This window comes from Lathyrus oleraceus, chromosome 4 (genome assembly GCF_024323335.1).
Source record: "Lathyrus oleraceus cultivar Zhongwan6 chromosome 4, CAAS_Psat_ZW6_1.0, whole genome shotgun sequence".
Lineage (NCBI taxonomy): Eukaryota > Viridiplantae > Streptophyta > Magnoliopsida > Fabales > Fabaceae > Lathyrus > Lathyrus oleraceus.
Window position 1 is genome coordinate 308,902,589 of NC_066582.1, and position 72,089 is coordinate 308,974,677.

Here is a 72,089-nt window from a genome sequence, read left to right on the forward strand (position 1 = left end):
AAAGATTGCGAGGAACCACTCCCGGAGGAGGGGCCTGACCCTGAATCCAAATGGATTATGATGTTTGATGGGGCGGTCAACGTCAATGGTCGCGGAGTTGGTGCTGTGTTGATCACACCGGAGGGGGTTCATATGCCATTTTGTGCCAGAATAACTTTTCCCTGCACCAATAATGAAGCCGGACGAGGCAGAATGGGTCCGTTCTCGATACAATCAGCTAAGCCTAGTTGAGGAAAAGAGACTAGCAGCTATATGCCATGGCCAGCTATATCAGAGACAGACGAAGAGAGCGTTTGATCAGAAAGTGCGTCCTCGGGAGTATCGAGTCGGTGAATTGGTACTCAAAAGAATTCTTCCTCCCAACACATATCACAGGGGCAAATGGATACCGAACAACGAGGGTCCATACGTGGTTAAAAGAGTTTTTCTCTGGAAGAGCTTTGATGCTAACAACCATGGATGGCTAAGAATTCCCATCCCCTGTCAACTCAGACGCAGCTAAAAAATACTTCGCATAAAATTGACCCGCTGGACAAGTAAAAAGAATAGTCCAGGCAAAAAAGGGCATCCCGACGAACCAAAAAAAGAATAAAGAGGTTCGGGCAAAAATTAGGGATATAAAAATAAAAATGTACACCCGGTGAGTCGAAAACCCGAAAGGGCGGCTCAGGCAAAAAAGGGTATCCCGGTGGATTGAAAACCCAAAAGGGCGGTCCACGCAAAAGTTAGGGAATAAGCGAATGACTGCGATCTGAGTTCATCCGTGTTACATCACCGTTTCATTCAATCCGGCAATCTTCGAAGGTTAAAGATCGTCTAACCATCCACTTCAGAAAGCAAGATGAGCAGAGCGTCTTGAGGACATACGAGCCATAGCAGAGTCGAAACTCAGTGGGACCCCGTTTCCACATTGCCATTAGGATAGTTTCTCTTGTTCAATTTATAGCGATCGCCTCTTTCCAGGGATCAACTTCCTGATGTACTCGCCTATTCCTGGCACAAATTTTTCAACCAACAAAAGTCGAAAAATTCAGTTAAAAAGCCTCTTTATTTTTCATTTATCAGTTTGTTTGCAAAAGATGTCTGAATTCTTGAGGAAACATATTGCATCTGAATATAATGGTGGCTTTTGCAGATGACTTGCACAGGAAAACATTTAAAATTGCTTTGAATGTGCTTAATCCCGGACGGTGAATTCAAACCGGGTAATCCCCCGGGGCATACGTGTATTTTTTGGTTACAGGTCACAGGAACCGGATGCCAAGTTATGAATCCTCACCCTCAAGCGGTTGACAAAGCCTCTCCTCTGCAGAGCAGGTTCCCCAGTAGAGTTGACAGTATCCAAACTGTATATCCCCAGTAGAGTTGACAGTGCCAGACTGTATCTTCCCAGCAACAGCGGAGTAGTTGCATACCCAACAGACAAGAGGGTGGTGTTCCCAGTGTTCATCTCGTCCCCAGTAGATTATTTCTAACAAATTTGTTTTAATCCCCAGCCTGAGGACGATTAGCAAGTTCATATCCCCAGCAAAGGTCGATTCCTACGACATTTCCCCAGGAAGTGCTTTCCTCACAGACTCTCCTCGTAGAGCCTCGCCAAGCAAAGTTTCCATAGTTGATACTTCCCCAGCAAGGTCAACTTTTCAAAAAAGGCCGATTTATTTTTGGTAGCTCCCCGGTCCCGGCAGACGGATCGTTCCCCACAGAGCATTCAAGGATTGATACAGCGATCCGTTCCCTACCAGAGTTGCTTCCCCAAGCAAATTTCTTTTTTTCTTTTTACACCATGCATAACATTTGCATTTGCATGCATATCATATCAAGCATACACATAAGCTGATAAACAGGTCCTCCAAAGCAGACTGAAAAATTACTTTACAACCAAAGTCATGAGATTCAACCAGAGGATCAAGTGTGTGTGTGACCCAGCATGAGGGTCATTTCGAAGATTCAGCCTGAGAATCATTTTCCAGAGATCCAGCTTGAGGGTCATTTCGAAGATTCAGCCAGAGAGTCGACTACGAGCGTTATTTCCCCTGCAAGCTAGCTGGAGGAATAGATTGACAGCTCAACAGAAAATCAACCTACAAGAGGATCCAGCCCGCGAATCGCATTTAAAAAACAAAGTCTAATCGAAGAGTCGTTATAACATGTTCTAGCCTGAAGAATATGTACGAAGCCCAAGAGTAGGATATTCTCGAAGCTGCATATCTAACATGAAGATTGGACGCAGATTTTGAAAGAGAGTCAACCAGCGCATGCCTCAGATGCGAGATCCTGATGATGTGAATTTATCATCAAATCAATCCAGATCTAGCCGGAAGATCGAAGTCAGGTCTAGCCCGAAGACCGGAAATAGATTCAGCCAGAGAATCGAAATAATTCAGATCTAGCCAGAAGATCGAAGTAGATTCAGCCAGAGAATCAAAGAAAATAGATTCAGCCAGAGAATCGAAACAATTCAGATCTAGCCAGAAGATCGAAGTAGATTCAACCAGAGAATCAAAGAAAATAGATTCAGCCAGAGAATCGAAATAATTCAGATCTAGCCAGAAGATCGAAGTAGATTCAGCCAGAGAATCAAAGAAAATAGATTCAACCAGAGAATCGAAACAAAGGAGATCTAGCCAGAAGATCGAAGAAGATCTAGCCAGAAGATCGAAGTCAGATCTAGCCCGAAGATCGGAAATAGATTCAGCCTGAGAATCGAAACAATTCAGATCTAGCCAGAAGATCGAAGTAGATTCAGCCAGAGAATCAAAGAAAATAGATTCATCCAGAGAATCGAAACGAAGAAGATCTAGCCAGAAGATCGAAGAAGATCTAGCCAGAAGATCGAAGAAGATCTAGCCAGAAGATTGAAACCGTATCCAGCCCGAGGATCAAAATTAACATCCAACCAGAAGACTAAATTGAGTATAGATTCAGCCAGAGGATCGAAACTCCAGATTAAGTCAGAAGACTGATTCAGATTCAGCCAGAGGATCGAAAGAGAAATAAACAGCGCGATGTATTTCAACATTTTTGTGGTGTTCTCGGAGCGCAAATTTTTGGTCTGTCTTTGGTATTCAATCACAGCTCACCCTGTTTGTCTGATAAGCGGTTCGCTTTCATCCTGCTCGGGCTAGCTGATGACTGAATAGGGGCAGCTGTAACACCCCAAAATTTGCCCTCCTCATTCATGCATTCATTTTTAGGTCATTTAACATTTCATATTGCATTTCATCATGTCAATCAGAATCAGATCCAAGAGACTTTATTTAAAAAAAAAGAAAAAAAAAAGAAAAAAAAGAAAAAAAAGAAAAAAAAGAAAAAAAAATAATAATAAAAAAAAAAGAAAAAAAATTAAATAAATAAATAAATAAAATATAATAGAAAAATCTTGGACTTGGACCTCTCTCATTTGAACCCACAAAGCCATGAAAATCAGCTTATAAAAGAGGGAGAACGGACAGAAAAAGGAAGAGAAGCAAAATACTCTGAGGTTTCCTTGAAACAAAACCCTGGACAAAACTTGGAGAGAAACCTAGACAGAGAGAGTGAGAATTAATCTGCAGCAACCTCCAGGCAACTCTGAAAGGTTCATTCTGACTCACACACTTTCAGCTCAAGCAAACCCTAACATTGGTTTGCAAATCCAACCGTGCCATTTGATTTCAACCGATCTCTCCAATCAGGTTTGCCCTATATCCATCATCTTTATGCCTTTAATTTAAATGCTCTAAATGTATGAGGTATTATGGATGAATTTGATACCCTTTTGATGCATGTGTTTGACAAGAGGTTTAGGCCTCCTACCATTGGTTGCTTTTTGTGAGCTTTTTGTGAATTTTAATGGCATGATTCATGTGGTTACATTTTGATTTGGGGGCAATTCTTGGTTACCCCATTTTGTTTCTCTAACCTGTTTGTTGAGTTTTGTTTTGTGAGGGCTCATATGACTCTTGCAGAGATGGTTTGCCTGGTGTTCCACTTTCTTTGTGGGATACCGCCTGGAGGTTTCATTCCGATTACCTGTAATGACTCACTTTCTTTGATGGTGTTAGCTTGGGAGGATCTCAGGGTTTCCTTGTTCCGTTAATTACTGTTACTTCGGATCTTTATCCGTGTGGTACTTTTACATTTTCCCGTATTTTTACCGCTTTCTTAGCTGGAAGACCTCGATAGGAGGCAATGTTTTGTGTGTTTACTTCATGCAGGTTCCTTCGTCTAGGATTTCCCTTTTTCCTGAGCGTTCCTAAAACGCAAACAAATTCATTGATTTTTCTTCTCCTAAGAACACGTTAACTCCTTCTACTACAGGCGAGTAAGTCTCCAAAGGTCGAGCATCCGGTAGATTGCGTAGTAACATCGTTCGTCCAAAACCCAATCCATAACCCCGTAGTTAGCCGAACTACGGCTTGCTCTGATTCTCATTCCAGATGAGATACGTAGGCATAAGACGCGATGTCTTAGCGAGCACAATTACCCTTAACCCCTAGGTAGCCGAGCTACGAAGACTCTGATTCTCATATTCAGATGAGATACGTATGCAGTGGATGCGACATCCGTGCGAGTCATTTTCTTTTGACCCCTTTTTTTTAGTAAATAACACATTAGATAAACCCACACCCTTTAGACAAGAACTACAAAAGTGGATCCCGTAGAGTACTACGGATGCGTAGGGGTGCTAATACCTTCCCCTCGCATAATCGACTCCCGAACCCAAGATTTGGTTGCGAGACCCTGTCTTGTCCTTTCCTTTTTCCAGGTTTACTTCGAGCGTTTCCTTTCCCTCCTTTGGGATAAATAACGCACGGTGGCGACTCTCCTGTCTTTCTTCGCCGATTGTTTTTTTTCGCATTCCATTTTTCAGGTTGAGACACTGACCACCAAGTTTGAAAATCTGAGGATGAAAGGGGATGAGACTATTCATGACTTCCACATGAATATTCTTGAAATTGCCAACACTTCTGGTGGCTTAGGTGAGAAAATGGCTGAAGAGAAACTTGTAAGAAAGATTCTCAGGTGATTACCTAAGAGATTTGCCATGAAGGCCACTGCTATAGAAGAGGCTCAGGATATCTGCAATATGAAGGTGGATGAGCTTATTGGTTCTCTCCAAACTTTTGAAATGGGCTTGGGTGATGTCATACCCCGATTTTGGCCCTGAAAATTTTTCCCCATCAATCACTTGTTTGCATTCTTTCTCCATTCACCTTCTTGCTTGATCGAAGGTCCATTACTTGAAGAAATGGAGAACCTGAAACCATTGACTAAACTTGACCTTTCTTATAACCCTTTGAAATGTTCAATCCCAAAGTTTATTGGGAAGTTGAAAAATCTGAAAATTTTGAACCTTGTCTTTTCTGAGCTTAATGGGTCAGTTCCATCAGAGCTTGGAAACTGTTCAAATTTAACTTCTGTGATGCTTTCTTTCAACTCACTTTCTGGTTCACTACCTCAAGAGCTTTCCGGGCTTCCTATAAGAACTTTCTCAGCTGAAAAGAATCTTCTACATGGACCTTTGCCTTCTTGGCTTGGAAAATGGACTAATGTTGATTCTCGTTTGCTTTCGGCTGTAGCGGTGTATTCGTCGCTATATGATTTATCGATTAAACCATAAGCAAAGGATACAATGAATTTCGAGTCGCCACCGCACTTTTATTTATCCAAAGGACTGGCTAAAAAGCGAACAAAAGCCTAAGAAGTTTTACACGTAGAAAACTAATAAAAAGATCAGAGAGTCTGGGTAAGGGGTAAATTACGCAATGGGAAGGTGTTAGGCACCCACTACGTCCTAGGTACTCCTAGGGAGCCCTTTTCACACTTGTTGTAAAAGATTGTTATTTGTTATGACATAAGTATTGTGCAAACATGATTGGGATGATGAGAAAAGAATGTACAATTTTTATTGGGTTTGAACGGATGAACCCGCTGCCTACGTACCTTCCATCAAAGGTAAGGATCAAAACGCCGTAGTTCGGCTAAAAGATTTCCAAAAGTTGGTGGATTCAATTTTAAACAATAGCACTGAGGCTCTTGATTATCAATGGGAGAAAACTCGACCAAGACCAACATCCACCATGCGAGGATAGCTTCGACGTACTAGAGGGGTTAGCCCTGTTTTCAGTACGGAAGTCTTATAGTCGACTCACTAAGGATAAGGTGAGGTTTACATCAACCACAAAGATAATTGAAACCTATGGCTAATGCATGAAAAGATTAACAATGGACAAAGCCAAAACAAGTGAATGGGTGAAGTTAATTGATTGTGATTATGAAAGTAGAGTCAAAGTATGATTAAGATTGATTCGAAAGAAGTATTATGAAATGGAGTTTTTGAAAAAAGTCAAGGACTTGGGGTCCAGGTTTTTAGTTTGAAAACATGAAGAAGTTTGCACAATATTTATGTCAAGTTTGAAATCCAAGTGTGAAAAGGTTTAGGACATAATGAGGATGAATGGATGGAAATGGATTGTAAAACTTCTTAGAAGGTTCACCTCTTGAGATCATATGGGAGATGATTCAAGTGTGTCCTTTGGAATAAGCAATGAATAATAATAATGTAAGCAAGCAAATGATACCGGATGCCACTCAATGGTCTTACTCCAATCTCACAAACAAAAGCGGATATCGGATACCAATAGATGGATTTACACCAATCTCCTAAAACAAAATTGGATATCAGATGCCACTCAATGGACTTATACTAATCTCCTCAAACAAAGAAACTTGGATACCGGATGCCAATCTGTCTGGGCTTATACCAGTATCCAACATATGATCATAGGAATACAAATGCCAACTTGCAGGGACTTATAATTGTATCCTCACATACAAACAAACAAAGCAACATGTGATCATAGGAAAGCAAATGCCAACTTGCAGGGACTTACAATTGCATCCTCACATACAATCAAATGCATCAGGCAAAGATAAGATGAGTGGCCAAGGTGATGGTCTTATACTCACTTCCATATCATAGGAGCAATGGCCAATGAATGGTCTTACAATTGTCCTCAATGGGTAAACAACAATGATAATGTCACAAGGACAAATGAGATGACTATGCATTGATGAGCAATTAATGATGATAAATGCATAAAGCATACAAGCAAGCATGTGCATATGAAACAATCAAGCAATCAATGAAAGCATTCAGCACACACTATAACCACACAATGAGGCTCATACAAAAGGGTTAGGCATTGAAGCCAACTGGAATAGGGTCACAGGTGCTCTTAACCTTGCCATTGAGGGGCTAAGGTGAAGCAGATGAAAGGAGATGAGGGGTGTGCCTCATTGCTCTTATCCCTGATCAGGGAGAGCATTGAATATCAGAAGGTGTGGGAGTTCAGAAAGTAGGAACTCTCTCCACATTATTGACTCGATAGATCTTGGGTTTGGATCTCAATGCTACAACCATGTAATGGGAGCAAGGAGAAGACTCACTGAATAGTAGGGGATAGGTTGCTTATCCCTTTGATCTACCAATTGCCTTATTTGAAGGACTTTTCCTGCTTGGGACAAATATAAACACACACAAGCATTGCCTCTTAAGGAGGACTTCAGACAGTTGCCTGGCCAAGTAACAGGCCAGGTCTTCCAGACTACATGAAGAAAAGGATTATACCTCAATGCAAATTGCTATAAAGCAAAGCAAAGCAAGTTCAAAGAACTAAGCAACTAATGGTACCTGAAATAGTCAAACAGAATCAGTACACAATTCAAAAGATAAAGCAAAAGGAGAATAGAATTAACAGTCAACATAATCAGATGAATGTGCAAAGCACAAGACTCAAATCATATGAGTCAAGCCACCTACAAAACAAAGATATTAGCTCATGATAAACAATCAAGCTTAATCAAATTGGATTGTTCTCTTTGGAGCATTTGTGCTTAACCTGAAACAATGAGCTCAAACATAAGCAACAGGACCACTAGGACAAGCCTAGGGTCAAAAATGAATGAGAAAGCCAAAACAGCAAGTGAAAGTCAACCAAAATCAAGTTCAAACATTTAAGAAGCAAGCACAATTGGTCTCAAGTTCATATCATGCATCACCATCATTTCACAAACAAAAGAAGGTAAAGCATGGCAAAATGGTGCACATAGAAGTCAACAGAAAGACTTGCATCAAAAGTCAACTCAAACATTTTCAAAAATCACCAAATAATTCATGATCAATCCTAACACCTAGCATGGTAAGCATGTAAAATTTCATCACAATTGGACAAGTGGAAGGCAGTCAATGAAAATCATGAAGTCAAAGCAAATTTGAATATGCTCAATGAAGTCAACAGCAAGACTTAGCTCAAAAGCAATCATAATCAATTCCAAAAATCATAAAATAATTCATGCTCAATCACAATCCACATAATGACATGCATAAAAAATTTCAGCTCAATTGGATCATGGGAAGATGGTCAATTAAAATCAGGAAGTCAAAACAATTCCAAGTATGCACAAAGAAGTCAAACATACATGTATCAACTTCAAAAAAACATAACTAAATGAAAACAGATGAGAAATGGATGGGATCAACACCAATGCAAAGCTCAAGATGTCTAGTATGCACATGTAAAATTCCATGATCATCCAATAAAGTATGAGAATTTCACAAAGGAAATGGCAAGATGTATCACACAAAGTCAACATTTGACTAGGCAGGGAAGAAAAATCTCAAACAAATAGGAAATGGCATAATTAAATCCAAGAAAATTCACACATAAACTAGACATATAAGAGAAGGATCATGCAAAATTTCACATTAATTGGAGGTCAGGAAGCATGTCAACAAAAATTATGAAATTGCATATCATTGGTGTGACACAAATTGTCACACCCTACTTCAAAAATTCATATCTCACAAACCACATATGATAAATTCAAAAACTCTACATCAAAACAAACATGAATGAGTGTAGATTAACCACAAAAAATTTCAGATCAAATGGATGCATCATCACAATTTCACAAGAGGATTGGCAAAAGGTACAAAATGTGCATACATGTTAAGAACCCTAAAGCCATTAAAAATCCAGCCATCCAAAAAATCATTAAAAATCATGATAAAAAAGTAGACATTCATGTGGATATGATGCAAAAAAATTTCATGAATTTTGGAATTGAAATGAGTGAATTAGGAATTTTGTAAGTTGAGTAACAATTTGGAACAAAATGAACACATAACATGGTTTAGCAAGTCAAAGGTGGTTGACCGATGGCAATTTTGTGAATATGGCCTCATTAACCAAAACGGTGCGTACAGGGCATGGGAAATGAAATGTTCTCATTGGTCCAATTCCAATAGAACAGTAACAGCAAACAATACACGTGAAAATCAAGTTTTCTGGAAAATGGTTAGGGTTTTGAACAGTAACAACATATGTTCATCTTCATGTTCATCATCATAAACGAAATTCATCCAGAAATGCACAAGCAGCATGGCAATGAAATGGTTCATGCAATCACAATATAAACAACAGCCAAACACGATACAGAAAAATAGGAAAAAAAACTGGGAATGGCTTAGGGTTTATACAGGCTACAGCATATGTTCATCTTCATGGTTCATCATCATCATGCGAAATTATTTTCCAGAAACAGCAAAACAACACATCAATGGACTCAGCAAGTATCATGCATCACAAATCCAACAATTATCAACATCAATTTGAACCAACAAAGAAGCATCAAACAAAAACATAATCACATGCCAGATTTGAATTCAACATAACTTTCAGTAGACTTAACCATTTTTGTGGATTCAAAGTTCAAAACGCTCATGGCAAGGAGACCTATTATAAGCACATCATAGTTTTAGAAAAGGTTGAAATCGAAAAATCACCTAATTTGCAGAACAGTCGTGATGTGATTGTTGTTTGGTTCCAAATAGCAAAAACAGTCGTGGCTTTAAGCTTCAAATGACAAATGATGGAAGGATTTAAGCTCAAACTTGCTCGATTCAACTTTAACTCCAAACTGCCATGGAAGGGTGGTCGAAGAAAACAGAACACAAGATGAACTTCCAGCTGGTGTTTTACACTTGGAAACAGCTCACAACGATGATGGATGATGAAGCAATGCAAGCTAGCTCGTGGTTCTTCAGGTTTTGTGGAAAAAGTTCAACAATACACCAAATGAGAGAAATGAGAGAAAGAGTTTTTCTGTATGTTAGAGGCTGCAGCTAGGGTTGAATGGCCAGAAAATGTGACTTATATTTGCTGTTTAGTCTTGGTTTAACAAATGCTAAGCTTGTTTTTGTTAAATGAAGTGAATTGCACAATTGCTAATTTTGAACATATGGAGGTGGAGGTGCAAGTTCTGGCCGAGTTTGGGCCTTGGACAAGTTGCAAATACCATTCCAAACAATTCCCAATTGGTCACAAGTGTTAAAAAATGCTAAATCAAAAAGTCAACTTTTTGCACCACTTGAAATTAATAAAATCAAGTCCAAAAATGGAATTTTGCATGGTGAGGTTTTGGTACATGATGAATGAATTTTTGGAAAGAGGGGAACAAATGGAGCTTGTAGGAAAAAACCCCACCAAAATTGGCCAAATGGTTTGAGAGATATGGCCTTTTGAAGTTCAAAAATTTGTGAAAATGAATTGGTCATATCTTGCCAACCATACATGGGATTTGAGAGTTCTTGGACTTTTTGAAAATGGGAGAACAAGATCTTCAACTTTCATGTTGGGCAAAAATTCATTTGAAGCTTATATCATGATGTAAGTTTAAGATCAAGAAGTTTCCATTTTTGGCAATTGAAATTACAGGTCCACTTTCTATTTCTGGAAATTTTCTGTTTGACCTCAAATTCTTCCATGATGAGGTTTGACATGATATATGAGGCTTATATGGACATGAATGAGCTCCTTCAAATCAATTCCATCCATCAAATCACTGATTAAATCCACAGTTGACCAAGTTTGACTTTTTAGGGTTTTGCCTGACTGAAGCACCTTCTGATGAATTCCAAACCCTAATTCCTTGAGAACTTGATTCCAAATGATGTCCCAAGTTATATGAACTCTTGATTATTGATCATGGTGCCCAAATTCTGCAAGAATGGCCACCATCCACTGCAATGACTGTCTTTGACTGATTTTGACCTAATTGGCTGATGATTGCTTCAGCTGCAAGCAACAAGGTTAGAATGAGAATATCTTTGTACTTTTTGGTTAGTAAACATATGAAAAGCAAAGATATACAAATGCAAGACATGCTTGGTGATCAAGAATCAAACTCACAAGGCAAACTACCCACTAGGAGGGGAGCTAGGGCATGCAATGATCCTTGAGGCCATGATATGATATGATATGGGCCATGAGGGATCTTAGGGCCAAAATTGGGGTCTTACATCGGCGAATCGATTTTCGGGTGTGATTCCGCCGGAGCTTGGGAATTGTTCTGTGATGGAGCATCTCAGTTTGAGTAGCAACTTGTTGACAGGCCATATACCTGAGGAGCTTTGTAATGCTGCTTCACTTTTGGAGATGGATCTTGATGATGACTATCTTAGTGGAACAATTGAGAAGGCTTTTGTTAATTGTAAGAACCTTACTCAGTTGGTTTTGATGAACAATCAGATTGTTGGTTCCATTCCGAAGTACCTTTCCGAGCTTCCTTTGATGGTGTTGGATTTGGACAACAACAATTTCAGTGGAAAGATTCCTTCTAGTTTGTGGAACTTATCAACTCTGATGGAGTTTTCCGCCGCAAATAACCACTCGGAGGGTTCACTTCCTGTGGAGATTGGGAGTGCTGTAATTCTACAAAGGCTTGTTCTTAGCAATAACCGTCTCAAAGGTACTATCCCGATAGAAATCGGAAGTCTTCAAAGTCTTTCAGTTTTTAATTTGAATGGAAACATGCTTAAAGGAAACATTCCAATGGAGCTCGGTGATTGTGTTTCACTCACTACATTGGACCTTGGAAACAATCAACTCAATGGCAAATTGGTGGAACTAAGTGAATTGTAGTGTCCGGTACTTTCTCACAATTATCTGTCGGGGTCTATTCCGTCAAAGGAATCTTCGTATTTTCAACAGTAGATATGCATTGTTTAATGCATGGAGGCTTGGTGGAATCGCCATTACGGTTATATTAATAACTTTGATCTTTGCTTTTGTTCTGCATAGATGGATTAGCAAGAAGCAACACGATCCCGAGGAACTCAGCGATACCAAACTGAATAGTTATTTGGATCAAAATCTTTACTTTTTGAGCAGTAGCAAATCAAAGGAACCTTTTAGTATCAACGTGGAAATGTTTGAGCAGCCTCTTTTGAAATTAACTTTGGTTGATATCCTCAAAGCTACCGATAATTTCATTAAGACAAACATAATCCGAGACGGAGGTTTCGGAACTGTGTATAGAGCTACTTTATCAAATGGAAGAGACAGTACTGTTGGAGGAAACACTGAAGCCACGTATAGTTTCCAAACAGATTAAAGCATTTTCTGATGCTGGAAAGGTTGAGCTGGAAGGGATTATCGGTAGCGGTGGATATTAGTGTGGCTGTTCAATGTGCAGTTACTCTAGAGTGCTCAGTGCCTATGAGTTCGAGCAGCATGCTGGTGCTAAGACTAGACATCCAAACAATCACGTATCCTTAGAAAATGGAAAACCAATTTATAGCATTATACATGAAATAAAAACTGCTCCAAACAGCATGCCAGATGAGATTATAAAGAATGTGGCCGGTGCATCTATCAACGAAGGAACCTTCCAGGTTCGGAAAGAAAGTCTTCTAGAAAGCAACAAGAGGTTGGAATGAGGAAAAAGAACATGGAAGCTACTTTCAGAAATTCGAACTCAATCACCGCTAATTCAATGCATAACCAACTTCGTTTCAATGGATCTAATGGCCAACACTCTCTTATCCGCCGGTGCGTCTCCAACAATGGTTCATTCCATCCAAGAGATTCCTGACTTCACCCCGCGAGTCAGTGCTCTGTGCATCAACGTCGGTACACTCTCTCCCAAGTCTCTTCTCGCCATGATTACTATCGCCAAACTATGCTCTCAGTTGGACATCCTTTGGGTTCTTGATCCCGTCGCTGTTTCCGCCTTGTCGCTCCAATTTGATGCTTGCGTCCAACTTTTTATACTCAAACCCACTGTTATCAGAGGAAATGGTTTTGAAATTATGGCTCTTCCTTCCTCCCATGAATCCTCCACATCCAAGGGTGCAGACAGTACTCATGATTCAATGGATGCGGTTGAAGCAGCAAAGTTGTTGGCTCAGAAAAGTGGTTACGTAGTTGTAGTGTCAAGAGCTACTGACATTGTTACAAATGGTTATCAAGTTGTTGGCGCTCACAATGGGGTGGCGTTGATGCAAAAAATTACAGCAACCGGGTGTTCTGTCATTGCACTTATTGCTGCCTTTGTGACAGTTGACAAAAGGTCATGCTTTCGATGCGGCAGTACCAACACTAGTTGTGTTTGGTGTTGCCGGCGAGTTAGGAATGAAGATGGCTAAAGGTCCTGCGTCGTTACGAATGCACTTGGTAGTTGATGCTGTCACAAGTTGTAGATTTGAGGTGACTGATCCAGGATCAGAAGAAGTGGTATTAATGAAGATATTACAAGTTTTTTTGGCATGCGTGAAAAGTGAAGCATTTGTAATGCCGAGTAACCAACATATTTGCACCATAGTAAACACTTGTTTCCGTATAGTTCATCAAGCAGGAACCAAAAGTGAGTTGTTGTAGAGGATAGCACACTACACAATGCGTGAACTTGTTCGGTCTATCTTCTGTCACCTTCAAGACATTGACGTTACAGAGCATGCATTTGTAAATGGGAGCACTGCTTTAAAAGAAGAGATTGATGGTGTGAAAAATGAGCATCATTCTACAAACACACAATTGGAAAATGGTAGCTTGATTTCTGCAAGTGATGGTCAATCTGTGTCCACAGGCATTGTTGCTAATATTATGAGTGATGCGGCAGCAATTTTAGTGGATGTAAACACAGCTGCAAGCAGTGGCAAGGAGACTGATCTGAATGAATAGCTCATGATTGAACCACATGGGATTCCCTGCATGCTACACGGATACCACACACGTGTCCACTTGCCAGGATAAGACCTCTTGTTGGAAGATATGTGCCACCTGAAGTTGTTGCTGTTCGGGTGCCACTTTTGCATTTGTCAAATTTCCCAATTAATGATTGGCCTGATCTTTCAGCAAAAAAGCTTTGCAATCATGGTTCTCATTCTCCCTACTGATAGTGCTAGAAAATGGCGAGATCATGAGTTGGAGCTTGTCGATGTTGTTGTAGATAAAATAGCAGTTGCCCTTTCACATGCTGCTATTATGGAGGAGTCTATGCGAGCCCGTGATCAACTCATAGAACAAAATGTTGCTTTAGATTTAGCTCGGCGAGAAGCTGAAATGGAAATTCATGCTCGCAATGATTTCCTGGCAGTCGTGAATCATGAAATGAGGACACCAATGCATGCAATTATAGCATTGTCACCATTTCTTTCAGAGAAGGAATTGACTCTAGAGCAGAGGGTTATGTTAGAAACTGTATTGAAGAGTAGGAATGTTTTGGCAGCACTTATCAATGATGTTTTAGATCTGTTCCGACTGGGAGACGGCATCCTTGAATTAGAAAGGGGGAAAATCGACCTTCACGATGTCTTAGAAGATGTCATTGAACTGATAAAGCCTATTGCATCTGTGAAAAAAATTACCCATTACTTTAATTCTGGCCCTTGATCTACCTGATATTGCCATTGGTGATGAGAAACGGCTTATGCAAACACTTTTAAATGTTGTGGGTAATGCTGTCAAATATACTAAGGAAGGCTATGTTTCTATAAGAGCTTCTGTTGCAAAACCAGAATCCTTGCCGGATTGGTGACCGCCTGAGTTCTATCCAGCATCAAGTGATGGTCATTTCTATATACGAGTCCAGGTTAAGGATTCTGGACGTGGCATTCTCCCACAAGATATTCCGCATCTCTTTACGAAGTTTACTCAGTCTCAGAGTGGAGCGGGTCAATCCAGCAGTGGCTCAGGTCTTGGGCTAACCATTTGCAAAAAGATTTGTAAATCTCATGAGTGGTCATATTTGGAGGGAAAGAGAAGGACGTGATAAAGGAAGCACGGCTACATTTGTAGTCAAACTTGGGATTTGTGGCAATCCAGATTCATCTGATCATCAAGCTACAACCAGAGGCAAGATATAGTGATGTTCGAAGGCAGCATGTCTCTCATCGGCGGACTTTCTTTTATTTGGAGCAGCTAATTCTGAAGCACGGTGTTGCGGCTCGTGCTGTCTGAATCAAATAGATGGATCATGTTTCTGCAACAGGAATAGGTGAAGCAATAATCTGCGCGACCGTAACAAGAGATATGGCTGCGATAATGGAATTCAAAGGCCTTTCTTTAAAGGAAGCTGCGGATTGTGTTGTACATGAGTGCACACCAAAAGGAGCTGTTGGTTTGGTTGCCGTATCTGTTTCAGGTGAAGTTGCGATGTCTTATAATACAACAAACTTAATTTTCTGTGACACCAAGTTTAGCTCCAGCGAAACCACAAAAAGATGTGAAAAATGATATAATAAACCTCTTTGAGAAGAGTAACATTGTACCTCCTTCCTGCAAGTATCAAACAACACATATGATATTCAAGTAAAACAAAATCAGTGAATAACCTTTTACCGGCGGTAAAAAGTCCATAAGCAACAAAAGGAATCAAAATATTTCCAGGAGAAGTTACAAGGTACAAGTTACCTTTTTCAGAGCAAGCACTAAAATGGGATAGACAATAGAGCAGCACAAGAAAGCACTTCCAATTCCAATACTCTTTTGATCTCATCCAAACCCTAGCAATGGGATTATAAAAGGGGCGGATACTGTTCACAGAGGAGGAGAACATTAGCGGCCACCATTCAGAAAAGAAGAGGAGAAGATTAGCGGCTACTGAGAGAGCTGAAAAACCATAATTTTGAAGAGGATTGGCGGCTACCATTCAGAAAAGAAAAGGAGAGAATTGAAGGCAACGCTTACTCACATTCGTCGGTCGAGCTCGCCACAACCGGTTAGCTTCCTTTCCGAGCTTTATTTCCATGTTTGGATTATGCTTTGAACTTCATGTTTGATTTAGCAACACCGCTGCCTGTTTGATTGTGATGTTAACTTGCTGTTAAGACTTTGATTTTCAAAATGGAAAGAAAACTGAGCTTGGTCATTCGTCGTTACATGTTTTCAACATGAGCTTTGGTTATTCGTAGTTACTGTTTTCAACTTTATGTTTTATTTAAAAGGTTTGGTGCGTCTTTTGTTATATTATGTATTAGTGTTTAAAACTATATAACAAGGATGTCTATCTGGTTGAGTTGGTAAATAGGTGCTTTGGTAAACTCTAGGTTCTGGGTTCAATCCCTGGTTTTCAGCATTTCTCATTTTTAACATACTTTCTATTTTTTACTAGTTTTTATTATTATTACCATTTTTTTTATTATTTTAAACCTTTTTTTTTTCTCCTTTTTTTAAACACTTGTTGATTTTAATGTTAAACATCGATTTTTAATTTATGGATTTGACAATTTTCTTGTTATTTATCCATGATTATTTTTATCGATATATTGATAGTATTTCGCCGCGTTTCGATTAATCGCATATGACATTTCAATTGTTGTCAATATGCGCAAACCAGCTTTGAGCACATTATTTAGGTTTTGTGTGTTCCTCAATGTCCATCCGTACAAATCCCGATTTTACCCTTTTTCGATTTAATTTTTAAGTGTCTTGTAAATATAACTTGTTGTGTTATTTTCACATGGCTTACTCTTGGGCCTTCTTACAATGAGACAGTTCGCTTGCACTTACACTCATAAATTGCGTTATTTATTGTTAGGTTCCGATTTAATTATTCCAGTATTTTGAATCCCCATTTGACAAAATGTACCCCACTCCCCCGATGTGTAATAGTTTTACTGTTTGATTTCTTTATTGCTTGGTTGTTTAGTTAGCTACTAACACAAGAATAAAGTCAACCATTTTCAAAAATATCAAAAAAAATAATGACTCGATCCAACGTCGAGTATTTTTCTCAATAAACGAATCAAAGCCATTTCTTCCTCCCATTCTATACCATTTCTTTCAAACTTTCATCAAACGCTTGATCCAACGTCAAGCCATTTTTCATAATAAAAAAATAGAAAAACTTAATTCATAATTGAGACCTTTTTTTCAACAAAGATGGAAATGGAACGTGGTGTATACCGCGCACTCCTGAGACTAGGATTTGAGATGTATATCTCGCCAATCCTAGCTCTCGCCATCATCCAAATTTATCCACTTTGTTTTCTCTCAAACACTCATTCAAATTTCTCTTAAACGTCCATCAATACTTGATCTAGGGTCAAGTCATTTTCACAACAAAACTCAAAATACCTAATTCTTATTTAACACTTTTTTAATAAAGGTGGAAATGGAACATGGTGTATACCGTGCACTCCCGAGATTAAGATTCGAGACATATGTCTCGCCTATCTTAGCTCTCGCCATCATTTAAAATTGTCAATGCGGTTTCTTCAAACCCTTTCTCAATCAAATTCAAAACACCTAATCTTTAAACACTTTTTTTCAAATAAGATTGAAATGGAACGTGGTGTATACCGCGCACTCCTGAGACTAGGATTCAAGATGTATATCTCGCTCATCCAAGTTCTCGCCACCATTCAAAACACCTCAAACCAATCAATTTCTTTTCTCGCCGCCGTGCGATTGATCTCTTAAACCTTTTCACAAATGAAAGGTACTTTGTTTCAAAACAATGCAAGGCAATGTTTCTTCACATGTTTTGGGTAGTCCAACAATGTTTTTGTCGATTTGACACAAAGTAGCTTTCACTAAAATCGACCAACAAACAAACATTTTTCTACCCAGAACTACGTAAGCCTTGATTTCTCTGTTGAGATACGTAGGAGCAGGATTTATAAATCTTGTCAGGCCCACTAATAAAAAAACTTAGGTTTAGTCCTTCGTCAAAAATCGAAAAACATTCTCCTCTCTTTTATTCTTTCTTTCCCACTTAATAACTTGAAAAGCCTAACATTTCAAACTAACATTAACGCGCACAACTGACCTAATGGTTCCCGTTGAGTACAACGGACGTGAGGGGTGCTAATACCTTCCCCTCGCGTAATCGACTCCCGAACCCTGATATTGGTTGCGATGACCATATCTTATCCTTTCTTTTAGGGGTTTTATCGATATTTTCCCTTTCCCATTTTGGGAATAAATAAAGTTCGGTGGCGACTCTGTTCAGTCCATCATTGCGAGCGTGCGATCGCGCTTCGCTTTGAAGTCGTATCCACATTTTTTCCAAGAGGTACGACAGATGGCGACTCTGCTGGGGACCATACCCAATCCCTAAGTGAGTCAAGCCTAGTTAGGACGTTTGTGTGCCTTTGTTTGTTTAATTGTGTGGCTTTTCCTTATTTATTGCTTTTATTATCTGTATTGTTATATTGATATTTGTTGTATATTGGTTCCACCGTGTTGGGTACTTGGATTTTGATTGCAAACCATGTGGGAAAGACTCTACACCCGAGTCTAGAGTGAAAAAAACATACGATAGGACGATGGTTGAGTAGTACGGACTCCCGAGGTGAATACTTCGTAAGAGTCGGTACGAGAACCTCACTTAGAGTAGATCCTTTTGCAAATATTGTTTCCCGAGGTGTATACCTCGTAAGCTTCAATATTTCAAAGGGGTCCATGACTCTAAGAACCTTTTAGAACATTGAACCTCTGGCCAACTAGAAATGATGGTTGCGTAGTATGGATTCCCGAGGTGGATACTTCGTAAGAATCGATACGAGAACCTCGCTCAGAATAGATTCCCTAGATGGAGTTGATGACCGGAAAGTATTTTCCGTAAGCGTCAAACAGTCTTTTGAATCCATGACTCTGAGTACCCTGTCTAGAACCCAGTCGATGGTTGCGTAGTACGGACTCCCGAGGTGAATACTTCGTAAGAGTCGGTACGAGAACCTCCCCCAGATTAGATTCCCTTGATAGAGTTGACGACCGGAAAGTATTTCCCGTAAGCGTCAAACATTCTTGTGAATCAATGACTCTGGGGATCCTTTGTAACAAAGCCCTAGATCATACCCGGTGAGAACCCCGTTTTGGGAAGCAATCAAATTTATCCATACCTCGGACCTTTGAACCTATCCAAAAAAAAACATTGCATCCATCCATTCATTGCATACGCATAAAAAGCAAAACTTTTAGTTTGAACCAAGAGTTTTGCAAACAAGATGCATCCATACATGCATTCATACATTTTCAAAAAAGAAAAAGTCTCACTCCGCCCTTTCTTCCACCAGTTTCACGCTGAATTTTCAACACCAGTATAATACTCGCGCCAGAGCAAGACAGAGAATGGCTGAACAAGAACAAGAGAGCGCCCGAGTTAGAGCTGAGCTAGACGAAATCAAAGGAGGCATATCCCAGATGCGAGAGATGCTGCAAGCTTTAACCTTCAGGTTCGAGATTCCACAAGCGATCGTGATTTCAGAGACCACGGGCCCAGCAGTGGAAGTCCCACCTCAGAGGACGTTACCCTCAACCCTTCCTCCATATGGGCTACCCTATGATTTCGTCCCCCGAGCGGAGGTGGTGCACAAAATGGGACAATCTGTCCAACAAGCTGTGCCATTACCAGTTTACACCGACGCACGTCCAGTCATCCATACTGTGGTTCCACCAGCCGCCTATGCTAGGCATGTTCCTCATTATGAAGATCAAAACCACATGTATTAGACTGTTGACTCAACTGTTGCTGGTGACGAAGTAAGGTTTGAGGACTTCAGGGAGGTAAAGGAGAACATGCAGCTCCTTGAGAAGAAATTCCGAGATCTAGAAGGAGACCACGTCTTTGGATCTGCTGCCAAAGAAATGTGCCTTGTACCCGGGTTGGTGATTCCAGCAAAATTCAAAACCCCGGACTTCGACAAATACAAGGGGCATACTTGTCCAAAGAGCCATCTCATCATGTATTACCGCAAAATGGCTGCACACGTGGAGGACGACAAGCTGATGATTCACTGTTTTCAAGACAGCTTAAGTGGGGCTCCTTCCAAATGGTATCTAAGTCTGGATCAGAACAGGATCAGGTGTTTCCAAGACCTGTCAGATGCGTTCATAAAATATTACAAATACAACATGGACATGGCGCCTGACAGAAGACAGTTGCAGAGCATGTTCCAGCATGACAAAGAGTCCTTCAAAGAGTATGCTCAAAGATGGAGGGAACTAGCTTCTCAGGTTGAACCACCTCTTGCTGAAAAAGAATTGGCTGAATTGTTTATCGACACTGTCCAACCCCAATTCTACGAGAAGATGGTTGGAAGTGCTTCTTTGGGATTCTCCGAGCTTGTTGCTATAGGAGCTCGCGTTGAATATGGCGTAAGGAATGGCAAACTGGCGGCTGTAGCTGGAACTTCAAATGCTAATCCAAAGAAGTTCTCTGGAGGGTTTCCCAGGAAGAAAGAGGGGGAAACAAATGCCGTGACTGCTGGTCAAGGAAGAGTTCCTCCAAGAAAGAGACCACAACAATACTCACCACATCAATATATTCAACAACCAATTCCCTATCAACCACCCATGTATCCCGTCCAGTATGCTCCGCAACCATACGTGGCTGCTGTGACGCCTGCATTCAATCAACAGCCTGCTCAGGCTTATCAAGCGCCTCCAGCTTACCGACCAGCTCCAGTTCAGCAACGTGATACGACTCCTCCAGCTTATCAACAAGCACCTGCAGCTCCTGTTTATCAGCAACCGAGAGCTCAAGCGCCAAGGCAAAATGCTCAGAACCAATATAGGAGGCAAGGGGAGAGGGCGACCTTCAATCCAATCCCAATGTCGTACACTGAGCTTTATCCCTCCTTGTTGCAAAAGGGTTTGGTGGTTCCCATACCTATGGGACCTCCACCTGACCGTCTTCCTCCATGGTATAACCCTAATGCACATTGTCCTTTCCATGAAGGTGCCCCCAGGCATGACCTAGAGGGTTGTTACGCTCTGAAGCATAGGGTTCGGGAATTGATTGAGAGCAAGATCTTGTCTTTTAAGGACATGGGACCGAATGTGAAGAACAATCCCCTTCCTCCCCATGAAAATACTGGAGTCAACGCCATTGAAGACGCTTCTGTTGGTGTTACGGTTGATAAGGTGGAGGATGTTAAGACTCCTTTGGCAGCATTCCATGCCCGATTGGTGGAAGCTGGCCTGGTTAATGTTGATCACGACAATTGTGAAGAGTGTGCCACACACCCAAAGGGATGTCAGGTGGTACGAGACAACATTCAAAATTTGATGGATAAGGGAGTGCTTCAAATATCCAGTGCTGTGAAGAACGAAGATGTGTTGGTAATCGAACCTTGTTTCAATTTACCTGAACCAATTGAAATCCCATATTATAGTGGTGGAGTGGTTCCAGTGAATAGTAAGCTGTCGCCTGTGGAAATATGTATGCCCACGCCTTTTCCCTATGAGAGCACCAGGGCTGTGCCTTGGAAATATTGTCGCATTACGCGAAAAACCGGCGGGAAAACGAAACAACAGAGCCGCCACCGTGCATTATTTATCCCAAAAGAGGGAAAGGAAACGCTCGAAGTAAACCTGGAAAAGACATGGTCTCGCGACCAGAGAAAGATGGGATCGGGAGTCGGTTATGCGAAGGGAAGGTATTAGCACCCCTACGCATCCATCGTACTCGACGGGATCCACGCACAAAAGAATAGAAGAAAGGTTACTAAAACTGCTCACAAACTGCACACATGCTGGAAACAAACACAAAAGGACGAAAGAAGCGGAACTCGGCAGGATATCGTATCCTGGGCCTACGTAGTCTGTCAGGCACAGACATCAGAGTCAACGTAGTTCGGGACAGGGGAAACGTGCTCGCTAGGATGTCGCATCCTATGCATACGTATCTTCTATGACTGGAGAAGAATCAGAGCACTCGTAGCTCGGCTAACGCACGCCAAACAAAACCAACACAGGAAACCGACTGCCAATCGCTGGACTTACGTCAGACTCCACACAAACAGGCAAACATGGAAACCGAATGCCAATCGCTGGACTTACATCAGACTCCGAACCAACAAACACACACAGGAAACCAACTGCCAATCGCTGGACTTATGTCAGACTCCAACAAGCAAACAAGACACAGGAAACCAACTGCCAATCGCTGGACTTATGTCAGACTCCTACTCACACAAAGGGGTTGAAAAAGAAAAGGGCGCCCGGAGAGATCTGCTCATCTCCTGCCTACGTACCTCATCTGGTATGAGGATCAGGGCGACGTAGTTCCCCTTAACAGGGAAAAAGGACTAGCCGAACCAGATACAAAGGGAGACACAAACTACTAGGGAGACTACGACTCGAGCCTAGAAGTTATCATGCATACGATCCCTAAGTTAAGGTTTCTATCTAACTTGCACAGGGAGCAAGCTATCCTAAACAGCACAGGCAAATACATACAAGCACACAAAGCAAGCACTCACACAATATGCAAACAGATGGGCTCATACAAGGCTAGGCTTTAGTCAAGGGGTCATGTCAACCTCGACAAACAAGCCACTGGAATGAGGTATGATTAGCTCTTAACCCTAACATTGAGAGTTAGGGTGAAGCAGATGAAATGGGGAGTGAGGGTAAGACCTCACAGCTCTTATCCCTGGCCTGGGAGAGCTTCAGACAAATGAAAGTGTGGGAGTTCAGAATGTAGGAACTCTTCTCCACATATGACTGACACAACAAAGATCTTGGGTTGATTTCCACAATGCATCAACGCATGGTGTGAGCAAAGTGGATGACACACTGAATAGCAGGAGATGGATTACACATCTCTTTTATCTGCCAATTGCCTCATAAGAGGATTTTTCCTGCTTGGCACAAAAGTAAACAAACACAAGCATTGCCTCTTAAGGAGGGCTTCAGACAGGTGCCTGCCCACATAACAGGACAGGTCTTCCAGACTACATGAAGTCAAAGAGTTATACCTCAATGGTTAAGCAACCAAGCAAAGCAAAAGCAAGTTCAAAAGAACTCAAAGCAACTTAGGTACCTAAAAAAAATCTAAATCAAGCAGTTTACAAGCCAAACAAACAGACAGACAACAGTCAATCACACAATCAAACAGATAAGGCATTAGGCAACAATGTGCAAGCCACAAGCCAATTGGCATAACACAAATGACTTGGCATCAACCTACAAAACAACATAAGGTTAGCCAACATCAATCAACTAATCAATCCAAATGAGTGAACCACTTCAACCATGGTAATGTGCTTCTTAACCTGAAATTCATAATCCAAACAGTGAGTCCAAACCACTAGGTCAAAGCCTAGGGTCAAAAGTAGGTCAAACATTCAAAACAGAACATGAAATTTAACATGAATCAACTTCATTCAATCAAGAACACATTCCAAAAGGTCCCATATCAATATCATTAACCAAAAGCATTTCATGAACCAAACATGGCAAGGTATGCAAATTGTGAGCACATTGTGACATCAGAAGAAAATAAATGTACATTAAATAAAAAATGATTCAAATAATCTTGGAAAATTTCATGAGTAAACATGACATACAACATGATCATCACACAAAAAATTAGAGGCATTGGACATCATTAGGCATGGCAATCACATAGCATAAGTCAAGATAAGCACAACAAGCACATGTGTGACACAAATTGTCACCAAGTTAGCATAGGCATAAAACAGAAATGGTAATTGGTAAAAACCTCAAACCAAAGCCAAAACAACACTCAACATGTCTAGAAATAGTATGCAAAAATTCAGAAGCATTGGATAAGAAACAAGCATTTCACAAATGATATAGCAAGGCAATGTCAAATATGGACACATGTTCAAACCTTCTAGCACCAAAAAATATCCAGCCAAGCACAATTTTCATTTTAATGATAAAAAAATAATAGACAAGATAAGGATTACAATGCAAAAAATTGGAGGTCATTTGGATGATTTTTCAATTTATTGTGAATTTTGGAAGTTCATGGAAAATTGAAAAATGATTTTGGAGCCAAGGCATGAAAATATGAAGAAAAGGAGAAAAACACAAGGCAATGTGAGAAAAGCTCTCTGCCAGGTTCAAACCATGGCCATATTTGAATTCAGAAACGCGCCAAAGCCAAACGACGTTGTTTGGACATCTAAACCCTAGAGCGCACTCCTGCATGGATTCAAAAATCCGCAGGAAATCCACATGAACTCGTGGATGAATCCGCAGGAAGCCTCATGCGTTCCGCAGCAAAATTCGTAGGAAACCTGGACATGCTATGAACACAATGAACACGATGAAGATCTTCATCCCAATTTTTCCAGAAAAATTCAAACACTTCAGAAATGAAAAATGAAAACAGCATTGTGTAGATCTTTCATCATACAATCAAAATCCATAAACATTTCATGAAAAAACAATCACACATGCACGGATCGAAGCAAATAAAAATCATCATCCAAACTTTAATTGCATATAACTTGCTCAAATCAACACCAAATCAATCCAAATTTGTTCCAGAATTACCACCAATAAAAGATCTACACATTTAGCATAATGATTTACAAAATTAAAGAGGTCGAAAATGTAACCTCTTGATGAGCAGATTTGAAATCCCTTGCTTCCAAGCTTTGCCACGCCTCAAATCTCTTCCAATATGCTTCTTGAGGTGAATGATGATGAATGCAAGGTTCAAGGATACACAAAACCAGCTCAAGCTCCAACTTCCATGGATGCTTCACACCTTGAACATGAACAAGAATGCAACAATTTCCTCTGTTTCCACGTGCAAATGTGCTCAATTATGCTTCATGATGATGAATTGATTACTAGAAAATGCTTAGGTTTGAAGAATTTTGCAGAAAAAAGTGAGAGAAAATTTTGAGAATTTGTGAATCTAGATCTAGAATTGGTAATTGTGATGAAAACAGTTATGATTAAGGCTTTATACTCAATGCTAATCATGTTTAGGAAAGGATTAGGGCAAATGCACATGGGATTAGTGAGTTTGTGGTGTTTATGCAAAAAAGAGATTTCATGCTCCATGCACCTCCATGCACGTGAACAGTGCATATGCTTGGTCCAAAACCACTAAAAATGATTCCATGCATACATTGAAATGGATTTGGTATGCATATGTTCCATAAAAATGAGTTTATGCAATTTCTTCCCAAAATATTCATGAATGAACCAATGCCATGCAAATGAGATTTCATGTCAAATGATGATATGCTTGGAAAATACATGTTATAAGGATCAATATGCAAAAAGAACCACTGAAATTGGCCTTTTGGTTTGAAAGTTATGCTCATTTGAAGTTTGAACCACACTTTGCCATGATTGGACCATATCTCATCAACCACACATGAGAAATTCATGATGTTGGACTTTTTGGAAATGGGAGGGAAAGATCTTCAACTTTCATGTCGGACAAAATTTCATTTGAAGCTTTCTTGATGATGTAATCTTGAGTTGAAGTTGGTCAAAAACCTTTCCATTTTTGGAAAGTTCAAATTACAGGTCACCTGCTATTTTTGGAAAGTCTTGATCTGACTTCAAATCCTTCAATGTTGATGTTTGAGATGTCAAATGAGACTTGCTTACACATGAATGAGGCATCTCTAACCATTTCCCACCTCCAAATCCATAGTTGAATTGACAGTTGACTTTTGTTGACTTTTCAAGGTCTCAGATGAATTGCACCTAGACTGATGAGTTCTGAGCCTTCAATACTTGGCCAAACCACTTCAAAATGATCCTTGAATCATGTGAACTCATTGCACCAACCCTAGGGCTTTGAATCTTCTAACCAGTCTTGACTGATGACATGATGGACTATGCAATGACAATGCAATGTTAATGACCTAAAAATGAAAATGTATATACAAATGGGAGGTGCAAATTTGAGGTGCTACAGCTGCCCCTATTCAATCAACTGGGAACCTGAACGGATGAGAGCAACGACTGTCCAAACTTCAGGATAAACAGGGATTGAATACCAAAGAACCGTAGAAATTTGCACTCTGCAGGATATGATACAAGATATTTGCAACAGTAACCAGACAAGACGTTTACCGACGACTCTACTGGGGATTTTGATTTTTATCAAAGGAAAAATACAACCAGACGTCAACGGACGAAAGGGAAAAACTCAACGTTTATCGAAGCCAACAGAGAGGTGACCAGACATCAACGGATGAACTGGGGAAAGAGATACAACCAGACGTCAACGGACGAATGGGAAAAACTCAACGTTTATCGAAACCAACGGAGAGGTGACCAGACATCAAAGGATGAACTGGGAGAAAGAGATACAACCATACGTCAACGGACGAATGGGAAAAACTCGACGTTTATCGATACCAACGGAGAGGTGACCAGACATCAACGGATGACCTGGGAAAGACTCGACCAGACGTCAACGGACGAACCAGAGAAGCTCGACGTTTACCGACACCAACGGAGAGGTGACCAGACATCAACAGATGAATGGGAAGACTCGACCAGACGTCAACGGACGAATGGGAGAACCTCAACGTTTACCGACACCAACGGAGAGGTGACCAGACATCAACGGATGAATGGGAAGACTCGACCAGACGTCAACGGACGAATAGGAGAACCTCGACGTTTACCGACACCAACGGAGAGGTGACCAGACATCAACGGATGAACTGGGAGAAAGAAATACAACCATACGTCAACGGACGAATGGGAAAAACTCAACGTTTATCGACACCAACGGAGAGGTGACCAGACATCAACGGATGAATGAGAAGACGGAAAGAGGATGATACGAACATCGAAAGATGAGGTCTACGGACACCAAAACAAAACCCACACGGGGATAACCACGACACTCGCGGGTATCACAAGGATGACATCTACATATGTCGAGACAAGGCCAAACACTTGCTGGGGATCTCACTGGGGAGCATCAACCTTTCTTTTCACCAGCGGGTGAGGAAATAAACCTCTTTGGGGAATTATCAATCCTGAATGTTGTCAGGAGCAACTGTAGCCAATGTGCTGTACAGCTGTTGAACAATGATCCGCCTCTGCCGGGGATACGGTCTAATTAGGTTTAACACATGAATACATATGTTTGAATTTTTCTATGGCGTAATGCTCCATATCGAATGGAAATTCTACGCTATTTGAGGATGCAATGATTACTACATGCAAGATGCAAAAAAACTCCTGCTGGGGAGCAAATGGTCGCTCTGCTGAGCACAGAATCTGATTGGGTTCTCCAACTCTGTGGGGAGATGCACCGCTGGGGGGCGCCTTGCTGATCTGATACTCTGGGGACGACAGAGGAACCAACTCAACTGGGGAGGCTCTGTATGGGGAACACGCCAACCTCTCAACCGTGCCGGGAACTGGCAATGCTGATGGAGAAAGAGTAAATCCCACCAAGGACAACTTCGCTGAATCCAATCCACTAGAGGACTTTCAACTGAATCCCATCCACTAGGGAACTCCGCTAGGAGAAACAGCCAATGCTCACCTCTACTGGGGATAACTGCCAACCCATGAGCAGGATAAACTCTACTGGGGAATAATTTTCACCGAACCTGATCCACTCGGGGACTCACTGGGGAAAACCATCAATGCAAACCTCCACTAGGGAGATCTGCTAGGGAAAACATTCACGACCCTGATGGGGAAAGGCATAACTCTGTTGGGGAAATAATAGACCAGACCATGCTGGGGAAACAGTACTTCAAACCTGACTGCTGGGGAATAAAATGGTCTTTGAACTTGCTACCCGACTGCTGGGGAAGAACAGTTCTAACAGCTTTCAGGCTTGCTTGGGGAAACGATCACTCTCAAGCCTGCTGGGGAAACATCCTCAACCCTTAGGAACAATCTACCCACCGACACTTCTACTGGAGATATGGCAACCTTCAGGCTTGCTGAGGAGACACCGATCTCGACTCTGCTGTGGAGATAACCCTTCCAAATCCACTGGGGAGATACGGTCTATTTGACTCATCACCTAGTATTCTCGTCTTTTCTTTGCTTTGAGACAATCGATCTCCTCATATCCGGGCTAACTCTCCAATCTTCAGACTTTGAAGAGTCTTCTTGATTACCCTCTAGGATCGTAGTCGCAATTCTTTCACCGTCTCTTCACCGTTCTTCTATCCCTTGCCCCTGATTGGACTCTGCAGGGATCTCTTTTGTCAAAAGGCTTCATATCACAACCTGCAAGTGAGTGAGAACAAACCAACGGCATCTGCAAAGAGATCGTTAGATAAAAACGTGCCCCAGGCGGGCCAAAATTCCAACACTTAGGTCACTCAAACTTCCGAATAAAATTTCATGCTTTCAACCTTATAAGCATGCATCGGCAGGGACCTCTATGTTTCAAAGTGTAAATATTCTTTATCAAACTAAACGGATGTTTTTGCAATCAAAGCGGTAATGAAGACAAAAAACAAAATTATTTGACTGAACCTGCATTTTATTGGCTGAAAAAAGGTGGCTCAGAACCGAGCAACACAGGAAGCAATCCTTGAAAAGAGGTGATTGGGCACAAAAGGAAAAATCTATCCTAATGGCAATGTGAAACCGCGATCTCATCAAGTTCCAACTCGGTTACACCCCGTATGTCCTCAAGACTTTCCACACTTTCTGTCTTCTGAACAAGACGCTTCCGATCGATCTCTGTCGGGGATTATCCAAGTCATATCCACAGCACAAACGATCATGCTAGACGCAGTTGTTCGTTTCATTCCCTCTTTTGCCTGGACCTCCCTTTCAGGTTTTCAGTCCACCGGGATACCCTTTTTTGCCCAAGTCGCCCTTGTGGGGTTTTCGACTTGCCGGGTGTACGGTTTTTTCTTTTTATCCCTAATTTTTGCCCGAACCTTTTCCTTTTTTTTTTCTTTGGTTCGCCGGGATGCCCTTTTTTGCTTGGACCCTTTTATTCATTTTGTCCAGCGGGTCAATTTTTACGAAGTATTTTCTAACTGCGTCCGCATTCACAAGGGATGGAAAATCTTCACCATCCATGGTCGTCAACAACAAGGCTCTACCAGAGAACGCCTTCTTGACCACACATGGGATCCATAATTGTGTGTCCACTTGCCCCTACGATCGTTGAGGAGGAAGGATCCTTTTCAATACCAGCTCTCCCACGTGGTACGCACGAGGTCATGTAACACCCTTCTAAAATACCCCAAATATTTAATTAAAACAACAATTATATATATCAGAGTAGATATGCAATTAAGGGTGTCACACAATCACTTCACACCATTCACCAAAATAACTGTCATGCTCTTTTATTAATTCAAAACATAAGCATTTGCATAATACACAGTGGATAGAAATCTCATCAATCATTTTAAAACATGTAACACATTACATGTAAAATGGTTCAATAACCAACAATAAGACAATTAAAAACATCCCATCCCGATGTTACATCTATCAGAGCATGACCCACTAAGGAACTACACTAGACTCCAAGCACTAGCTCCTACTCAATCATTGCTCGTTACCTGAAACATAGTTGTAAGGGTGAGTTCCTCAATCGATGTAATAAGCATTATAAAATATCATGTAATGCTAAGTAATTTAACACATATCACCACCCTAATCAGATCTCACATATTCAGCAACAGCAATATCAACTCATAATCATCATCATCATCATACTCAAACTCAACACAACCATAAAACACACGTATAATATTGGAATACATCCATTCATATTATACGTCATACATACATACATTATGCAATGAGACTCCATGCATGCGGTACCGACTATTCGTGAACATATAGTTCAACCTCACCGACCAAATCCAGGTACGGCTACCAAGCTCACTAGTCCCACTCATTTGAGACCTAGTGACTCACTCACTAATTCCTCACCATGGGAATTAGCTACCACCCCAAGGGCTATGATATGCACGCTAATCACCTAGCATGCAAACATCAACAACAATCCACAATACTAACTCACTAATTCCTCACCATGGGAATTAGCTACCACCATAAAGGCCAGAATATGCAAGCTAAATCATTTAGTCATGCAAACATCAACAATCATCCACAATGGACATATGCTCACACTCTAAGCCATAAACAGTCCATTCATAATTCCATACATGATAGATACATTCACAACATTATGCATATCATCATACATCATCAACATTTTCACCACACAATCATATCATGTCATACCACATAATCAATCACAGTATTAGCACACTCTACCAATACCTATACTACTCAAAACAACGGGAAATGACCCCTACCCTATCATACATCAGCTAATTACATTATTCAGCTGAACAACCAAAAACTGCACATCAACAGCACAGAAAAAATCACAATCCTGCCCATACGCGTATTGCCTAGTCCCATACGCGTATGGCCCAATTCTCAGCCAATCCCATACGCGTACCACCTATCTCATACGCGTATGCTACGCGTACCACTTCCCCATACGCGTACCAACAGAGACCAAACCACGTTCAAAACATCATCTTCCTCATCCATACGCGTAATGCCTAGTGCCATACGCGTACCAGACCATCTCATACGCGTATTGCCTAGTGCCATACGCGTATGACCAGAAACCAGATTTCCAGATCTGCTATGGTCTTCTCTGCTACGAGATCTACCAATTCCAACCTCCTACAATCCAATTTTTCACAGTAATCGTTCATATCATCTAACACGAATCATACCCTATTCAATTTCACCAATTCTAACATTTTTACATCTAATTCCTACGAATTCCTCTCAATCATAATCCAATTTCGTTCATCCAAAAGTTCACAATTTCATCATGCATCATTCCGAATAGAGTCAAATCAATGGTCTATCACTACCCACTACATGTTATTCCATAATACCCATTAATCGACGATAAACCCCCCTTACCTGAGTTAATCCGGCAAATCCTGCAGCTTCAAGCTCTTCCTCTCTCCAACCCTTGTTCTCTGGTTCTCTTTGCCCTTTTTCCACTTTTCTGCCCCTTTTTCCTTTTCACGTGAAAAATAAACCTTTTTACTAAATGGGACCTTTTCTAAATTCCAACTTTTATTCCAATAAAATAATAATCCAATAATAATAATTCCAATTATTTAGTTAAATTAATAAATATATTATTAACTTAAATTAAATAATTATCTTATTTTATCGGGGTGTTACAACTCTCCCCCACTAAAAGAGTTTTCGTCCTCGAAAACATACCTCAAGCGAATAACTCAGGATAAGACTCCTTCATCTGACTCTCAAGTTCCCAAGTTACATTGCCACCTGCTGGTCCTCCCCAAGCTACCTTTACCAAAGCAATCTCTTTACCCCGCAACTGCTTCAACTCTCGATCCTCAATCCTCATAGGTGATGTTTCAACAGTCAGGTTATCTCTCACCTGGACATCATTTACTTGGACCACATGCGACGGATCATGAATGTATCTCCTCAACTGAGACACATGAAAAACTTCATGCAAATTCGCAAGTGACGGCGGTAAAGCGATACGATAGGCTACCTCCCCTATCCTCTCCAAAATCTGATAAGGACCAATAAATCGAGGTGTCAACTTCTTCGACTTTAAAGCTCGACCAACCCCAGTTATCGGAGTAACACGAAGAAACACATGATCTCCCTCTTGAAACTCAAGTGACTTCCTCCTCTTGTCGTGATAACTCTTCTGACGACTCTGAGCAATCCTCATCTTCTCCTGAATCATCTTAATCCTTTCCGTAGTTTGTTGAACAATCTCCGGTCCAATCACAGCACTCTCACCGGACTCATACCAACATAAAGGTGTCCGACATCTCCTACCATACAAAGCTTCAAACGGTGCCATACCAATGCTCGAATGAAAACTATTGTTGTAGGTAAACTCAATCAAAGGTAAATAACAATCCCAAGCACCTCCCTTTTCCAAAACACAAGCCCTCAAAAGATCCTCCAGTGACTGAATCGTCCTCTCAGTCTGACCATCAGTCTGCGGATGATATGCAGAACTCAATCTCAACTTGGTTCCCAAAGCCCTCTGCAAACCTTCCCAGAACTTCGATGTAAATCTAGGATCTCTGTCCGAAACAATACTCGACGGAATACCATGCAAACTTACAATCTTCTCAATATACAACTCGGCTAATCTCTCTAACGGATAATCCATTCTGATCGGAATGAAATGAACCGATTTCGTCAATCTGTCGACAATCACCCAAATAGCTTCAAAATTCTTAATTGTCCTCGGTAAACCAGAAACAAAATCCATATTGATATTATCCCACTTCCACTCTGGAATAGCCAACGGTTGCATTAGCCCCGACGGCTTCTGATGCTCAATCTTTGACTTCTGACAAGTCAAACAAGAATAAACAAAACTCGCAATTTCTCTTTTCATTCCCGGCCACCAAAATAACTTTTTCAAATCATGATACATCTTCGTAGCCCCAGGATGAATACTCAGGCCACTACGATGTCCTTCCTCAAGAATACTCTTCTTAAGCTCGGTAACATCCGGAATACACACCCGATTACCAAATTTCAAAACACCATTCTCATCAACTCTGAATTCACCACCTTGACCTTGGTTCACTAGAGTCAACTTATCAACCAAAAGCACATCGGATTTCTGACCCTCTCTAATATCATCCAGAATACCACTCGTTAACTTCAACATTCCCAATTTAACACTATTGTGAGTATTCTCACACACCAAACTCAAGTCTCTAAACTGCTCAATTAAATCCAAATCCTTAACCATTAACATAGACATATGCAATGATTTCCGACTCAATGCATCAGCCACTACGTTTGCTTTACCCGGATGGTAATTCAAACCAAAGTCATAATCCTTCAGAAACTCTAACCATCTCCTCTGTCTCATATTCAGCTCTTTCTGATCAAACAAATACTTTAAACTTTTATGGTCACTGAAAACCTCAAATCTTGACCCGTACAAGTAATGCCTCCATAACTTCAGAACAAATACCACAGCTGCCAACTCTAAATCGTGTGTTGGATAGTTCCTCTCATGAACCCTCAGTTGTCTCGAAGCATAAGCTACAACCTGCTTATTCTGCGTCAAAACACCACCCAAACCCAACAATGAAGCATCACAGTAAACCTCAAATAATTCCGACGAACTCGGTAATATCAGAATAGGAGCAGTAGTCAACCTTCTCTTTAACTCTTGGAAACCTTCTTCACATTTTGAGTCCCAAACAAACGCTTGACCCTTTCTAGTCAACATCGTCAACGGTAACGCCAACTTAGAAAATCCCTTAATGAATTTCCTATAATAACCTGCAAGTCCAAGAAAACTCCTTATCTCAAAAACTGACTTCGGAGCTTCCCACTTAGATACCGCTTCTATCTTAGAAGGATCAACAGCAACACCACCTCTTGAAACCACATGACCAAGAAAACTAACCTCTTCTAACCAAAATTCACACTTGGACAGTTTAGCAAATAACTTCTTTTCTCGTAGAACTCCTAAAACCATTCTCAAATGCTCAGTATGCTCTTCTTCCGAGTTCGAATACACCAAAATATCGTCAATAAACACCACAACAAACTTGTCTAAATACGGATGGAAAATCCTATTCATATACTCCATAAATACTCCAGGCGCATTAGTCACACCAAAAGGCATTACAGAATACTCATAATGTCCATACCTTGTTCTGAAAGCAGTCTTCTGAATATCCTCAGTTTTCACACGTATCTGATGATACCCAGATCTCAAGTCTATTTTACTGAACACACTCGCACCAACCAACTGATCCATCAAATCATCAATCCTCGGCAAAGGATACCTATTCTTGATCGTCACTTTATTCAGTTGCCTGTAGTCCACACACAACCTCATAGTACCTTCTTTCTTCTTAACCAATAACACTGGTGCACCCCACGGTGACACACTCGGAAGAATAAATTTCTTATCCAACAGATCTTCCAGCTGACTCTTCAATTCAGTTAACTCAACAGCAGACATACGGTACGGAGCCATCGATATCGGCCTAGTACCAGGTACCAAATCAATCGAGAACTCAACTTCACGCTCTGGCGGTAATTCATTCACTTCTTCAGGAAACACATCAGGAAAATCACACACCACGGCTAGATCGCCAATCACCAGTTTATCTTTAGCCTCCATAGTAGCTAACAGTATGAACAACTCTGCCCCATCTGCTACTGCCTCATTCACCTGCCTTGCTGATAGAAACAAACTCTTTCCTTCCTCAATCTCAGGAAAAATCACAGTCTTATCAAAACAGTTGATATAAACTCGGTTAAACACCAACCAGTTCATACCCAGGATAACATCAATCTGCACTAGTGGAAGACACACAAGGTCCATTCCAAAGTCTCTACCAAAAATACTCAAAGGACAATTTAAACAAACTGAAGTAGTAGTCACTGAACCCTTCGCAGGAGTATCAATCACCATACTTCCATGCATCTCCGATATCTCTAAATTAAGTTTCACAGCACAATCCAAAGATATAAAGGAATGAGTCGCACCTGTGTCAACAATAGCTACAAGAGGAAAGCCATTAATATAACACGTACCTCGGATCAAACGATCATCTGCAGAAGTCTCAGAACCCGATAAAGCAAAGACCTTGCCTCCCGACTGATTCTCTCTCTTCGGCTTAGGACACTGTGGACTGATATGACCCACTTCTCCACAGTTGAAACAAGTCACAGTCTTCAACCGGCACTCTGCAGCCAAGTGACCACCTTTGCCACACTTAAAACACTTCTTCTCATTACTGGTACACTCATGGATACGATGTCCAGCCTGACCACATCTGAAACATTTAGCAGGGGCACTGGAGTCTCCCCCACTAGGCCTCTTCATCCCACTCTGTCGCTGGAAACCTTTGCCAGCTGCATACGGTTTCCCACGATCATTCTGATTCTTGCCTTTCCTATCAACCCTTTGCTGATAGCTCTCTGCTCTAGCCTTGGTATCCTGTTCAAAAATCCTGCAACAGTCAACCAAATCGGAAAACACTCTAATCCGCTGATACCCAATAGCCTGCTTGATCTCGGGACGTAACCCGTTCTCAAACTTCACACATTTCGAAAATTCCCCAGTAGCCTCGTTATAGGGAGTGTAATACTTCGACAGCTCTGTGAACTTAGCAGCATACTCAGTAACAGACCTGTTACCCTGCTTCAATTCTAAGAACTCTATCTCTTTCTTTCCTCTGACATCTTCTGGAAAGTACTTCCTCAGGAATCTCTCTCTGAACACAGCCCAAGTGATCTCAGCATTCCCAGCAAATTCCAACTCAGTGCGGGTAGCAACCCACCAATCATCTGCTTCCTCTGACAGCATATGCGTACCGAACCTGACCTTCTGGTTATCGGCACACTCAGTCACTCGGAAGATCCTCTCGATCTCCTTCAACCACTTCTGAGCACCATCTGGATCGTATGCCCCCTTGAACATTGGAGGATTGTTCTTCTGGAACTCACTCAGTTGACGAGCAGCTCCCAGTCCCACAACATTCGGATTTCCTCCAAGTACTCCAGCTAGCATACCCAGAGCCTCAGCAATCGCAGCATCATCTCTACCTCTTCGAGCCATCTTCTAATCTGAAAACCCAATCAAGCTAAAATAATAAGTACTGATAGGGTTACACAACACCTATCACGTACAGGGGAAACAAAATAATTACGACTCGACTCGACCGACTATGCTCTGATACCACTAATGTAACACCCTTCTAAAATACCCCAAATATTTAATTAAAACAACAATTATATATATCAGAGTAGATATGCAATTAAGGGTGTCACACAATCACTTCACACCATTCACCAAAATAACTGTCATGCTCTTTTATTAATTCAAAACATAAGCATTTGCATAATACGCAGCGGATAGAAATCTCATCAATCATTTTAAAACATGTAACACATTACATGTAAAATGGTTCAACAACCAACAATAAGACAATTAAAAACATCCCATCCCGATGTTACATCTATCAGAGCATGACCCACTAAGGAACTACACTAGACTCCAAGCACTAGCTCCTACTCAATCATTGCTCGTTACCTGAAACATAGTTGTAAGGGTGAGTTCCTCAATCGATGTAATAAGCATTATAAAATATCATGTAATGCTAAGTAATTTAACACATATCACCACCCTAATCAGATCTCACATATTCAGCAACGGCAATATCAACTCATAATCATCATCATCATCATACTCAAACTCAACACAACCATAAAACACACGTATAATATTGGAATACATCCATTCATATTATACGTCATACATACATACATTATGCAATGAGACTCCATGCATGCGGTACCGACTATTCGTGAACATATAGTTCAACCTCACCAACCAAATCCAGGTACGGCTACCAAGCTCACTAGTCCCACTCATTTGAGACCTAGTGACTCACTCACTAATTCCTCACCATGGGAATTAGCTACCACCCCAAGGGCTATGATATGCACGCTAATCACCTAGCATGCAAACATCAACAACAATCCACAATACTAACTCACTAATTCCTCACCATGGGAATTAGCTACCACCATAAAGGCCAGAATATGCAAGCTAAATCATTTAGTCATGCAAACATCAACAATCATCCACAATGGACATATGCTCACACTCTAAGCCATAAACAGTCCATTCATAATTCCATACATGATAGATACATTCACAACATTATGCATATCATCATACATCATCAACATTTTCACCACACAATCATATCATGTCATACCACATAATCAATCACAGTATTAGCACACTCTACTAATACCTATACTACTCAAAACAACGGGAAATGACCCCTACCCTATCATACATCAGCTAATTACATTATTCAGCTGAACAACCAAAAACTGCACATCAACAGCACAGAAAAAATCACAATCCTGCCCATACGCGTATTGCCTAGTCCCATACGCGTATGGCCCAATTCTCAGCCAATCCCATACGCGTACCACCTATCTCATACGCGTATGCTACGCGTACCACTTCCCCATACGCGTACCAACAAAGACCAAACCACGTTCAAAACATCATCTTCCTCATCCATACGCGTAATGCCTAGTGCCATACGCGTACCAGACCATCTCATACGCGTATTGCCTAGTGCCATACGCGTATGACCAGAAACCAGATTTCCAGATCTGCTATGGTCTTCTCTGCTACGAGATCTACCAATTCCAACCTCCTACAATCCAATTTTTCACAGTAATCGTTCATATCATCTAACACGAATCATACCCTATTCAATTTCACCAATTCTAACATTTTTACATCTAATTCCTACGAATTCCTCTCAATCATAATCCAATTTCGTTCACCCAAAAGTTCACAATTTCATCATGCATCATTCCGAATAGAGTCAAATCAATGGTCTATCACTACCCACTACATGTTATTCCATAATACCCATTAATCGACGATAAACCCCCCTTACCTGAGTTAATCCGGCAAATCCTGCAGCTTCAAGCTCTTCCTCTCTCCAACCCTTGTTCTCTGGTTCTCTTTGCCCTTTTTCCACTTTTCTGCCCCTTTTTCCTTTTCACGTGAAAAATAAACCTTTTTACTAAATGGGACCTTTTCTAAATTCCAACTTTTATTCCAATAAAATAATAATCCAATAATAATAATTCCAATTATTTAGTTAAATTAATAAATATATTATTAACTTAAATTAAATAATTATCTTATTTTATCGGGGTGTTACAGGTCACACTTTTCGGTCAACATCATGCTTCATTCACTGGGTACAAATGTCCCATGACAAGTAACTGCCAGCCTCTTTTCCTCAGTCAGGCTCGACGTGTCATACCGAGTCCTTATCCACTCAGCCTTCTCTAATTTCTCATCCATCAGGACTCTCCACAATGGGATCTAGACTTCAGTAGGTAATACCACTTCTATCCCATACACGAGCGAGCGCGGCGTTTCCTCAGTAGACGTACGCATCGAAGATCGATACCCAGGATACAAGCTTCGTACTCAGCCACCATTGTTGGTGCATTCCAATGTTATCCGGGCAACAAAAGGAATGTGGGATCTTTTCGGCGTAACCAAAACGACACTAACTCATCCACATTAACCTCTCCCCATCAGACATCAGAATCCGTTCGGATTCAAGGTCAGGCCCCTCCTCCGGGATCGGTTCCTCACAATCTTTCGATTTGAGCACCTCGAGATATCCTCATCAGGGAACTCAAACTTCCTTGGTTGATAATCCTCAATGGGTTGCAGGGCGATGTAATCTGGCAATACACTCCCCTCGATTGCTTTCTGAGAGGTATACTGAATATCGTATTCATTCAACATCATTTGCCCTCTCGCCACCCGTCCGGTCGATGCTGACTTCTCAAACACATACTTGATCGGATCCATCTTGGACATCCACAAAATGGTATGAACCAGCATATACTGTCTCAGTCGGCGAGCAGCCTATGCCAAAATACAGCAAGTTTTCTCGAGCAGTGAATGTATTGTTTCATAGTCGATAAACTTTTTGCTAAGGTAAATTGCATGCTCTTTTCGACCAGACTCGTCATGCTGACACAATACGCACCTCATAGACACCTAGAGGGCTGTCAGGTACAGAATTTATGACCGTCTCTCCATAGGAGGCATCAGAATCAGAGGTTCCTGCAACTTATTCTTTTATCTTTCAATGCCCCTTGGCAATCATTATCCACCTGACCGTTTGCTCCCTTTTTCTTGAATTGGTTCCCACGTGGCTATCAGATGAGATATGAACCGTGAAATGCAATTCAATCTATCTAAGAAACCAGGAACCTTCTTTTGTTTTCGGTTCAGGCATTTCTCGTATTGCTTTTTCTTCTTTATATCTCTCTTTTTTCTTTTTTTTTTTTTTAGCAGGATCGACCTCGATTCCTCTTATCCGCTCACAATAAACCTCAGCAGTTTACCTGACAGCACTCCACAAGTGCACTGATTCGGATTCAACCTCAGTCTGAGTTGTCTCGATCCGGTCAAACAACTTGCCCCGGCCTACCGGATGCCCTTCTTCTGCTTGGGACTTTGCTATCATGTCATCAACATAGCAATCAATTTCATGATGAATCATATCATGAAACAAAGTTACACTGATACGTGGCACCGGCGTTCTGCTTCACTAGAGGATAGTCTTCTCTCAATGGTAGCTTGCGCACAACGACATCGGTATCCGACCCTGGCATATCCTGATACGACCAGTCGAAGGTATCCACATGCTCTTTTAACAGTGCTACCATTCTGCTCTCTATATTAGCCCCTGAAGTGGCCCTAACCTTCACTTCCTTTCTGACCTCGGCGGTGCCTGGAATAACAATCTTGGATCCAATCCACTCGTGCGGTTGAATCACCTTCTCCTCTTATTTCAACAACCTGGCTAATTCCAGCAGATCACAATCTTCTTCACCTTATTCTTCGGCATGATAGATCGGATTGTCGAAGTCATACAGAGGTGTAACCGAATTGTTATCAATGAGATCAGGAGGATAGTCACTTTTGAGGTTGGAACAAGACAAATCAAAAGGAAAGAAAATGAAAACAAACATTGCCATTTTTATTTTTAAACTGCAAAAATAAATGAAAGACAGGGAGCACCGCTTTTAATCACAAAAACATCCATTTATTGCTGATGCAAAATGTTGCAAAATGAAACACCTGAGATGGCCCTTACAATGGACCATTACGTTTCGGGCAAAACGTATGACTTTCATGCAAACAAAATTGAAATACAGAAATACTACTCTTCAGGATGAGTGACAGTGATGGTCTTGGAGGCCTTCCAATTTCCTGGTACGCACGATTTTATCCACGACTCAAGCTCGCGGTCACAGTCAATCTCTTCACCCACTGTACAGGCGTGACCAGGATCTAACATTTCTGCACTGACGAAGGTGTACGGTGAACGACATCCTCTGTTTTGTCTAGACAAGTCTTGATCTGGCTGATAGCCAACCCCGAACATATCCGTTTTCACCATAATGTCTATGATCTTTCCCCAGCCTAGGGCTTCTCCGTTCTTCACCACGTCCATGGCCTGCTTGTAAGAAGAAATGGACAACTTCTCCTCTTCCTCAGCAACAACGGCTTTCTCCACCTCGACGGTTTCAGCTGCCTGACTCGGCGTCTCGAATTTTCCACCGTCCATTCCTACTTCAATCATTCCCTGAATCGTTTCCCCCCTCATTACATACTCATTTGTAGTGACAGCCGCACAACAATTATCAACACTAGGGAAAGCTCCACTCTTCATCAAATGTTTTGGGACAACAGACACTGAAGTTTTTAACTGATCCCCCTCAGGCACCTCTATTCCTCTCTTGTCCTTTGACATCACCTTCACCCCCACAGGACGCGGCACGGGGTTAGCATTAACATTCAGTGTTGGCGCCAAACTGATGGCCTTAGAATCCACCATATCTTGGATGACATGCTTAAAAGCTCTACAACCCTCAATGTTGTGTCCGGGTGCCCCAGAATGGAACTCGCACCTGGCATTCTCGTCGTAGTTTGCAGGCCTCTGACGCAGTTCTACAGGAACCAATATCCTCGGCCGAACTAACCCAAGATCCTTCAACCTCTTGAACAGAAGGGTATAAGTCACGGGCGGTTTATCAAACTGACGATCCGTCCCCTTCTTCACTTAGCCCTTAGCTTTCTGTGCTTTCTGTTGAGGTGGCGGTTGTTGCTGTGGTACAGATGAATTACCAACAAGAGTGGTTACAGTGGCAGCATAAAGGTGGTAACGATCCTTACCGTGTTCTTTCTTGGCATGCACACTACCTGATTCGACCTCCTTCTTGAGCTTCCCACTGCCGGAGGGCTTCTTTACTACGGATGACGGAGCCTTTCCCTGAACTTTATCCTTTATCATCCAGCCTTCAATCCTTTCCAACCTCTCAGCCATTGCTTTCTGCCCCAAGGCGAGCCCTTGCACGACTTTGAACAGCTCTCTCATCATCTCTTTCAATTCGAGAATGTCGGCGTTGGGTGGATCCATTAGTCTGAGTTTGTTGAGTTTGGCAGGATGTCTGAACGGAAGAGCTATGTGCACTGGTTAGATACTGACACCTACAAAACAGCAAACAGGTTAATATGACTCACACATGCAATGTCTATCCGTATGAGGAATATTCTGTCCTTCTGATTCTGGCTTCATTGAGACGGATAATAGTTCCACAATAATATTCTGACATCAGGATGTCTCTCAACCAGAATCTCAATCAAAAAATGGACCCTGAGTACGGATAGACATGGGTTGAATGCAGATGAATGCGAAATGGGAATGATGCAAATGCATGCAGGCAGGTCACTGTGCCATCTTCCGAGTCATCTGAAGATCAACTGTGCCGGCCTCTGTCTCTGAACTGATTACAATCATCTGAGGGCCCGAGTAACCATAAATCCAACTTGGGAGTTCCGAAATAAACGGAACCGGGGATTATATCACTATCATCACAAGAGATCCACTGAACGGATGACAACCAGATCCTCCGAACAAGTATCCTCAAATTCAACCCGGGGATCCGAAATAAACGGAACCCGCTGATAGATATCACAGACAGAACTCCGGCGTCAGAGATAGATATCCATAGGTCCATCTGAACCATAGTCACCATCAGTACCTGCAAATGATTCAATCCCGCCCCACTCATGGGTGTCATCTAGGCCAAGGTAAGGTCAAGAGAAACGCAGGATAAACAACCCTTTCAAGAATATCATCCTGTACACACCAGATGTATGTACCGATAATACCCCATCAGGATCTGAACTGCTCGTGATATCATGTTCCGCTAAGTGGCGCAATACCACCCGCTTCCCATGAATCACTCTATTCCTAGGTGTCCTAGAGTTCACTCATAGCCTAGGTATGGGGCCTTTTACCTCTTGTAACTCCCACCCCACAGAGAAACAGACACAGCACAACCAGATGAGTATATGATGAATGCAAACATAAATGCAAACATAAATGCAAACAATAAATAAATGAATGCAATAAATGAAACAACAAAAGCAACCAAACCCTATCCTAGAGAGCGCTAGGAGAGACTCGCTTAGGGAAGATGGACCAGCAAGAGGTCAACTTCTCTTGTTCCCCAACAGAGTCGCCAGCTGTCGCATTACGCGAAAAACCGGCGGGAAAACGAAACAACAGAGCCGCCACCGTGCGTTATTTATCCCAAAAGAGGGAAAGGAAACGCTCGAAGTAAACCTGGAAAAGACATGGTCTCGCGATCAGAGAAAGATGGGATCGGGATTCGGTTATGCGAAGGGAAGGTATTAGCACCCCTACGCATCCATCGTACTCGACGGGATCCACGCACAAAAGAATAGAAGAAAGGTTGCTAAAACTGCTCACAAACTGCACACATGCTGGAAACAAACACAAAAGCACGAAAGAAGCAGAACTCGGCAGGATATCGCATCCTGGGCCTACGTAGTCTGTCAGGCACAGACATCAGAGTCAACGTAGTTCGGGACAGGGGAAACGTGCTCGCTAGGATGTCGCATCCTATGCATACGTATCTTCTATGACTGGAGAAGAATCAGAGCACTCGTAGCTCGGCTAACGCACGCCAAACAAAACCAACACAGGAAACCGACTGCCAATCGCTGGACTTACGTCAGACTCCACACAAACAGGCAAACATGGAAACCGAATGCCAATCGCTGGACTTACATCAGACTCCGAACCAACAAACACACACAGGAAACCAACTGCCAATCGCTGGACTTATGTCAGACTCCAACAAGCAAACAAGACACAGGAAACCAACTGCCAATCGCTGGACTTATGTCAGACTCCTACTCACACAAAGGGGTTGAAAAAGAAAAGGGCGCCCAGAGAGATCTGCTCATCTCCTGCCTACGTACCTCATCTGGTATGAGGATCAGGGCGACGTAGTTCCCCTTAACAGGGAAAAAGGACTAGCCTAACCAGATACAAAGGGAGACACAAACTACTAGGGAGACTACGACTCGAGCCTAGAAGTTATCATGCATACGATCCCTAAGTTATGGTTTCTATCTAACTTGCACAGGGAGCAAGCTATCCTAAACAGCACATGCAAATACATACAAGCACACAAAGCAAGCACACACATTATATGCAAACAGATGGGCTCATACAAGGCTAGGCTTTAGTCAAGGGGTCATGTCAACCTCAACAAACAAGCCACTGGAATGAGGTATGATTAGCTCTTAACCCTAACATTGAGAGTTAGGGTGAAGCAGATGAAATGGGGAGTGAGGGTAAGACCTCACAGCTCTTATCCCTGGCCTGGGAGAGCTTCAGACAAATGAAAGTGTGGGAGTTCAGAATGTAGGAACTCTTCTCCACATATGACTGACACAACAAAGATCTTGGGTTGATATCCACAATGCATCAACACATGGTGTGAGCAAAGTGGATGACACACTGAATAGCAGGAGATGGATTACACATCTCTTTTATCTGCCAATTGCCTCATAAGAGGACTTTTCCTGCTTGGCACAAAAGTAAACAAACACAAGCATTGCCTCTTAAGGAGGGCTTCAGATAGGTGCCTGCCCACATAACAGGACAGGTCTTCCAGACTACATGAAGTCAAAGAGTTATACCTCAATGGTTAAGCAACCAAGCAAAGCAAAAGCAAGTTCAAAAGAACTCAAAGCAACTTAAGTACCTGAAAAAAATCTAAATCAATCAGTTTACAAGCCAAACAAACAGACAGACAACAATCAATCACACAATCAGACAGATAAGGCATTAGGCAACAATGTGCAACCCACAAGCCAATTGGCATAACACAAATGACTTGGCATCAACCTACAAAACAACATAAGGTTAGCCAACATCAATCAACTAATCAATCCAAATGAGTGAACCACTTCAACCATGGTAATGTGCTTCTTAACCTGAAATTCATAATCCAAACAGTGAGTCCAAACCACTAGGTCAAAGCCTAGGGTCAAAAGTAGGTCAAACATTCAAAACAGAACATGAAATTTAACATGAATCAACTTCATTCAATCAAGAACACATTCCAAAAGGTCCCATATCAATATCATTAACCAAAAGCATTTCATGAACCAAACATGGCAAGGTATGCAAATTGTGACCACATTGTGACATCAGAAGAAAATAAATGCACATTAAATAAAAAATGATTCAAATAATCTTGGAAAATTTCATGAGTAAACAGGACATACAACATGATCATCACACAAAAAATTAGAGGCATTGGACATCATTAGGCATGGAAATCACATAGCATAAGTCAAGACAAGCACAACAAGCACATGTGTGACACAAATTGTCACCAAGTTAGCATAGGCATAAAACAGAAATGGTAATTGGTAAAAACCTCAAACCAAAGCCAAAACAACACTCAACATGTCTAGAAATAGTATGCAAAAATTCAGAAGCATTGGATAAGAAACAAGCATTTCACAAATGATATAGCAAGGCAATGTCAAATATGGACACATGTTCAAACCTTCTAGCACCAAAAAATATCCAGCCAAGCACAATTTTCATTTTAATGATCAAAAAATAATAGACAAGATAAGGATTACAATGCAAAAAATTGGAGGTCATTTGGATGATTTTTCAATTTATTGTGAATTTTGGAAGTTCATGGAAAATTGAAAAATGATTTTGGAGCCAAGGCATGAAAATATGAAGAAAAGGAGAAAAACACAAGGCAATGTGAGAAAAGCTCTCTGCTAGGTTCAAACCATGGCCATATTTGAATTCAGAAACGCGCCAAAGCCAAACGACGTAGTTTGGACATCTAAACCCTAGCGCGCGCTCCTGCATGGATTCAAAAATCCGCAGGAAATCCACATGAACTCGTGGATGAATCCGCAGGAAGCCTCATGCGTTCCGCAACAAAATTCGTAGGAAACCTGGACATGCTATGAACACGATGAACACGATGAAGATCTTCATACCAATTTTTCCAGAAAAATTCAAACACTTCAGAAATGAAAAATGAAAACAGCATTGTGTAGATCTTTCATCATACAATCAAAATCCATAAACATTTCATGAAAAAACAATCACACATGCACGGATCGAAGCAAATAAAAATCATCATCCAAACTTTAATTGCATGTAACTTGCTCAAATCAACACCAAATCAATCCAAATTTGTTCCAGAATTACCACCAATAAAAGATCTACACATTTAGCATAATGATTTACAAAATTAAAGAGGTCAAAAATGTAACCTCTTGATGAGCAGATTTGAAATCCCTTGCTTCCAAGCTTTGCCACGCCTCAAATCTCTTCCAATATGCTTCTTGAGGTGAATGATGATGAATGCAAGGTTCAAGGATACACAAAACCAGCTCAAGCTCCAACTTCCATGGATGCTTCACACCTTGAACATGAACAAGAATGCAACAATTTCCCCTGTTTCCACGTGCAAATGTGCTCAATTATGCTTCATGATGATGAATTGATCACTAGAAAATGCTTAGGTTTGAAGAATTTTGCAGAAAAAAGTGAGAGAAAATTTTTAGAATTTGTGAAATCTAGATCTAGAATTGGTAATTGTGATGAAAACAGTTATGATTAAGGCTTTATACTCAATGCTAATCATGTTTAGGAAAGGATTAGAGCAAATGCACATGGGATTAGTGAGTTTGTGGTGTTTATGCAAAAAAGAGATTTCATGCTCCATGCACCTCCATGCACGTGAACAGTGCATGTGCTTGGTCCAAAACCACTAAAAATGATTCCATGCATACATTGAAATGGATTTGGTATGCATATGTTCCATAAAAATGAGTTTATGCAATTTCTTCCCAAAATATTCATGAATGAACCAATGCCATGCAAATGAGATTTCATGTCAAATGATGATATGCTTGGAAAATACATGTTATAAGGATCAATATGCAAAAAGAACCACTGAAATTGGCCTTTTGGTTTGAAAGTTATGCTCATTTGAAGTTTGAACCACACTTTGCCATGATTGGACCATATCTCATCAACCACACATGAGAAATTCATGATGTTGGACTTTTTGGAAATGGGAGGGAAAGATCTTCAACTTTCATGTCGGACAAAATTTCATTTGAAGCTTTCTTGATGATGTAATCTTGAGTTGAAGTTGGTCAAAAACCTTTCCATTTTTGGAAAGTTCAAATTACAGGTCACCTGCTATTTTTGGAAAGTCTTGATCTGACTTCAAATCCTTCAATGTTGATGTTTGAGATGTCAAATGAGACTTGCTTACACATGAATGAGGCATCTCTAACCATTTCCCACCTCCAAATCCATAGTTGAATTGACAGTTGACTTTTGTTGACTTTTCAAGGTCTCAGATGAATTGCACCTAGACTGATGAGTTCTGAGCCTTCAATACTTGGCCAAACCACTTCAAAATGATCCTTGAATCATGTGAACTCATTGCACCAACCCTAGGGCTTTGATCTCATGGAGAATGCTCTTGTTGCCTTGCACAGTTGAATCTTCTAACCAGTCTTGACTGATGACATGATGGACTATGCAATGACAATGCAATGTTAATGACCTAAAAATGAAAATGTATATACAAATGGGAGGTGCAAATTTGAGGTGCTACAAATATGAGATCACTACTGTGGATAAGGTGGTTGAAGGAAGTTCAGACGCTGAAGTGACAAAAGCTGTAGGTGAAGACGTCACCAATATTGCAGGAATGAGCAGAATGACCCGAATTCAATGTGGCTCCTCAAGGGCCAAACAAGGAATCAACGGTTGCAGCTCCCACTAAAGAACCCGAAGTGGTCCAATCCGAAGATGCTGTTGAATTCTTGAAGTTAATAAAGAGAAGTGACTACAAAGTGGTGGATCAGCTGCATCAAACACCATCTAAGATCTCTATTCTGTCTCTGCTACTAAACTCCCAAGCCCATAGGGAGGCTTTGTTGAAGGTGCTTGCTCAAGCTCATGTAACACAAAGCATAACAGTAGACCAATTTGATGGGGTAGTGGCAAACATCACAGCTTGCAATACTTTGAGCTTCAGTGGAGAGGAATTAGCTGAGGATGGACAAAATCATAATCGTGCCCTCCATATCTCGGTAAAATGCAAAGATGATGCTTTGGCAAGAGTGTTGGTTGATACTGGATCTTCTTTGAATGTTATGCCAAAGAGAACACTCGCCAAATTATCTTATCAAGGACCAGCTATGAAGCCTAGTGCCTTGGTAGTGAAAGCTTTCGATGGTTCCAGGAGAACCGTGATTGGAGAGGTTGAACTGGCCATATTGATTGGCCCTCATGTATTCCCAATTAATTTCCAAGTCATGGATATTAATCCAGCATATAACTGCTTATTGGGGCGTCCCTGGATTCATGTTGCAGGGGCAGTTACCTCCACCTTACATCAGAAAATGAAGTTTGTAGTGGACAATCAATTATCATCATTTCTAGAGAGGAGGACTTTGTGGTCAGTCACCTTTCATCCTTCAGATACATTGAGGCTGATGAGGACGCTTTGGAGACTTCTTTCCAAGCTCTTGAAATAGCCAATGCCACTTTTGTGGAAATGAAGGACCCTGTTGGGAAAGCTTGTTCATCTTTCGCGTCTCTGAAAAGCGCAAAGTCTAGTATTGAAGGAGGAAACCCTGAAGGTTGGGGTCAACTTATTGATATTCGTGAGAAGCATGATCGCTTTGGTCTGGGATATGTGCCTTCCGCTGCGAAAGGAGCCCGAGTCTCTACAAAGGACAACACCCGAATCATCCAGGAAATATTCCAAAGCACAGGATTCATCCATGGAGATCAAGTCAATGCAATTGAAGATAACACCGCAAATGAAGATGAGCCATGTTTGGTTTACCGGTGTGAGACAGCTTTGAACATTTGGAAGGCGGTTGAGATCCCCGAAATTTTTCCTTTGTCAAAGTAATAATTGTTGTATTTTTCCTTTCCAATCCTTAGCTCTGCCCAAGGCTAATGGATCACGTTGTAGGGCCCCTTTTCATTTTCAAATAATCATTATCAATGAATGAAAGACATTTTGTTAAATTCTTTTTCATTTACTGGGTTTTCTCATAAGAAAATGGCAATCTTTTCAAAAACAAAAAAAAAAATTTCATTTATGCATTTTCTATTTTTACTTTTCTAAAAGAAATCAATCATTCAAACATGCAGAATAAACGATAACCCCGTTGAATCCAATGACTTTACTACCTCTCATAACTTTGACTCCCCTATCTACCAAGCGAAAGAGGAGGGTGAAGAAGATTGTTACATCCCCGACGAACTGGCAAGGCTGCTCGAGCACGAGTCCAAAGCCCTTCAGCCACATGAAGAACCGGTGGAAACAATCAACCTTGGCACAGAGGAAGAGAAGAAAGAAGTCAAAATCGGCACCACGCTTGAAGCAAGCATCAGAGAGAGATTGGTCAAGCTGCTATAAGAATATGTGGATGTATTTGCGTGGTCATACCAGGATATGCCAGGTCTATACACCGACATCGTTGAGCACAAGCTCCCGCTTCAGCCAGGATGCCCGCCAGTAAAACAAAAGCTCCGAAGAACAAGACCAGATATGGCTCTGAAGATTCGTGAAGAAGTCAAACGACAATTTGACGCTGGTTTTCTCGCAGTGGCAAAGTACCCACAATGGGTAGCTAATATTGTACCTGTGCCCAAAAAGGATGGAAAGGTGAGGATGTGCGTTGACTATAGGGACCTGAACAGAGCTAGTCCAAAAGACGATTTCCCCCTACCACACATTAATACTCTGGTAGATAACACTGCAAGATTTGTTGTCTTCTCCTTTATGGACGGTTTTTCGGGATACAATCAAATCAAGATGGCTCCAGATGACATGGAAAAGACCACTTTTATTACCCCTTGGGGCACGTTTTGCTACAAGGTAATGCCTTTCGGTCTCAAAAATGTTGGGGCAACTTACCAAAGAGCTATGGTCACTCTCTTCCATGATATGATGCACAAGGAGATAGAGGTCTATGTTGACGACATGATCGCTAAATCTCAGAATGAAGAAGATCATATGAGCCATCTGAAGAAGCTTTTTGAACGCCTCAGAAAGTTTTAGATTACGATTAAACCCTGCAAAATGCACATTTGGTGTCCGTTCAGGGAAGTTGCTTGGTTTCATCGTTAGTCAACGAGGAATTGAGGTGGACCCTGACAAGGTCCGAGCTATACAAGTAATGCCTGCTCCACGCACCGAGCGAGAGGTTAGAGGTTTCCTTGGACGTTTGAATTACATCTCAAGGTTTATCTCACACATGACAGCCACGTGTGAGCCTATCTTCAAATTGCTTCGAAAAGACCAAGATGTTGAATGGAATTCTGATTGTCAAAATGATTTTGAGAAGATCCGTCAATACGTGCAAGAGCCTCCTATTCTGATTCCACCTGTCCCAGGAAAGCCATTAATCATGTATATGACTGTGCTTGAAGGATCAATGGGATGCGTGCTGGGGCAACATGACGAAACTGGTCGGAAAGAACATGCTATTTACTATCTGAGTAAAAAGTTTACCGATTGTGAAAGTCGATATTCGCTTTTAGAGAAAACTTGTTGCGCGCTAGCATGGGCCGCTCGTCGTTTGAGGCAGTACATGATTTGCCATACTACTTTGTTGATCTCGAAAATGGATCCAATAAAGTACATCTTTGAGAAACCTGCCTTGACTCGAAGACTTGTCCGTTGGTAGATGCTTTTGTCAGAGTATGACATCCAGTACGTAACCCAGAAGGCGATTAAGGGAAGTGTGTTAGCAGAGTATCTTGCTCATCAACCAGTTGAAGACTATCAGGCGTTGAAGTTTGATTTCCCCGATGAGGATATCATGGTGATAAAGGATTGTGAGATCCCAGGCCCAGATGAAGGACCAGAACCAGGATCTCGATGGAAGCTCGCGTTCGATGGTTCTTCCAATCACAGTGGTCATGGTGTGGGAGCTGTTTTGATGAACCCAAATGGTGACTTTACCCCTTTTACAGCAAGGTTATGCTTTGATTGTACGAATAATGTCGCTGAATATGAAGCTTGTATCCTTGGTCTTGAAGCCGCAATTGATCTCCGAATCAAGATCCTTGAGGTGTATGGAGATTCAACCTTGGTGATCTATCAAGTCAAAGGTGAATGGGAGACCCGTGATGCGAAGCTGATCCCGTATCGTGCTCATGTTGTGAAGATGATAGAATACTTTGATGATATCACTTTCCATCACATCCCAAGAGTAGAAAATCAAGTGGCTGACGCTTTGGCAACATTAGCATCAATGTACCAAGTCAGATTCCATAATGAAGCTCCACTTATTCGAATCGAGCGAAGAGATGAGCCTGCCTACTGTCAGCTGATCGAAGAAGAAACTGATGGTAAACCTTGGTTTCATGATATCAAGCGATATCTTTTAAGTCAAGAGTATCCAGAAGATGCTACGCTGTTGGATAAGAAAACTCTGAGGAGGTTATCGTCCAAATTCTTTTTGAGCAATGATGTGCTTTACAAGAGAAACCATGACATGGTTCTGCTCAGATGTGTGGATAGACACGAAGCAGACATGTTAATCAAGGAGATTCATGAAGGATCCTTTGGAACCCATGCCAATGGACATGCCATGGCCAAAAGGATTTTGAGAGCTGGCTATTACTGGTTGACCATGGAGTCTGATTGTTTCAGCTATGCAAGAAAATGTCATAAATGCCAAATTTATGCTGATAAAGTGCATGTACCGCCAACACTACTGAATGTTTTAACATCACCTTGGCCTTTCTCAATGTGGGGCATCAACATGATTGGTGCTATAGAGCCCAAGGCTTCCAATGGTCACCGCTTCATTCTGGTTGCCATCGATTACTTTACTAAATGGGTATAGGTTGCTTCCTACACCAATGTGACGAGACATGTGGTTGCTCGCTTTATCAAGAAGGAGATTATCTGTCGCTATGGAATCCCAAGCAAGATCATCACCGACAACGGTTCAAACTTGAACAACAAGACAATGACAGAATTATGTGAGAGTTTCAAGATTGACCACCATAATTCCTCTCCATATCGTCCAAAGATGAACGGTGTTGTTGAAGCTTCCAACAAAAATATCAAGAAGATCCTGCAAAAGATGGTGAAAACTTATAAGGATTGGAACGAGATGCAGCCCTTCGCTTTGCATGGATACCGGACCTCAGTCCGCACTTCAACAGGGGCAACCCCATTCTCCTTAGTGTATGGGATGGACGCAATTCTCCCAATCGAAGTAGAGATACCTTCCACGAGAATATTGATGGAAGCCAAGCTGGATGAAGCTGAATGGATCCAGAATAACTATGATCAACTTAATCTCATTGATGAGAAGAGAATGACCGCTTTGTGCCATGGACAATTGTACCAGCAACGAATCAAGAAGGCATTTGACAAGAAGGTCCGTCCTCTAGAGTTCAAAGAAGGAGATCTCGTGCTCAAGAAGATCTTGCCAGTACACAAAGATTCACGTGGGAAGTGGACTCCCAACTATGAAGGCCCATACGTTGTAAAGAGAGCATACTCTGGAGGTGCTCTATTTCTCACAACTATGGATGGCGAAGAGCTCATTCACCCTGTGAACTCTGATGCAGTCAAAAAATACTATGCCTAACAAATCCCGGTGGACTGAAAACCCAAAAGGACGGTCCAGGCAAAAGTTAGGGATAAAAAAAAATGGCAACTCGCTAAGTTGAAAACCTGAAAGGGCGACTTAGGCAAAAAGGAGCGTCCCGGTGGATTGAAAACCCGAAAGGGCGATCCAGGCAAAAATTAGGGACAAAAGGCATAGACTGCATCGATTCGTCACTAATCAATACAGAAGAGCTAAAAATGGAAGATCAATCTAGTTACTCCCTTCAGAAGCGAGGTCTCGTGGAGTCATTGTTATTAAGGATAGTAGTAGTCATTGTGATTCAATGTAAACCTTTCCCTATTGCCATTTTCAAATTTGTAACATTCCATGGAGCTACGCCATTTGTGTGCTACCATTCTTGAATAAATACAAGTTTGCCCATCAAATTCTATCATTTGCTGTTTTTCTCTGATTTTCTTTGTTATGCAAAATGTCATTTATTTGTTAATAATGAAATTTTGAACTCAAAAAAAAGAATTTTTAAACATATTGAGAAACACAATTTTGCTTTGACATGTGGAAATATTAAAAGGAAATCTTTCGTCTTTCCCCGCAAGTCTCAAGTTGCAAGACTCCCCCTTGGATGATCAATATCTATCTCTAGAGAGCACAAATTTATCATTCTCTGGAAGGATTATTGGGCCAGTTGTAACTGTTCAGCTTGATAGATCCGCCTTTGATGCATTTACTCACTCCTTCGGTTGAGTTATTGCTGTTGAGGATTCAGTACCTCCATAAAGCTTTCCCTAATTTCCAGTGTATATTGTCAGCATTTGCATTTCATGATCATTCATACATCATGCATATAAGCAAAATCCAAATCATGCATAGCCCGAAATGCTTCGCGCTCATTTGCATAATCTCAGGTCTCGTTGTTAATTGTATCCCTTGACCTCTGAGACCAGTTGTTACTGGCATCGTCTATTAAGTCTGGTTGTCACCAGTGTCTTCGGCCAAATCCAGTTGTAGCTGGTATCCTTTAAGGTCGGGTGGTAACCAGCATTTAATTTAAACCCAGTTGTCGTTGGCATCACTGTCAGTCTGTTTGTAAATACATTTGTGATTGATATCTGAAGTTTGGTTGTCGCCAACATCATTTCAAGTCCAATTGTTGTTGGCAAAACCCGTTAAAGAATCTGGTTGTAATCCATTGCTTATGGTCAAAGTCCAATTGTTGTTGGCACGTACAAAGAGTTTGAATACCTTATCTTTCCTGATGGTTCTGTGAAAGTCATGTATGACTCATCATCTTGAGGAGTTCCCTGAAGCTTGGAGGTTTTTCGTGTTAGAAAACTCCAATGATGTTGGTTTTGTTTGATTTCTCTGTAAAGAATCATCGTAGCCTTTTACGTGGATGATCTACTTATAAGAAGACTCCCGTTTATCTTTGTTTTGCATAAATTCCCTGTTAGGAATCTCCAAAATCTGTGATTGGATGAATTTCTTGTGAGAAATCTTCAGAACTATCAGATGTATTCTAAGGTGTCAGGTCATGTATGAACCTATTGATGAAACTTGCTTTGTATGTTTTCCAATATTCTCAGGTCATGTATGAACCTATTGATAAAACCCCCTTTGATTTTTCCCAAGTGTTGTCAGGTCATGTATGAACCTGCTATCAAAATTCTTTGAATAGCCAAGTGTTGTCAGGTCATGTATGAACCTGTTGTTGAAAATTCTTTGGATGTTCCAGCATTGTCAGGTCATGTATGAACCCGTTGCTATTGAGCTTTTATTCCAATATTCCCAGGTCATGTCTGAACCTGTTTTTGAAGAATCTTTCCAACGTTGTCAAGTCATGTATGAACTTGTTCTGGAAATTTTCTCAAAATGTTCAAGTTTGTCATCAGGTCATGTATGAACTTGTTGATACACTCTCTTTGATTTTTCTGAGTTTGCTATGTCATGTCTGAACCTGCTGTCAGAACTTCTTGATATTCCCCAGTATTGTTAGGTCATGTATGAACCCGTTGCTGTTGAGCCTTGGTTCCAATATTACCAGGTCATGTCTGAACCTGTTTTGGAAGAATCTTTTTCTTTGATTATTCCAGTGTTGTCAAGTCATGTATGAACTTGTTGTGGAAATTTTCTCAAAATGTTCAAGTTTGTCATCAGGTCATGTATGAACTTGTTGATACACTCTTTTTGAATTTTGCTGTTTGTTGACAAGTCATGTTTGAAATTACTATCAGAACCGTTCTTGGTATTCCCCAGCATTGTCAGGTCATGTATGAACCTGCTGTTGAGCTTTATTTCCTGTATTACTAGGTCATGTCTGAACCTATTTTGAAGAATCTTTTCCAGTATTGTCAGGTCATGTATGAACCTGTTGCTGAACCTTTTGTTCCAATGTTATCAGGTCATGTATGAACCTGTTGTAGAAATTTTTCTTATTCGGGTTTAGTAAGTCATGTGTGAACTTACTACCGAAATCTCTTGTATTCTAAGTGTCGTTCATCGAATTTCACTTTGAGTACTCTCTAGTGTGTGTCCGATTCTCCAGCAAGATTGTTTTCCCCAGCGAGTTGGTTTTTACCATTTGTCTGTCTCCCTGTGGACCATCAACATTCCCCACAGATCGGTCTGTCCAGTAGCATCTCCTATTAAGGATTCACTGTGTCCGTAATAGATAAATTCAAAAAAATAAAGAGTCATGCATCCATGCATATCATATCATAACATTTGCATTTTTCAGGATCAAAATCTGGGTCTCCATAGTATTTAACCATCCCCCACTGCGATCCGATGAAAATTGCTGCTTCATTTTCCTCTGGTGGAAGATGTTTAAATAAGGGCAACTGTCATACCCCGATTTTGGCCCTGAAATTTTTTCCCCATCAATAACTCGTTTGCATTCTTTCTCCATTCACCTTCTTGCTTGATTGAAGGTCCATTACTTGAAGAAATGGAGAACCTGAAACAGTTGACTAAACTTGACCTTTCTTATAACCCTTTGAAATGTTCAATCCCAAAGTTTATTAGGAAGTTGAAAAATCTGAAAATTTTGAACCTTGTCTTTTCTGAGCTTAGTGGGTTAGTTCCATCAGAGCTTGGAAACTGTTCAAATTTAACTTCTGTGATGCTTTCTTTCAACTCACTTTCTGGTTCACTACCTCAAGAGCTTTCTACGCTTCCTATAAGAAATTTCTCAGCTGAAAAGAATCTTCTACATGGACCTTTGCCTTCTTGGCTTGGAAAATGGACTAATGTTGATTCTCGTTTGCTTTTGGTGAATCCATTTTCGGGTGTGATTCCGCCGGAGCTTGGGAATTGTTCTGTGATGGAGCATCTCAGTTTGAGTAGCAACTTGTTGACAGGTCATATACCTGAGGAGCTTTGTAATGCTGCTTCACTTTTGGAGATGGATCTTGATGATGACTATCTTAGTGGAACAATTGAGAAGGCTTTTGTTAATTGTAAGAACCTTACTCAGTTGGTTTTGATGAACAATCAGATTGTTGGTTCCATTCCGAAGTACCTTTCCGAGCTTCCTTTGATGGTGTTGGATTTGGACAACAACAATTTCAGTGGAAATATTCCTTCTAGTTTGTGGAACTTATCAACTCTGATGGAGTTTTCCGCCGCAAATAACCACTCGGAGGGTTCACTTCCTGTGGAGATTGGGAGTGCTGTAATTCTACAAAGGCTTGTTCTTAGCAATAACCGTCTCAAAGGTACTATCCCGAAGGAAATCGGAAGTCTTCAAAGTATTTCAGTTTTTAATTTGAATGGAAACATGCTTAAAGGAAACATTCCAATGGAGCTCGGTGATTGTGTTTCACTCACTACATTGGACCTTGGAAACAATCAACTCAATGGCAAATTGGTGGAACTAAGTGAATTGTAGTGTCTGGTACTTTCTCACAATTATCTGTCGGGGTCTATTCCGTCAAAGGAATCTTCGTATTTTCAACAGTAGATATGCATTGTTTAATGCATGGAGGCTTGGTGGAATCGCCATTACGGTTATATTAATAACTTTGATCTTTGCTTTTGTTCTGCATAGATGGATTAGCAGGAAGCAACACGATCCCGAGGAACTCGACGATACCAAACTGAATAGTTATTTGGATCAAAATCTTTACTTTTTGAGCAGTAGCAAATCAAAGGAACCTTTGAGTATCAACGTGGCAATGTTTGAGCAGCCTCTTTTGAAATTAACTTTGGTTGATATCCTCAAAGCTACCGATAATTTCAGTAAGACAAACATAATCAGAGACGGAGGTTTCAGAGCTGTGTATAGAGCTACTTTATCAAATGGAAGAGACAGTACTGTTGGAGGAAACATTGAAGCCACGTATAGTTTCCAAACAGATTAAAGCATTTTCTGATGCTGGAAAGGTTGAGCATGAAGGGATTATCGGTAGCGGTGGATATTAGTGTGGCTGTTCAACGTGCAGTTACTCTAGAGTGCTCAGTGCCTATGAGTTCGAGCAGCATGCTGGTGCTAAGACTAGACATCCAAACAATCACGTACCCTTAGAAAATGGAAAACCAATTTATAGCATTATACATGAAATAAAAACTGCTCCAAACAGCATGCCAAATGAGATTATAAAGAATGTGGCCGGTGCATCTATCAACGAAGGAACCTTCCAGGTTCGGAAAGAAAGTCTTCTAGAAAGCAACAAGAGGTTAGAATGAGGAAAAAGAACATGGAAGCTACTTTCAGAAATTCGAACTGAATCACCGCTAATTCAATGCATAACCAACTTCGTTTCAATGGATCTAATGGCCAACACTCTCTTATCCGCCGGTGCGTCTCCAACAATGGTTCATTCCATCCAAGAGATTCCCGACTTCACCCCGCGAGTCAGTGCTCTGTGCATCAACGTCGGTACACTCTCTCCCAAGTCTCTTCTCGCCATGATTACTATCGCCAAGCTATGCTCTCAGTTGGACATCCTTTGGGTTCTTGATCCCGTCGCTGTTTCCGCCTTGTCGCTCCGATTTGATGCTTGCGTCCAGCTTTTTATACTCAAACCCAATGTTATAAGAGGAAATGGTTCTGAAATTATGGCTCTTCCTTCCTCCTATGAATCCTCCACATCCAAGGGTGTAGACAGTACTCATGATTCAATGGATGCGGTTGAAGCAGCAAAGTTGTTGTCTCAGAAAAGTGGTTACGTAGTTGTAGTGTCAGGAGCTACTGACATTGTTACAAATGGTTATCAAGTTGTTGGCGCTCACAATGGGGTGGCGTTGATGCAAAAAATTACAGCAACCCGGTGTTCTGTCATTGCACTTATTGCTGCCTTTGTTGTAGTTGACAAAAGGTCATGCTTTCGATGCGGCAGTACCAACACTAGTTGTGTTTGGTGTTGCTGGCGAGTTAGGAATGAAGATGGCTAAAGGTCCTGCGTCGTTACGAATGCACTTGGTAGTTGATGCTGTCACAAGTTTTAGATTTGAGGTGACTGATCCAGGATCAGAAGAAGTGGTATTAATGAAGATATTACAAGTTTTTTGGCATGCGTGAAAAGTGAAGCATCTGTAATGCCGAGTAACCAACATATTTGCACCATAGTAAACACTTGTTTCCGTATAGTTCATCAAGCAGGAACCAAAAGTGAGTTGTTGTAAAGGATAACACACTACACAATGTGTGAACTTGTTCGGTCTATCTTCTGTCACCTTCAAGACATTGACGTTACAGAGCATGCATTTGTAAATGGGAGCACTGCTTTAAAAGAAGAGATTGATGGTGTGAAAAATGAGCATCATTCTACAAACACACAATTGGAAAATGGTAGCTTGATTTCTGCAAGTGATGGTCAATCTGTGTCCACAGGCATTGTTTCTAATATTATGAGTGATGCGGCAACAATTTTAGTGGATGTAAACACAGCTGCAAGTAGTGGCAAGGAGACTGATCTGAATGAACAGCTCATGATTGAACCACATGGGATTCCCTGCATGCTACACGGATACCACACACGTGTCCACTTTCCAGGATAAGACCTCTTGTTGGAAGATATGTGCCACCTGAAGTTGTTGCTGTTCGGGTGCCACTTTTGCATTTGTCAAATTTCCCAATTAATGATTGGCCTGATCTTTCAGCAAAAAAGCTTTGCAATCATGGTTCTCATTCTCCCTACTGATAGTGCTAGAAAATGGCGAGATCATGAGTTGGAGCTTGTCGATGTTGTTGTAGATCAAATAGCAGTTGCCCTTTCACATGCTGTTATTATGGAGGAGTCTATGCGAGCCCGTGATCAACTCATAGAACAAAATGTTGCTTTAGATTTAGCTCGGCGAGAAGCTGAAATGGAAATTCATGCTCGCAATGATTTCCTTGCAGTCGTGAATCATGAGATGAGGACACCAATGCATGCAATTATAGCATTGTCATCATTTCTTTCAGAGACGGAACTGACTCTAGAGCAGAGGGTTATGATAGAAACTGTATTGAAGAGTAGGAATGTTTTGGCAGCACTTATCAACGATGTTTTAGATCTGTTCCGACTGGGAGACGGCATCCTTGAATTAGAAAGGGGGAAAATCGACCTTCACGATGTCTTAGAAGAGGTCATTGAACTGATAAAGCCTATTGCATCTGTGAAAAAAATTACCCATTACTTTAATTCTGGCCCTTGATCTACCTGATAATGCCATTGGTGATGAGAAACGGCTTATGCAAACACTTTTAAATGTTGTGGGTAATGCTGTCAAATATACTAAGGAAGGCTATGTTTCTATAAGAGCTTCTGTTGCAAAACCAGAATCCTTGCAGGATTGGTGACCGCCTGTGTTCTATCCAGCATCAAGTGATGGTCATTTCTATATACGAGTCCAGGTTAAGGATTCTGGACGTGGCATTCTCCCACAAGATATTCCGCATCTCTTTACGAAGTTTACTCAGTCTCAGAGTGGAGCGGGTCAATCCAGCAGTGGCTCAGGTCTTGGGCTAACCATTTGCAAAAAGATTTGTAAATCTCATGAGTGGTCATATTTGGAGGGAAAACGAAGGACCTGATAAAGGAAGCACGACTACATTTGTAGTCAAACTTGGGATTTGTGGCAATCCAGATTCATCTGATCATCAAGCTACAACCAGAGGCAAGATATAGTGATGTTCGAAGGCAGCATGTCTCTCATCGGTGAACTTTCTTTTATTTGGAGCAGCTGATTCTGAAGCACGGTGTTGCGGCTCGTGCTGTCCGAATCAAACAGATGGATCATGTTTCTGCAACAGGAATAGGTGAAGCAATAATCCGCGCGACCGTAACAAGAGATGTGGCTGCGATAATGGAATTCAAAGGCCTTTCTTTAAAGGAAGCTGCGGATTGTGTTGTACATGAGTGCACACCAAAAGGAGCTGTTGGTTTGGTTGCCGTATCTGTTTCAGGTGAAGTTGCGATGTCTTATAATACAACAAACTTAATTTTCTGTGACACCAAGTTTAGCTCCAGCGAAACCACAAAAAGATGTGAAAAATGATATAATAAACCTCTTTGAGAAGAGTAACATTGTACCTCCTTACTGCAAGTATCAAACAACACATATGATATTCAAGTAAAACAAAATCAGTGAATAACCTTTTACCGGCGGTAAAAAGTCCATAAGCAACAAAAGGAATCAAAATATTTCCAGGAGAAGGTACAAGGTACAAGTTACCTTTTTCAGAGCAAGCACTAAAATGGGATAGACAATAGAGCAGCACAAGAAAGCACTTCCAATTCCAATACTCTTTTGATCTCATCCAAACCCTAGCAATGGGATTATAAAAGGGGTGGATACTGTTCACAGAGGAGGAGAACATTAGCGGCCACCATTCAGAAAAGAAGAGGAGAAGATTAGCGGCTACTGAGAGAGAGCTGAAAAACCATAATTTTGAAGAGGATTGGCGGCTACCATTCAGAAAAGAAAAGGAGAGAATTGAAGGCAACGCTTACTCACATTCGTCGGTCGAGCTCGCCACAACCGATTAGCTTCCTTTCCGAGCTTTATTTCCATGCTTGGATTATGCTTTGAACTTCATGTTTGATTTAGCAACACCGTTTTCTGTTTGATTGTGATGTTAACTTGCTGTTAAGACTTTGATTTTCAAAATGGAAAGAAAACTGAGCTTGGTCATTCGTCGTTACATGTTTTCAACATGAGCTTTGGTTATTCGTAGTTACTATTTTCAACTTTGTGTTTTATTTAAAAGGTTTGGTGCGTCTTTTGTTATATTATGTATTAGTGTTTGAAACTATATAACAAGGATGTCTATCTGGTTGAGTTGGTAAAGACGTGCTTTGGTAAACTCTAGGTTCTGGGTTCAATCCTTGGTTTTCAGCATTTCTCATTTTTAACATACTTTCTATTTTTTACTAGTTTTTATTATTATTACCATTTTTTTTATTATTTTAAACCTTTTATTATTTTATTTTTTCTCCTTTTTTTAAACACTTGTTGATTTTAATGTTAAACATCGATTTTTAATTTATGGATTTGACAATTTTCTTGTTATTTATCCATGATTATTTTTATCGATATATTGATAGTATTTCGCCGCGTTTCGATTAATCGCTTATGACATTTCAATTGTTGTCAATATGCGCAAACCGGCTTTGAGCACATTATTTAGGTTTTGTGTGTTCCTCAGTGTCCATCCGTACAAATCCCGATTTTACCCTTTTTCAATTTAATTTTTAAGTGTCTTGTAAATATAACTTGTTGTGTTATTTTCACATGGCTTACTCTTGGGCCTTCTTACAATGAGACAGTTCGCTTGCACTTACACTCATAAATTGCGTTATTTGTTGTTAGGTTCCGATTTAATTATTCCAGTATTTTGAATCCCCATTTGACAAAATGTACCCCACTCCCCCGATGTGTAATAGTTTTACTGTTTGATTTCTTTATTGCTCGGTTGTTTAATTAGCTACTAACACAAGAATAAAATCAACCATTTTCAAAAATATCAAAAAAAAATAATGACTGGATCCAACGTCGAGTATTTTTCTCAATAAACGAATCAAATCCATTTCTTCCTCCCATTCTATACCATTTCTTTCAAACTTTCATCAAACGCTTGATCCAACGTCAAGCCATTTTTCATAATAAAAAAATAAAAAAACTTAATTCATAATTGAGACCTTTTTTTCAACAAAGATGGAAATGGAACGTGGTGTATACCGCACACTCCTGAGACTAGGATTCGAGATGTATATCTCGCCAATCCTAGCTCTCGCCATCATCCAAATTTATCCACTTTGTTTTCTCTCAAACACTCATTCAAATTTCTCTTAAACGTCCATCAATACTTGATCTAGGGTCAAGTCATTTTCACAACAAAACTCAAAATACCTAATTCTTATTTAACACTTTTTTAATAAAGGTGGAAATGGAACATGGTGTATACCGTGCACTCCCGAGATTAAGATTCGAGACGTATGTCTCGCCTATCTTAGCTCTCGCCATCATTTAAAATTGTCAATGCGGTTTCTTCAAACCCTTTCTCAATCAAATTCAAAACACCTAATCTTTAAACACTTTTTTTCAAATAAGATGGAAATGGAACGTGGTGTATACCGCGCACTCCTGAGACTAGGATTCGAGATGTATATCTCGCTCATCCAAGTTCTCGCCACCATTCAAAACACCTCAAACCAATCAATTTCTTTTCTCGCCGCCGTGCGATTGATCTCTTAAACCTTTTCACAAACGAAAGGTACTTTGTTTCAAAACAATGCAAGGCAATGTTTCTCCACCTGTTTTGGGTAGTCCAACAATGTTTTTGTCGATTTGACACAAAGTAGCTTTCGCTAAAATCGACCAACAAACAAACATTTTTCTACCCAGAACTACGTAAGCCTTGATTTCTCTGTTGAGATACGTAGGAGCAGGATTTATAAATCTTGTCAGGCCCACTAATAAAAAAACTTAGGTTTAGTCCTTCGTCAAAAATCCAAAAACATTCTCCTCTCTTTTATTCTTTCTTTCCCACTTAATAACTTGAAAAACCTAACATTTCAAACTAACATTAACGCACACAACTGACCTAATGGTTCCCGTTGAGTACAACGGACGTGAGGGGTGCTAATACCTTCCCCTCGTGTAATCGACTCCCGAACCCTGATATTGGTTGCGATGACCATATCTTATCCTTTCTTTTAGGGGTTTTATCGATATTTTCCCTTTCCCATTTTAGGAATAAATAAAGTTCGGTGGCGACTCTATTCAGTCCATCATTGCGAGCGTGCGATCGCTCTTCGCTTTGAAGTCGTATCCACATTTTTTCCAAGAGGTACGACAGGTGAGAATGTTGAAAAGAAGAACAAAAGTGTAGCTTTTGTATCAAATACTGGAGAGGATTCAGAAGCAGGAAGTACTGGTGGTGATGAAAGCATATCAGAAGCCATAGCCATGCTTGGGAGACAGTTCAACAAGTTCGTAAAGAAGATTGATCAAAAAGGTAGACCAAATGTCAAGAACATCTCGTCTGACATCAGGAAAAGATCAACTTCTGAAGAAAGGTTCAACCAAGGCAAGGGAATCCAGTGTCGTGGATGTGAAGGTTTTGGACACGTTAGAACTGAATGCCCTACTTACCTCAAGATGCTAAAGAAAGGGCTATCTGTCACATGGTCTGAAGGAGACTCTGAGAGTGAATTTGAAGGAGAATATGCTAAACATGTCACTGCACTAACTAGTGTTTGTGCCACTGATGATGACTCAAGTGGAGATGAACTGACCTTCGATGAACTTGCTGCATCATATAAAGAGCCATGTGTCAAAAGTGCAGAAGTACGTGTACAAGGAGAAAAGCAGAAGAAACTCATCAAGGAGCTGGAGGATGAGAAACAGAAGCATCTGACAGTCATAGATGGTCTAAATGGTGACATAACCTTGCTGACCTCCAAGCTAGATCAAATGACGAAATCCATCAGAATGCTGAATAAAGGAACAGACACCTTGGAAGAGATCCTAAAGGTGGGACAGAAGTCAGGAACCATGTCTGGTTTAGGCTTTGTGAAGAAATCCTCAGCTGAACTCAAACGCTCAAAGGATGAAGTTCAGAAATTCAAGCGGAGGTCACACCCAATGTCTCAACATCAGGGAACCAGGATGAGTAACCATCAAAAGAAGAAATTTCAGAGATGGAGATGTCACTACTGTGGTAGGTTTGGTCATATAAAAGCCTTCTGCTACAGGCTGCATGGTTATCCTAACCAAACCCCTCATGTTAGACCTAAGCATAAGGAATATAAGCATAATGCCCCCATCAAGAAATGACAATGGTTTGCTAGGTTAGCTCACACAGCTCTAAGGGCTTCTACCAGAGAAGTCTGGTACTTCGATAGTGGTTGCTCAAGATATATGACTGGTATGGAGAATTTATTGGTGAATATACAACCTCACACTACCAGTTATGTGACCTTTGGTGATGGTGCTAAAGGAAAAATCAAAGGTGTGGGTAAGCTGGACAGCTCTGGAGTTCCAGAACTGAATAATGTGTTGTTAGTAAAAGGACTAACTGCTAATCTCATCAGCATAAGCCAACTGTGTGATCAAGGGTTCTATGTTCAGTTCACTAAGGAGCTATGTGTTGTGACGAATGGAGATAATCAGGAAGTTATGAGAGGATCCAGATCCAAAGATAACTGTTATCTGTGGGAACCTAAAGTCTCAAACTACTCCACAATTTGCTCCTCAGCCAAGGAAGAACAGGAGGTGAAGCTGTGGCATAGACGTCTTGGTCATCTCCACTTAAGGGGAATGAAAAAGATCATATCTAAGGAAGCAGTTAGAGGAATCCCAAAGCAGCTTATTGATGAAGGAAAAGTCTGTGGAGAATGCCAGGTTGGCAAGCAAACCAAGCTGTCACACCCTAAGCTGGGACATCCTACAACTTCCAAAACTCTGGAACTTTTGCACATGGACTTAATGGGACCCATGCAGGTTGAGAGTCTGGGTGGAAAGAGGTATGCCTATGTGGTTGTTGATGACCATTCCAGATACACTTGGATAAGCTTCATCAGAGAAAAGTCAGATGCATTTGATGTCTTCAAAGATCTGTGCATCAGACTTCAAAGGGAAAACGACAGTTGTGTTGTCCGAATTAGGAGTGACCATGGGACGGAGTTTAAGAATTCCAAGTTTGATGAGTTTTACTCGTCTGAAGGGATAAGTCATGAGTTTGCCTCTCCTATAACTCCTCAGCAAAATGGGATAGTTGAAAGGAAAAACATAACTATTCAAGAATCTGCCCGGGCAATGATTCATGCCAAGAAGCTTCCTATGCATTTTTGGGCCGAAGCTATGAATACAGCTTGCTATGTTCACAATAGAGTTACCTTGAGAAAAGGAACCTCTTCCACTCTGTATGAAATATGGAAAGGCAGAAAACCCACTGTGAAGTACTTTCATATCTTTGGAAGTAAATGTTACATTCTTATAGATCGTGAACAGAGAAGGAAAATGGATCCCAAAAGTGATGAGGGTATATTCCTAGGATACTCAACTAACAGCAGAGCCTACAGAGTGTTCAACTACAGGACCAATGTCCTGATGGAATCCATAAATGTTATTGTGAATGATAGAGAGGAAGGAATCAATGTCATATAGGATGTTGTAACATTCCTTGATACGTCAACAGACGTTTCAGGCAAGTCAGAAGAGGTATAGGAGACTCCTCCTGAGTGTGAGGTAGATGCATCCAGCAAAGTGCCTTCTATCAGAATTCAGAAGGACCACCCCAAGGATCTTATCATAGGGGATCCCAATAGTGGTGTGACTACCAGATCAAGGGAGAACAACTCAAATTCCTGTTTTGTATCCAAGGTTGAACCAAAAAATGTTAAAGAAGCCTTGACTGATGAATATTGGATCAATGCCATGCAAGATGAATTGGAGCAGTTTAAACGGAATGAAGTATGGGAGTTAGTTCCACGACCTGAAGGGACTAACATCATTGGTACCAAGTGGATTTACAAGAACAAATCTGATGAGAAAGGAGTAATCACTAGGAATAAAGCAAGACTAGTGGCTCAAGGATATACTCAAGTTGAAGGGGTTGATTTTGATGAGACGTTTGCACCTGTTGCTAGACTTGAGTCAATCAGATTGCTGTTAGGTGTGGCCTACATTCTGAAGTTCAAATTGTTCCAAATGGATGTGAAAAGTGCCTTTTTAAATGGGTACTTGAATGAAGAAGTATATGTGGAACAACCTAAAGGGTTCTGTGATCCTAACCAACCTAAACATGTGTACAAGTTGAGGAAAGCCTTGTATGGGTTGAAGCAAGCACCTAGAGCTTGGTATGAAAGGTTGACTGAATTTATGACCTCTCATGGGTACAGAAAAGGTGGGATAGATAAGACCTTGTTTGTGAAGGATGAAGATGGCAAAATCATGATTGCCCAAATTTATGTGGATGATATTGTCTTTGGTGGAATGTCAGAGCAAATGGTGAAACATTTTGTTCACCAGATGCAATCTGAGTTTGAAATGAGTCTGGTTGGGGAACTGACTTATTTTCTTGGAATGCAAGTTAACCAAATGGAGGATTATATGTTTCTCTCCCAAAGCAAATATGCCAAAAACATAGTTAAGAAGTTTGATATGGGTAATGCTAGGCACAAAAGAACTCCTGCACCTACTCATTTAAAGTTAACCAAAGATGATGGAGGTCCCAGTGTTGATCAATGCTTGTATAGAAGCATGATAGGTAGTATACTATATCTAACTGCAAGTAGACCTGATATTTCCTATGTAGTTGGAGTGTGTGCTAGATACCAAGCAGAACCCAAAGTGAGCCACTTAAATCAAGTCAAGAGGATTCTCAAGTATGTCAATGGGACTTGTGACTATGGTATGCTATACTCTCATGGCTCTGAGCCTGTCCTATCTGGGTATTGTGATACTGATTGAGATGGGAGTGTTGATGACATAAAAAGCACATCAGGAGGATGTTTCTTCTTGGGAAACAATCTCATATCATGGTTCAACAAGAAACATAACTGTGTATCTCTGTCCACTGCAGAGGCTGAATACATAGCAGCTGGAAGTAGTTGTTCCCAACTGGTGTGGATGAAACAGATGCTTACTGAGTACAATGTATCTCAAAATGTCATGACATTATTCTGTGACAATCTCAGTGCCATCAATATTTCCAAGAATCCCATCCAACACAGCAGGACCAAACATATTGACATTAGACATCACTTCGTCAGAGATCTGGTGGAAGACAAAGTGATTACTTTGGAACATGTAGCCACTGAACTACAACTTACTGACATATTCACAAAGGCTCTGGATGCTACTCAGTTTGAAAACTTAAGGGGCAAATTGGGAATATGCCTCTCTGAGGATTTATAGCAACCAATGATGTTTGGGATGTATTGTTTAATATCTCAATCTATTAAACAATTGAAAGTGTGCTATGACTGGACAACAGATCACAACTATGTTACTTGCTGCAAGTGTGGTAACAAGATGTTAAGGGGATATCCTAACATGAGACAGCCTATGTGCCTGCTGGACTTCAAGAAAGGGCTCATGCAGGAGTGGTTCAAGATGTCAGACTCAAAGTCATGGCATCTGATATGGGGGTACCTGCTGTAAAGCAAGAGTGTGTGACTACTTGATCAAAGCTGTGAAGCAAGATCAAGTGGGTGGTGTCTTGATCAAAGCTGTAAAGCAAGATCAAGAGGGGGTATTCTTGATTGAAACTATGAAGTAAAATCAAGATTGTGGTTCTGTCATTTGTGTGTAATTCTGTTTATTTTGGTCTGTATTTTAAAGTGTTGCTTTGGCAACATTTTTGACAAAAAGGGGGAGTAACTCCTGTGATGCCCCAGGACAACAGATTTTTTTTTCTAAACAGATATTGAAGATCCTCTAATCCAGAGGTTGTGCTGCAGCTAATGTTCCACTTCTATGAGTGTGAGTGTGTTTATGTGTGCTGCTATTAGAAGTTTTTATTTAACTTCTGTGTGTGTGCTGATATGTGAAGTTTTTATTTAACTTCTATGTGTGTTGAGTGTGTTGCTGCTCTGAGTGTATTAGCTAGGTTTTTTCCCTGCTAGATGTGTGTTTTCCGCTGCTGTGTACTCTGTTGTGATGCCAAAGTGTTTTAGCCAAAAATTTTCCAAAGGGGGAGTTTGTAGATGTTTAATTGGCTGCATTTTATGTTAAAACACTAGCTGGATTCTAATGTCTTGACTGATGTCATGACCTACTTTGGAGATGTTTGATTAGCTGCATTTTGTGTTAGAACATCTAACTGTACTCTGATGTCTTGACTGATGTCATGACATACTTGAGTAGTATGCTGCAGGTTTAGCTAATACAGGATCTACTGAATGTCAAACTAGATGTTATGACATTCATCCCTGACAGCAAATACTGAGGAATAGAATAATTGGTTTTCTGTTATAACACAATATTTATTTTTCAGTCTGTTTATCAAGGGAATAACAGACCTGGCATAAGGCCTACTGTCTGAATGTCAAACTGGATGTTATGACATTCATCATTGACAACATATACTGAATAATAGGCAGATTGGTTTTCTGCTACATTTCAGTATGTATCTCAATCTGTTCTTCAGGAGGATAACAGACCTGGCATAAGGCTAATTGTATAAATGTCAAATTAGATGTTTTGACATTTATTAATGTAAGCTGATACTGAAGTATGGACTGAGTGGTCCTTTACAATACATTATTTTGTACAGTCTGTTTTCAGGAAAATAACAGACTTAGCATATGGTTTATGCTTTGGATGTCAAACTGAATGTTGAGACATTCATTCCTGACAACATATGCTAAATTGTAGGTTGGTTAGTTTTTCTGTTTCAGCAGTTTTCTCAGGCTATTCTTCAGGAATCCAACAGCTGAGCTAAAATCCAGGAAACTAACAACTAAGCTACAATTAATGAACCTAACAAATAGCCTATTTGTTAGTACCCTAATATGTGGAAATTAGGTTAACTTTCTTGGCCTTAATTTCAGGAAATACAAGTACAAGGCCCAAGTGCTGCAATATAAAAGGATGGCAGTCCTTCATTCAGAACTCGGGGATTTTAGGCGTGAAGATTTTATTGTTCCATATACTTCACTGCTGTATTTTTATGTGTGTCTTGTATTAGGTGTATCTTGTGAGCCAAGCAATTATCACCTAGATGATTGTATTGGACTAGGGTGTTCATTGAGTTGTAAGTGTTGTGTCACTCTAAGCTTTTAAGCGTGAGTACTGTGTATCTTGATTAAAGTTGTTAAGCACAATCAAGAGTTGTTTGAAGTGTGACTTCACTATAAACTTTAATATAATTAAAGGTTGTAATCACTGAGGTGATTGAGGGGGAGTGAGTAGGAACTCTGATCTTAGAGTAAGATTGAAATTGCATTGGGTAGGTATTAAGTGATAGGGTTAAACAGTTGGTTTAAGGTCTGAATTAATACTACTAATAGTGGATTTCCTCCCTGGCTTGGTAGCCCCCAGACGTAGGTGTGTGTGACACCGAACTGGGTAAACAATTCCTTGTGTTATTTACTGCACTTACTTTTTAAGTTCTGCATAATACTTGTCTGCGCAGAATTGGATGTCCTAACATCCCGTGTGACATCGAACGTCTGTTAACTAGAATTTCATCCCTAGCAACTGCTTGGGAAAAACTTAAGTCCAGCGATGATTCCTAGCAACAGCTGGAATAACTGACTTTTGTTGGGGAGATTTAGGTTCAACGACGATTCCTAGCGACAACTGGAATACCTGACTTCTAAAAGTGCAGGTCCCTAGCAACGACTGGGGAAAGCTTAGGTTTAGTGATGATTCCTAGCGATGACTGGAATACCTGACTCCTAAAGTTGTTGGTTTAGGTTCAACGATGATTCCTAGCGACGACTGAAATACCTGACTCCTAAAGGTGTTGGTCCTAGCAACGATTGGGAATTTTTAGGTTAAGTGAATATTCCTAGCAACAACTGGAATACATGGATTCTAAAGATAAAGGTCCCTAGCAACCGCCAGGGAGAAATGAAATTTAATGATAATCCCTAGAAATGACTGGGAAAAAGTGAGACTTGAATTCAACTTATGCGTGCATGCCCCTATTTAAAGGGTATATTATGATGCAATGTTATGTATGCAAAATGCCGATGTATACTCAGGTTGCTGGGGGTATGCAAATGCAATGTTTATTGTACCAAATATGATTTGGGCTTCATGGTAAGATTTGTTGGGGGGTGTCAATGATGATTGAGCTTTGAAAGGTTGCCAAACAAAGTTGGGCTTTAGGTTTGTTTAGGGAGAGTGGACTGACTTCCCGACATTTTGATTTGGATCTTCTGACGTTCAGGCCGCGTCTGGTCCATTTACTGTTGGCTGTCGATCATCATGACGAGGATTCTTTGATCTAACTATGTCCAAGGGACTTTGTGGCTTTGTAGTGCCTTTGTATACCAAGCTTATTAGAATTGTGGTTGCCTTTATATACTTTGAAAGGAGAGTAACTTCAATGTTTTCCTTTAAAAGTATTTTATTTTATTAATGAAAACCCCAAAAATTTCACATGCAATATTTATTAAAAGAAATTCACATTTCACAAACAAAGTAGTGAAAAAGTAAAAATATTGAGCATATTTGATGAAAAAGAATTCATTGATAAAGAGTAAATTTGTGAATGGGTAATTTACAAGAGGAATCAATTCCTAGAAGAGGTGATTGTGAAAAATAAATTGAAAAAACAATATGGCAATGGGAAAAACTCAGATTTCCAACGGGTTCCAGTTTCTACTATAATCCCTATGTCTTCGAAGGTCCTCGGATCTTGCTTCGGAAGAAGGTGATTGGAGTAATTCTCCATTCAGAATTATGATGATAGACTGAATTTGAAGATTCTTCACATACCACAACCTCTCGCTTTTTTTTAATCCCTAATTTTTGCCTAGACCTCCCTTTCAGGTTTTCAGTCTACTAGGATACCCATTTTTTCCTAAGCCTCCCTTTCGGGTTTTTAGCTTATTGGGTTCTCTTTTTTTTCAAGCGTAGTATTTTTTTATTGGGTCTGAGTTTACAGGAGATGGAAGATCTTCACCATCCATAGTTGAGAGTACTAAGGCTCCTCCAGAGAAGAACTTTCTTACAACGTATGAGCCTTTATAGTTAGGCGTCCATTTTCCCCTTGGGTCGGTATGAATCGATAGAATTTTTCTCAATATTAGGTCTCCCACATTTAGCCTTCGAGGAAGAACCTTTTTGTTGAATGCCCTCTTGAGACACTTTTAGTATAGTTGGCTGTGGCAGATGGCTGCCAAGCGCTTTTCATCAATGAGGTTTAGTCGATCAAGTCTCGCTTGTACCCATTCAGCTTCGTCGAGCTTGACATCAATCAATATCCTCAAGGAGGGGATCTCTATTTCAACAGGAAGAACTGCATCAATGCCATACACGAGAGAGAAGGGGGTTTCCCCAGTGGAGGTACGGACTGAAGTACGGTAACCATACAAAGCAAACAAGAGCATATCATGCCAATACTTGTAGGTTTCCACCATCTTTTGCACGATCTTCTTGATATTCTTATTGGTTTCCTCAACAATGCCATTCATCTTTGATCGATATGGTGATGAATTGTGGTTTTCGATCTTGAATATCTTTCATAGATCTTTCATCATTTTGTTATTGAGGTTGGACCCACTATCAATAATGATTTTTTTTGGACCCCATAACAACATATGATATATTTCTTCAAGAAACGAGCCACCACTTGCTTGGTGACGTTTGCTTATGAGACTGCTTCCACCCATTTAATGAAATAGTCTATATCTACCAAAATGAAACAGTGTTCGCTTGAGGCAGTTGATTCGATGCGTCCAATCACGTCAATTCCCCACATGGCGAAAGGAAAAGGTGATGTTAAGACATTTAGTGGTACTGGTGGTATATGGATTTTGTCGGCATAAATCTGGCATTTATGGCATGTTTGCACATGGCAGTAGCAGTCAACCTCCATAGCCATCCAATAATAGCCTGCCCTCAATATTTTCTTGACCATTGTATGTCCACTGGCATGCATCCCAAAGGAGCCTTCATGAATTTCCATTATAATCATGTTTTTTTCTTATTTGTCTACACATCTAAGCAAGACCGAATCATAATTTCTCTTGTATAGTACCCCTCCACTAAAAATAACTTGGCTGAGAGCTCCCGAAGATACTTTTTGTCCATGATGGATGCATTTTCGGGGTATTCTTGACTCTCCAAGTATCTCATGATATCATAGAACCAGGGATGGCCATCAGACTCGTCCTCGGCTACCAAACAGTAAACTGGGTCGTCCAAGTAGTTAATGCAGATAAATTGTGCTTCATTTTTCCACTTAACCTTAAATACGGACAATAGAGTTGCTAAGGCACCGACCAACTGATTCTCCTCTTGAGGGATGTGATAGAATATGATCTCATCAAAATATGGGATTAGCTTCAAGACATGCTCTTTGTACGAGATCAGTTTGTGATCATGAGCTTCCCAATCTACTTTTACTTGGCTGATCACTAAGGCGGAATCCCCATAGACTTCAAGGATTTTGATCCTTAGATCAATAGCTGCTTCAATGCTAAACATACAAGCCTCGTACTCCTCCATATTACTGGTGCAATCGAAGCACAACCTTGCGGTGAAGGGTAGATGAAAACCAGTTGGGGATGTGATGACTGCCCTAATTCCATTGCCTTGAGTTTTAGAAGCACCTTCGAACACAAGTGTCCAACATGATCGAGGTTCTGGTCCTTCCTCGGGGCCGAGAATGTTGCAATCGCTTATCAACATGATATCCTCGTCATGGAATTCAAAGTGGATTGACTGACAATCTTCCAAGGGCTAATGGGAGAGATAGTCTGACAAGACACTCCCTTTGACGGATTTTTGTGTGACATGTTGGATGTCATACTCAGTCAAGGCCATATGCTAACGAGTGAATCTTCCTGTCAGAGCAGGCTTTTCAAAGATGTACTTGACTGGATCCATCTTGGAGATTAGGAGTGTCGTATGTGTAAGCATGTATTGTCTTAAGCATTTAGCAGCCTAAGAAAGTTCATAATAAGTCTTTTCAAGCCTCAAATACCTACTCTCGCAGTCGGTAAACTTCTTGCTTAAGTAGTATATTGCATGCTCTTTCCTTCTAGTCTTGTTGTGTTGATCGAGAACACATCCCATTGAACCTTCGAGGAACTCCATGTACATGATAAAGGGTCTTCCTGGCACATGAGGTATCAAGATTAGAGGTTCTTGCAAGTATTGTTTGATCTTCTCAAAAGCATTTTGGCAATTGTCATTCCACACGACTGTCTGATCTTTGCGAAGAAACTTGAGGATTGGCTCACAGGTGGCCGTGAGGTGGGATATAAATCTGGAAATGTAATTTAATCTCCCCAGATATCTACAAACCTCTTTCTCAATTTTTG

General features: G+C 40.8%; 3 pseudogenes; all 3 read left to right on the forward strand.

Annotated features, from left to right (window-relative positions):
• Positions 1-5,194: 5,194 nt before the first annotated feature.
• On the forward strand, positions 5,195-58,766 carry LOC127137239 (leucine-rich repeat receptor protein kinase EMS1-like; annotated as a pseudogene).
• LOC127135478 (hydroxyethylthiazole kinase-like) lies at positions 12,462-14,029 on the forward strand (annotated as a pseudogene).
• Positions 56,258-57,175, forward strand: LOC127135046 (hydroxyethylthiazole kinase-like; annotated as a pseudogene).
• Positions 58,767-72,089: the final 13,323 nt, after the last annotated feature.